The sequence below is a fragment of the Vicia villosa genome, linkage group LG6 (assembly GCF_029867415.1).
Source record: "Vicia villosa cultivar HV-30 ecotype Madison, WI linkage group LG6, Vvil1.0, whole genome shotgun sequence".
Taxonomy (NCBI): domain Eukaryota; kingdom Viridiplantae; phylum Streptophyta; class Magnoliopsida; order Fabales; family Fabaceae; genus Vicia; species Vicia villosa.
The window spans coordinates 19,101,208-19,173,296 of NC_081185.1; the positions used below are offsets into that span (position 1 = coordinate 19,101,208).

Sequence of the window (72,089 nt, forward strand, 5' to 3'; positions counted from 1 at the left end):
GATAACTTTTCTCACAATTGGTTTACTAAACTTGGAGCTGAGTGGATAGTGCATAATTGAGGGTGCACTCCTAAAATATTTTCTCCCCCCACAACAAAAGTAAGAGCAGGGCAAGACGAGTCTCTGAACACTCTAAATAAAATAGTTAATAAATATATATTAGCAAAAGCATTTGAAATTATTTAGGCTTTTTTTTTCGGGTTTGAAGGGGAAGGGAGGGGAATGCTTTCGAAAACGATATAAAAAATATAAAAAAATATTTGACATTTAAAAAAAAGATTTTGTATAGAATGATAAAAGAGTGTTTATCATTACTATCTTTTTAATTTTTAAAATACTATAACAATATAAGATATTTAGAAAATTTATGTAAGTTCTCCAAAACTTTCCTTTCATATAAATTTTGAGTTCCCCAAACTAGGAAATTTTTAGTGTTTATGAATAAAAACAAAACCTCTAAAAACTTTCCAACAAAAATCTTTTAATTTTTTTTCATCAATCTTTTTCTTTTTTCAATGTCCTCCCCTCCCTCCTTCTCCAAATTCTCAAATCCATTCTTAGTGTTAAGTAACCTAATGAGAATGTATTATTTCGATGACTTAAATGATGACGATTCATACTTGCTATATCCATTTATGAGTCTGTCTTTTTTTTCTTTTTTTTTTCTTTAAATTTATTTTCATCAATCACATATTTCATTGACCTAACTACTAACTATACATTTATGTTATAACTAATATTTATTATAAAAATTTATAAATAATTTTTTAATAAAAATGATAATTAATGTTAAATAGCTATCCCTATATGTTATTTTTTATTTAAAAAAATTATGTATAATTTTAATATGCAATCTATTATCTTTTGGCTTTTAAAAAATTGACTAAGAACAAATATTGTTTCCACATGAATAAAGATTAATACTTTTAACGAATGATTTTAAATTAAATTTTTAAAATATATAAATACAATATATTTGTTATATTTTTATTGAAAAATAATAAGAACCACATTAAAAAATTATATATAAAATTTATCTTTTATTAATATATACTTTTAGTATTAAAATATTTATTTTAAATTTTTCTTAAGTCTTCAAATTTAGACTTATTTCTTCATTAAGTGACTTAACATGGCTTAAATTCCAAATAAAAGCAAGAATTCTTTAAGGGTAGTAGTGTCACACAAATTTTTAAAGGGTTCCAATAAGCTTTTTTTGTGAGCAAGAATATTCTCATACTCATTTAACATATAAGGTGTTTTAAGTGAAGCATACACTATTTTAAATTAGTAACATCAACAAAGGACATGATTAATCCTTTCCATGTGACTGTTGTTACAATGCTTCCTTCTAAAAATGTTCCCATTTTTTTCCAGCTTTTTGTTTTTTAAGTACTTTGTGAGATACTCAATTTTTTATTTCCAAGAAGAGATAACATGCTTAGAGAAATTTAGATAATCAAGCCAAAGGTAGGGTTTTAAAAAAATAAAAATTATGGCCGCGACAAAACGGTTTCGGCAGAAATCAATACCGATACTGTTATCACAATTTTATATGTTAAAGAATAAATTGTAATCAATTCATATTACGATGATCAAAATCAATGGCGCGACACTTATACAAACTAAAATTGCGAAAGTCGTAATCAGACTCGACCCTGCACAATCGCCAGGTGTGCTACAGCACTGGGACTCAAAATTTAAGGGACCCAATTTTTTTTTATAATTAGGCAAAAAATATTAAAAATAAATTAAAATATTAAAAACATAAAATTTATATAAAAGAATTATAATTTAAATAATATGTAAAAAAATTTAGTGTTTTGTTTGGTTAACATACAATTATATTCTTAATGTGTGATTTTAAATTATTAGGAAGCTTAAATGCACTTTTGGTCATGTAAGTTAGCGAGTTTTTTATTTTCGTCCCTGTAATTTTTTTTTTGTTTGAGTTTCTATATCTTACTTTTTGCTAGAGGTTTAGTTTCTAAAGCCAAAAGTCGCAGGAAAATCTGCAGGTTTCCTGCGGATTTTTCTGAATTTTTGTGCGGATTTTGATTTTAAAGACTTAAACGAACGCGAAAGTGAAATATAGAAACTCAGACTAACAAAAAAAACTTACAGAGACGAAAATAAAAAACTCGCTAACTTACAGAAATCAAAAGTGCATTTAAGCTTTATTAGAAATAATTTTATTTTTAAAAAAATTTAAATTTATTTCTTAAATTAAAACAACACTCCTGAATTGATTCTATATCTTACTTTTTGCTTTAGTTTCTAAAGCCTAAATCCGCAGGAAAATCTGTAGGTTTCCTGCGGATTTTTCTGTAAAACTTTTTGTGGATTTTGATTTTAAGGACCTAAACGAACGCGAAAGTGAAATATAGGGACTCAGACCAACAAAAAAAAACTTACAGAGACGAAAATAAAAACTCGCTAACTTAGAGGGACCAAAAATGCATTTAAGTCCTATTAGAATTAATTTTGTTTTAAAAAAAATTTAAATCTATTTCTTAAATTAAAACAGAACTCCTGAATTAATTCGGCCGCCCTGATCTTAACCCGACACCCGACCGCGACCTTTTTAAAAACTCTGGCCAAAGGTTCAAGAACTTATAGGGTTGTCTTAATAGTTATTCCCTCATGAGGAACTATTTCGTGGCATGCATTTTAACTAACATAAACAATAGTAACGATCCAAGTATTAGCTGTGTTGGCTTTCACCCTCAAATGAATAAAATAGTTTATAATGGAGATAACAGTTGTATGGGTATGAGATGGTTAATTTTCACAAATACAAATCGCCACAAAATCCTCTAGAGTCCATTTTCTCAATACCATATATAGGCCAAGATCATACACTTTTTAAATGGAAACTAAATCTAGATCATTCACGATTGGGTTAAGTAGAAAAGAGGCGTGAGAGGAAGGATTACCTTAAGGGAGATAAGCATATGTCCGAGAAGATTTTTGAAAATAAACTTCCAATCAAAGGATTTTCGGGTGGACCACAAAAATTTATTTACTCAAAGGCAGCCTTCCTCTTTGCACCCTACCCTTTGTTTGGATGAAACCTGGCCCCTCACTCCAAATTAATTTTTCTTATCTCGTGAATATAGGGATGGCAATTTTATCCAACTCAAGTGGATACCATCAAAAACACGCACAACGAGTAGGATAAAAATCTACAAAAATAGATACGTGTATGGAGTCAGGTAAATACCCACTAAAAATAAGCGGGTATGGGCGTCCACACAATATATATTTACATATTTTTATTTTTATTATTACGCATACATGTTAATTTATCAATTTTATTAAATATATCACTATTAAACTTGTATTCATTTTAATATAAATGTTTGTTTGTTTCTTAACTCAACAATAACATCCTTGAAATTTTTTTTAATGTTGTTGAAAAGATAAATAACATGATAAATTTCTAATTGCTTGATTAGTTTTATTAGAAATGCGGGTAAACGAGGATGGGTATGGGTATGGGTACTTAGGTACCAATAGGATACGGGTACAAGATCAAACGTTGGTGCCCACGCGAGTATGGGCTAAGGGATGGACACTACAAGAAACTTGTCATATACCAACGGACACCTTTAGTGATTGTAACAAAAACGTTGGTATAGAGAGTATTTAGAGACTGGAATTATAAGTTAACCGTTGGTATAGGATTTGGAAAAAAAGCCGCTCACTTTTCACCAAAGGCGCTCAATTTTCACCTCTTTAATTTTTTTAATTAAAAAAAGAAAATAAAATTAGAAAATCACTGTCTCACAAGCACGATGGAATGGAACCCTCAAACTCTTCAACTCGTCTCTGAAAGCTTCCTCAACACTCTCTCAAGCACCAGAGCCTCGCCGCCGCGCCGAATCCTCCGTAGTTGAAGCAGCCGATCTTCCAAACTTCTACCTCGTCTTACTCCGTCTTGTCCTCGAACAAGCTGTTGGTGAGCAGATCCATTAATCCACCGCCGTCAACTTAAAAAACCACCTCCGTCTCCGATGGGTGTTAAAAGACAGTTCGATCCTTGATTTCGTGATGGAACAGATCAAAATCCTAATCGTCTCTCTAATGCTCTCCGCTACTCCCAAAATCCAATCCCAGTTTAGCGAAACCCTAGCTATCATTGACAACCATGATTTCTTCAAATCATGGCCATCACTCTACCTGAACTCGTCGTCTATCTCCAAAATGCATCTCAAGTTAACGATTACGCTTCCATTAATGGTATTCTAGGTACTGCTAATTCAATTTTTGGTAAATTTCGTAAACAATATAAATCCTCCGATCTCTGGGTTGATTTAAAGTATTGTCTCGATAATTTTTCTGCTCCCTTTGCTTGAAATTTTTCTTAAGTCTGCATCGTTAATTGTCCTTGCTGCAACTGTGGTACCATCACCACCTGCGGCAAATCTGGTTTAGTCGCATAAATTGTGTTGTAGTTTATTTTTGTCATTGAATTTTCTAGAGCTCCCTGAGTTCTTTGAGGATCACATGAAGGAATGGATGACTGAGTTCCAAAAATACCTCACTACTAGGATCACATGAAGGAATGTATCATATTGATTTATTGATCTAGTCTGATGATAACATGTAATGATATTTTCCAAATTTGTTGTTAAAGCTCGTTTGATGTTTGATTCTTACATATGAAATTTAGGTATGAGACAAACCTTCGCATAAAAGCTGAGTCTCATGCTGCCTCAGTTGAAGAGAAAGAAGCATCTTTAGAAGGTAGGTTAGGCCAACTATCAGAGAGCATAGAGAGAGTGAATAAAATAGAGTTCAGGATGATAATTCACAACTGAAGAGTGACTCAGAGTTTTCTATTTCTAAATAAATGCAAATGCAGGTTGCCATATTTGTTGCTAGTGTTCAAACTAATGGTCATTTACATCTATGAATAATTCTTTAAGTTGTATAATTTTCTTGTTGTAGCTTGAACAAGTGGAATGCAAGCTAATAATGCAGAGATAGAAGTAGAGCTGCTAAAAGAGCAACTGGAACATCTTAAGGACCAATTCAATGAGGTATTTCACCCTTTGCTCATTATAAATTTCATAATATCTATTTTGAATGTTTGAAAATTAGATTGCTTTATGTGATTCACAGTTTTTCTGCCCTGCCCTGTATACACTTCTTTTCTTTTCTAATTATCTCTCCCTTGTTGATTCTTAAAGCTTTGCGTGTGTTGGGTCTATTTGGTGGTGCTACAAAATGGATCCTTCCATGCGGACACTTCAGAGGATTTCAGGTGAATGGCATTTTTACATTTCTTCGCATTTTATCACCTAATGGCTGGTCAAACTCTGAAAACATTGCTAATATTGACTCCTATGTAAAGGGTTTGTTAGTTGAATGATCAAATTTGGTTTGAATTGAGTTTGTATGTATTAGTATGATGATGGTTAAGGCGCAAATGTAAAATGCAATTTATCATTCTTATATATTGTCAATTTTATTTTTCCTTATAGCTGATTGTGTACAGTTCTATTGATCCTTATGCAGTTTATAATTCGAATTATTGTCAATAATATTTACAATTGTGGTTGTAGATTCTTATATATCATGTGCTAATGGAAGTATTTGCTCTTATTTGAAACCTGTGTTTGTATATGGGAGTTAATTGAATTGTAGATCATACACATAGTTGTTGGATGCATGTCCATTAAATAGTCTTTTTTAAATTCATGTTTTCATGCTCATTTCAATAGGATATGGATGCTTCTAATGTTCCAAACGAGACAAATTTTCGAAGTTCATGCCTGGATGAAGATTGAAGAGAGGAAGATTAAAGGCTTCTTTTATCTTAGATATGCTTTTTTTTTTATTTTAAATTTTTAGTAAGATCTATTTTGGTGCTTTTATCTTTTAGACAAAATCTCGTTTTTTTCGTTATTTTGATACATTTGTAAGACTTACTATTTTGACAATATAATTGAAAATTTATTTGACGTTATTTTAAATTTTGTGTGATGCATATAGAAAATATTGCCAAATTTTGATTATTAAAAAATATAAATTATAGGAATGAAATAATTGTAAAAAAAGACATGTATACCAACAGTTAATTTCACCTATACCAACGGAAATACATGGTGGATAAAACTATTAAATAGTGTAATTAGCTGTTGCTATAGTCTCAAAATTTTGACCAACGCCACAAAATCGCCGTTGGTATAAGATATTGGGACGGTAATTTTCCGACGGTATAGGAAATTATAGTTGACAGAAACAAACGTCCGTTGGTATAGGTTTTCTGACTTTTACTGTTGGTAATTGTCAAAATTCTTGTAGTGGGAGCTTTATTCGAACAGCGGGTATGGGGACAGGTACTATAGTATCTTGCCCATACACTGCTCATTTCCATCCCTACGTGGATCAACGAGGTTGCTTCGCACTTGCACTACTACAAAAAAACCACATTTAACCTCAAGCGTGAAGGAGATCATTTAACCTTAGTTACTCAAGTGAGATAAGGAAGGACGTCGTGAAAACTTGCAACTTTACCCCTTTGTTTTTATGATGTCCTTTGTTACGTTGCCTATAAAACCAAAGTAAAACCCCTTTTTCCACCGACGTAAAAAGAGTTTTTTGTAGTAGTGTGAAGGTAGATAAGCGGTCAAAGATGCATAAGATGGTTGATCAAACTATCCTCTCAAATAAAGATAAGAAACTATTTAAAGTCAATATTATAGTCCAACGACTCTCTAGTAAAGACTTAGGCTTCAAGGATAACCTGCGGTTTAACCTTTCAAACTCTCAAATGATGATAATTAATATGGAGATATCTCAAGCCTCATCAAGAAGTTTCAAGACTCTGGTGTGATTCTAAAGTCATAGATAATGATAAAGATATTTAAAGCTTCAAAATATGAAAGAGAGAAAATGTGAAAGCTCGTCTAGTCGTGTCTGTCTAAGTGACAGTATCTTGTAAAGATACAAGGTCATTTCTAAAAACATTATGACTAAGTCACACACTTTAGATAATTGATAACCCTCCTATTTTTTTAAAGTGTTAACATTGTATATCAAACTTTTCAATTATACTTTTAGATTTTTCTATTCATACATAATTTTTCAATTGCACTATCAAATTTTTCGTTTATTTTTTTTTATTATATTTAACAAAAATATTTTTCTGATTATAGAAAATATATGTGAATGTCGGGTTAAACTTAGAGTCAATCTAGTAATAAGCATCTAACTGTTCTAGCCAAAACTAAAAAACAATTATTTATTTTTTAAATCTTTTGGAAAAGTTTGTATTGCCATCTTTTGTTTTTAAAAATTATATATCAATGTATTATGGCTTAACTATAAAAACACATAATAATTTATTTTATTATGATTTAACCATAATAAATATTTTATAAAAAAAAATTCTTACGATTAATCTGTAAAAAGAATTTTAGAATTTGCATAGTATCCCGCCTTCAAAAATAATACAAAGAATAAAAATTAAATATATAAATGGAATTTCAAAATAATATAGTAGTAGTAGTTTTCAAATTTTTAATGTAAAAATATAGATCTAGATCTTAAGTTCTCACATACAAGCTTGATTTTATTCCCTATATTTCATGATACTTGTTGTTCTTAAATCAATCAAGAGGCCAATTACCTAATTTGCCCCTGAACATAAAAAAAAATCCAATTATCAAATTCGAGGTGAGGAAAATGTAACTTTGGATTTTCCATAAGAAAAAACAAAGATCAATGCTGGACAGATTTTTCTAAGCAAAAATTATTAGTCAACTTGAATATGTCATAATCACTAATTAATTTATTATCATTCCCTCACATGCTGGCTTAATTAATTAGTTGGTTACGTACAGGTGAGGAGGCATTTGAATTTGTCTAATATACTTTGCATTTGTTATATAATCACCTCTATTTAAAGTGATGCATTTGTTGAAAGTTAAGAAGTGTTATATGTAGTTTATAAAGTGGTTGAGATTGAATTTGATATTCTTTATTTTTCTATATTTAAAGTCTTTGGATATAATCAATAATCTCTTTGATAAGAAAAAAGTGGCTTGGCACCACTTAGGACAAGAACAGAGAAACAAATATTAAACCTCACACTTTGGTGAATTTGGGATTTGGTTTGATGACGGCTCATCTTCATTAGAGAAGAGTGCATTAGGAACAGATTTGATAGGCTTCATTTTCGGTTTTCTTAACCTTATAGCAAGACTTTTGTATCTCCTCCTCTTGTATCTCTTGTTTTTTTTTTCTTTTATTAATTTGTGGTTTAAAAAAGCAGAAACAAAATATATAAACAAAATATATGATATATTTATTTTTCAAATTCCTTAACTTAATTTAATATTTTGTTTTAGTCCTTTAGTTAAAAAATGTTACAAGTTAGTCCTTTAATTTTATTTTTGTTACTCGATTTGGTCCCTTCCGTCAAATTATGGCAAACAAAAAGTTAAGTTATGGTGATATCGATGTACAACAAGGCTCAAGGTCCAAATGTGACTCGACATTTGTACTATAAAGTAGGATTTCCACTTAAGTTTATCAGATTAACGTTCTTCGCCACTGATAGAAAGTACTCTAGTAATGGATATGCGCAGAAGTCGTTACGGACTTGCCATATCTTTGAAGCTGCCACTGTAAGGATTATGTTGATGATGGATAATTGAGGTGGTGATGGGAGATTGGAAGATCGATCAGGACCTTCAATACGATCTTAGAGGTAATTGCCTCCATTCTTTAGTGACTCTCATACGGATATGAGTTTGGATCTAGAATCATCCATTCGTGGAATTTTCACCGAAATTAGGAGTCAATTCCAACATATGGCGTCATTGTTGCGTTCAGAAACCAAAATTAGGTGTAAGTTGATGGTGTGGAATCATGAACATATGGTGCTGATCTCTGGTATGGTGACGCGGGGTGGACCTACATGGTTAGCAACATCCAAGTCAGATCAAGATTCAATATCATTGTAGTGAAAAAGAAAGAATAGAAAAATGTACCTTATATTTCACATGAAATGACTTTTATATCTTGGATCGTATGGAGTAGAGTAGCATAAATTTGAACATTAACAATTTGAGCCTTTTGCCGATACAGAACTATATATATATATATATATATATATATATATATATATATATGGAGCATATCAAGTGAGAGCATTTTTAAATGAGAGATGAGAGGAAGAGATATCAACCATTGGATTCATCAAGAGAGAGAAATTAATGTATTAACATTCTCTCTCTTGATGAATCCAATGGTTGATATCTCTTCCTCTCATCTCTCATTTAAAAATGTTCTCACTTGATATGCTCCATATATATATATATATATATATATATATATATATATATATATAAAAAGACAAGAACAATGAAATAAAATGCAACTAGTATCAGAAACAAAACTACAAAAAGATAAGTAAAAGCTAACAAAGCAAACCAACAAAAAACACCACCCGAATAAAAAAAACCACTATACACTTGAATAGATCATAACAAAGAACCTCTTCAAAAACAAGTTGAGGAAAGGCAGAGAGAAGACAAACAACAATTAGAGAGGTAGTCGACCAGACAACAATCTCTATAACCCTAAACACAACAGCAATCCTACTATCAATAAAAAATAGAGAGGTCTGAACCAGACGAATGCATGTGAGCCCACTTTCAAGAAAATCAAATCAACATAGTCACCTAGTAATAACTAATAATATTTCCATGTAAAAAATAATTTTAATGCACATGATCTAAATAGTGCAAACCACAACATGCCAGATCACATCTAAACCGAAAGCCACTCTCTTACCTCTACCAAATCACATAAAGATGTCAAGGACCCCTAAAGATGACTACAAATTTGGCAATGGTCTATCAAACCACTTAAAAACCTTATACCAAATAGTGAATATAACAAACAAGTGATATTTCGACTCCACCTAACCCTAACATACAACAAAGGAGGAGAGACAATCATAAGCCGACCTCACATAACCTTGCCATACATGACACTATGATGCATACTCTTCGAGATTGTTCATCAATAAGGTATCTATTTAACCCTTGTAGATGCAAACATTGGGACAATTTCTTCGAAACAAATGCTCAAGAATGGATTCAACTAAATCTACATCGAAGCTACAATAATCAAAAAGAGAAAAATTGGTTGATTACATGGGCAACTGCTTGCCATATAATATGGTATTGGAGGAATTAGAAAACTCATAGAAAATTATATCATGCCAACATATATAGTGCAGAAAATCACAAGCAAAGTTCAACAATACCAAGTTAGTACAAACTCTGTTAGAGTGAATATGTGGCCTCCACCTTAGGAGAGTTGAGTGGCATTAAATACTGATGAGGCAGTGCTACACAAAAAAAGGCTGATTTTGAGGGTGAGATAAGGGATAACAAAGGTAATTGGATTCGAGGATTCATTAAAGCGATAGGTCATTGCTCAGTTTTATTTACTGAATTATGGGAATACTCGGAGGAATCAAGTTATTTAACAACATTAACAAGTGAAGAAATTTGATCATTCAAACGGAATCTAAGAAAGCATATGAGACAATCATGTTGGAGCAACAAAGGAAAGACAACGACTTATCTTTGGTGCGACATATTCATCAAGAGCTAAGGAAAGTGGAGGATTATATATGCATCAATGTCTATATAAAATCGATTAGATGTGTAGATAAATTGACAAAATAGGAGCAAAGCATACTTTAGACATAACATTCTTAGACCCTTGTCCTAGGAAATGCAAATTATGTATATAGAGGATCCAAAGTATAGCTCCACGTAGAGAAACACTCTTGTGTAATTCTTTGGACTTAAGCCCTCACTAAAAATAAGAAAATATTACTCTCCAAATGGTATTACCTTTCTCTCAAATTATTAATTATTTTATAAAAAAATTTATAAATTACTTTTCAATTTAAATATTAAATGTTAGTATTTATTTTCTCATTGCATCTTTTACTATTTATAAATATACTCTTTAAATTTATTTTTCCTATTGCCAAATGAAGTTAGTTCGGTACATGCAAATTTAAAAAATGAAAATAATTTAGTATATATCAAATGAAACTTTATCATATCATATATTCTTTTCTTGAAAGAAAATATAACTAAGAGACAAAAGTATAATAACAAAATTAAGTGGATAATTTCATTTTACTTTTTTACTCAATTTTATGTTGTTTATTCTTTTTTAAATTAAGTGGATATTCTTTTCTTGAAAGACAATTTAACGAAGAGAGAAGAGTATAATAAGTAAAAATAAGTGCACACTTTCATTTTACTTTTTTATTCTATTTCTTTATTGTTTATTCTTTCTCTAAATTTTAGTTTTGCCTAACTCAGTGCTATAAAATTGATTTTTAAAATAAAAATTCTTTTCATTTACAAACATATATTACACTGCTTCACATTGTTTCAATTATTATTTTTCAAATATTCTAGTAGTTGCAATTCATCTTTTAAAATTGACAAATAAAATGTTACAGGTTCAAATCCGTTACCCTACATCTGATATTTTGAGTTCAAATTCGTTATTCCGCATCTAATATCTCTACACAACTACAATCGAGTTGACTTCACATAATCTATTCCCTCTACTTTAATTTCATATGAGTATCAACAAAAAATAAATTAAACCACATCATTTTCTCTTTTTCATTCTAACCCACTTGTCCATTCCATAACATTTTCAACAAAATCCACTCTAATAACAAACCACCAAACATAATGTCTCACATGATAAAGAAATAACAAAAATCCAAATACTCAAATAAACCATCATCCATGTGAAAACAACCAAAAACTTAGTAATAAAATAACTTAAATGTACCAACTAAACAAATTAGTCCCTATTATTCCATAACCTAAAATACATTAGAGTGCTAGCAACACTCTCTTTTCAACACTCTCTCTAATACTTACTTTATTATTGGTTAAAATATGTGTCGGTCCTTTACTTTAGAAATGGATCCCACATAAAGTGGTAGGACCCACACATATTTCAACCAATAAAAAAACTAGCGTTAAAAAATGTTGAAAAGAGAGTTTTGCTACCATTTCTCTATCAACAAACATATGATAAACCAATCATATATAGAGCCAAAACTCCCAAGTCCTCATCACTCTCACACACCTTTTCTCTCCAAATGAAGTTCCAAGCAATGGAACTCCTCTTTGGCAAAAACACCCCAAAACAAATGATCCCAAAGGTAACCCTCCTAGCCATCTTCGCCATCCTCGTCTTCACCATCACACCACTCTCCTTCCCTCTCTTCCGCTACTCCTCCACCACGAAAACCGTCAAACATATCAAACACCAACCCTCCTCCGCCTTCGACGACTTAAACGAATCCTCAAGCCTACCTTCAACCTCCGTCAAAAAATGCGACATCTTCAACGGCGAATGGGTGCCGAACCCGAACGCGCCGTATTACACGAATAAGACGTGCTGGGCTATTCATGAGCATCAGAATTGTATGAAGTATGGGCGGCCGGATAGTGAGTTTTTGAAGTGGAAGTGGCGGCCGTTTGGGTGTGAGCTGCCGGTGTTTAATCCGTTTCAGTTTTTGGAGATTGTGAGAGGGAAGTCTATGGCCTTTGTTGGAGATTCTGTTGGCAGGAATCAGATGCAGTCCATGATTTGTCTTCTGTCCAGGGTATGTTTCTTCTTTCTCTTTCTCTTGCTCTGTTTTGTGTGTTTTACCAATCACTAACAGTTTCACTGGACCGTCTAATCTGATTCGGAAATACAGACACTTCACTAAACCGTCTAATCTGACTCGAAAATCAGTTCTGATATCAAGTAGTTTCTGATTCTGATGTTGTAGTTGACTCTTGCTCTGTTTTTGTTTGTTTTAAATATTTGAATTTTTGGTAAGTTTTAGAAAAAAATTGGTAAATTTAAATTGATTATGAAGTGGAGTTCAACTTTAAATTTTCTAAACTTGAGATTGACTAACATACAAGTTTCTATCTTTTCCTGAAATTCAGAGAAGACAATATGTTTTTTTTTTTTAGTTTTCAAGTGTTTTTTTTTTTTGTTTTTTTTAAATTGTGTTTTAGTTTTCTAAACTTTTTCTAAAAGAGTTTCATATATATTTTTTGAGAAAATGGGTCATGCACTGACAGTGTAAATATTTTTACACTGTCAACCAATCACCACCATGCATCTAATTAAAACATTCTTTTATTTAAAAAAAACTTTAATGACATGGCACATTCATGACTCCCTATTGAATGATAGTGTAAAACTATTTTACACTGTGAGTGCACTACCTTTTAACTCATATTTTTTTACTATATATTTTGTTTTTGCAAAAAATGTTAAGATAAGGAAGATTTAACTAAAAGTAAATATTAAGGGAGGATTTGGATTGGTTTTTGGAATAATCAAAATCAATTTTAGATATATAAAATTGATTTTGGGTGATTTTGAGGTGTTTGTGTTATTAAAAATATAATTAATTTTGTCTTCATAATTAATTCTACTTAAAGCTAGAATTTGTAGCTTTTACTTTCATAATTGATTCTGGGTGACTTTTACACTAAAATTATTATTTTCTATTCACTTACATAAATGTATCCAAACATAAATCAATTATAACATATTCAATTTTGTTAAAATTAATTTTATAAAATTTAATCATGTTCACAACCAATCAAAAACACTTTATATTAGTTTCTGTTTTTAGTATATAATTTTGTAAGAAAACATATATATTAATTTGCTAGAAATGAACCTCAAATTTATAAAACTAACAAAAAATTTGTGTCCCTCTATCCTATAAGAAAAGCTCAATATTTAATTTTAAGCTTGGAAAGTGAGATTTCAAAACTAGGAAAAAGTCATCATTGATTACTATTCATCTAAAGTTTCATTGCATCTAGACTCATATTATTTTATCAATTAACCTTTATGGTACATTTTAAATCTAGTTTTGCATTATATTTTATATTAAAAAATTGGAGAATTATTTTTTAAGTAATTAAAAGACATATCTTTCTGATTTGTACCATTACATGTGAAAACATAGGGATAAGATGTAAACAAAAATAGCTAGGGCCTAGGTGTAACAAAATTATTTCTAAAATAAACAGCTGTAATGGGTTTGCTCCAAAAGTCATTGTCTTTCCTATTGTTTGGATTAGACCTATTTTGCCATCTTTCTAATGTCATGTATGGTTCACCTAAGCCCATTATCTTTTTCAAAACATTAGGTATATTGAAAAAGTAACATGTATAAAAGTAGCAACTATGTCATTGGAATCGAATCTTGATTTTTCATGGTAATTTGTGCCCTCACATTAATTTTATTTGACTTTATTCTCCATGTCCCTATCATCTATTCAATTTAAATTTAAGCCATATTAAAATTACTATTTTTATAAAATAAATTCATAGTTAGGTTTAGACTTTCAAAATAAATATTTGTACAAAATATGATAGTTAATTGTTTTGTTAATACAATTCTTGATAGTTGCGGATATATAATAAATTTAATGAATGCAAGTTCAAATTAGTAACATCTTTTTATTTATTTTTAAGAGAAAATTCAGACAAAAACCAATTTTAATTATAAAAATTTAAACAAACAAGACTATAAAGTGAAATTTTATCATTTGAATTAATTTATATTGCCTAATGATAGTAAATAGGAAATAATAATATTTTAATTGGCCTCCTCTTTGAATTTTATGCCTAAACTTGCACTTAAGTCTAAATTTGTACAAATAATACCAAACCCCACAAGATAAAATGGTTTGAGAATTGAGATATTATATTAATATTTTATATAAAGGTAAATAAAACACAAGATGGCCCATCCTTTTGTAGTTTTATGTCAAAATTTCTTTTACAATATTTTCACCAATTTGCATATAAGCTAAAAAGTCATATTTTTATATTAATTTATAAATGAGCTAAGTTATTTGTATAGTTGTTTTACATTTTTAGAAGCTATGTAAAAATTAATCACCATTTAACTTTAACATAATAAATAAGAGTTGTATTTTATTTCTTACAATTTAATCGTGACAAATATATTAAAAAAATTGATTTAATTATAATTTATTCATGAAAATTTTGAATAATGTATAACAATCCATCTTTCACATCTTTAAAAATCATCCTACCTACTTGTATTGGCTATAAATAATGCTATAAATCATTATTGTTTGTAATTTAATATAAGAATAGTTCTAAATTTGGCATATACTAGTAGGTTTCAACAATTAATGTTAAAGCTATAGCTTAACCAAAACAATAGAATTGGTTGAGATGTCACATTCCTCAAAGAAGAAAAACAAGTTACATACATCCTTTGTGCATCTCTCTACCTATAGCATGGTTTTGAATATTTAATAAATGCAAAACTATTATTTTGCATAGAAGAAAATTAAAATAAACAGTCCAAATAATTATTGTTAATAGTTTGAAAGGAATCTAAGATAAGACATGAAAGGGACCACTCAATTATTTTATTTAGATGTATTATTGAAACTTGAAAGCATTATTAATGAGATTAGTCATCATTTTGGTCTTATATGGAAAAGTTCACATGTAAACAATATCTATCCATCATCATGTGCTGGTTTCTCAAAGTCTGTAACATGCATGCAGGGTTTCTTTTTCTTTTTCACTTTGGAACAAAAAAACATGGCTTAAAATATTAAAGTAGATCTTTTCAAAAATAAAATAAAGTAGAGTAAAAGGAATGGTTATAAAGGTTATTTTATGAGTAAAATAATTTTAAAAAATAAAGTAGATCTTTTCAAGTTTGAGTTTCAAGATGGTATAGTACCTAGTTTGGGAAAAGATAGGACTACTATAAATAAATATTAATTTAAAACTTACTATTATTTTTTTATATGAGAAAATTGAGTTGGAATATTATTTTTTAATTTTATATTTTTAAATTTGAGAAGTTTTATTTTTCTACAAAATCAACATAAATAAAGCTAAAAGCTAGTAAAGAAATTTTATTTTTCTACAAAATCAACATAAATAGAGCTAAAGCTAGTAAAGAAATTCATCCCTAATTATTTGAGTTATTAAATAAATAAAAAATTGTAAATAAATTAGGCTCAAATTAAACTTACATGAATGAATATTTTATATTATCTCATTATTGTATAATGACAAATATTAGCATTTCAAATATTTAAATCAATTTTCAATAAGTTTTTCTTCTTTTAGAATTGCATTGACAATTAAAAGTAATATTTTTTTAGAAATTTTTATTTATTAAATATGACACTTATTTTAAGATGAAAAGGGTATTATAAATTCATAAACCCGAAACATTATAGAAAATACATGTTGCCAATTGAACCATATCTTAGGGTTTTTGAAATGTTTTATTTACTATTTTTATATATTATGGTTATTATTAAGACCAAAATTGAATCTTATATTTCATTCTTATATTTTTCAGGTGGAATGGCCCATAGTTGTATCACATAGACAAAACGATTATTTCATGGTATGGAGGTACCCAACCTACAATTTCACACTATCCTCATTTTGGACACCCCATTTAGTAAAATCCAAAGAATCAGATAAAAAGGGTCCAACTTCAACTGGGCTCTTCAATCTCTACATTGACGAGCCAGATGAAAGTTGGATAACCGAAATAGAAGATTTCGACTATGTCATCCTAAACGGAGGACATTGGTTCACTCGATCAATGGTTTACCACGAAAATCAAAAAATCGTCGGATGTCACTATTGCCTCCTAGAAAACGTCCCCGATTTAACAATGTACCACGGTTATAGACGAGCTTTTAGAACCGCTTTCAAAGCTATAAACAATTTGAAGAACTTCAAAGGCATAACATTTCTTAGGACATTCTCACCCTCACATTTTGAGAATGGGATATGGAACCAAGGTGGAAATTGTGTTAGGAGAAAACCATTTAGGAGCAATGAGACAGAGTTAGAAGGTGTTAGTTTGGAGTTTTATATGATTCAATTAGAGGAGTTTAAGGTTGCGGAAAAGGAAGGGAGAAGGAGAGGGAAGAAATTTAGGTTGTATGATGTGACACAAGCTACATTGTTGAGACCAGATGGTCATCCTAGTAGATTTGGACATTGGCCTAATGAAAATGTTACGTTGTATAACGATTGTGTTCATTGGTGTTTGCCGGGTCCGATTGATACCTGGAGTGATTTTTTGTTGGATATGTTGAAGATGGAAGGTGTGAGATCGGCCGAAGAAAGAAGACTTCATTCGAATTCTAATTAAGAAGATTTTTTCTTATATATATTTTCAATTTTATATGTAATCTGGCTTTGTAATTTTAAGCTATGATCATGCAAACTTGTTTTGTAAATTTTTTAAGAGTATATTTGATTGATGTTTTCAATGATAGGGAGTTTTGTTTTTATTGTTATAAACATTTTTTTTGCTAATAATTATTTGTGCAAATAAGATGTTGTAAATAGTCCAAAAAATGTTGTAAATAAGATGTTATAAATTGTCCGAAACAGAATTTCATCCCTTTGTAAGTTAAGAACTACTCAAATTAATAATATTAGTTTAATTTAAAATTGATGTTTTAAACCAACAAATGTTCATTTATATTTGAGTTGATAACATTTTTCTCATTACAAAAGAAAAAAACAAAAAAACAAAAGATCCAAAATATTATTACCGCAGCAGCACATAAAGGACGAATTAGACTTTTAAATATGTATGTTTGGTCATTAAACTTGTAAAGATAAAATATTTATTATAAAAAACAAAAGATATGTCGGTGACTATATAAGTCCAAGATTTGTTTCTTTAATTTGTTGACAAATACAGAAAATGATCTCTTAACAAAAGCAAGTTTTAAAATACACTTTTCTTGATGTAACATGCTACCCTTTTGAGTAGCCATCTAGGATAAACTAAAATAATAATGCTACAATAATTAGTCGGTTTAGAGTTTTGGAATAGAGAGGTTTATGTTAGTGACTATTACAAAAAAATATCAGCTCTATGATCCAATTAAAAAAAATTGGTCCTTATCTTTATCTTTTTCTATCTTGATTCTTTAACTTAAAAAAAAAAATTAATGTATCCTTCCGTTTAAATTTTATAAATAGGTTTATAACTGAAGTCATCAAAATTCCCAAAAAAAAAAAAAAACAATTTCACAAATAAGTTCATGACCAAGATCATCAAAAGTTACATAAACAAAACCATGGAAATACAGTATTGTTTGAATCGAATCAAACAGTCAATTTTTGGATCAATCAGCTTTGATTCGAATTATGGATGATGTGATTATAATTGTAGTAACATGAAAGTAATCTCTGGACATTTTGTATCACACTTCCGAAATCTCAATTTTCACAAAATATAAAGTGATTTTGAGATTATATTATTGTTATAACTTGAACCATTCTAAAATATAGTTCTTGATTAAAAAACTCAACAAATTAATTTGAAACATATTTCTTAAACTATAATCAAACACTTTAATTTATGCATTGTCATGGGACTGAATTATGGTAGCGTCTTCATTAAAAAAAGACGACCATGTGTGTTGACTCCTTTCCAAAATTTGGCTTGGGGCTGGCGGGTGAACTTTCCACCATCTTGACTTGTCGAGCATATGTTCCTCACTAAGAGATGGACTCTCCACCTCTACCAAACCCCTTGTTATGGTCTTAATGGGTAAGGCCAAGTTGGAGGGTATCGTGGTGCCTCGTCTTGTCACCATGTCAAGAAAGGCGACTGAGGCAGTTTGCAAATTTAAGGTGAGTGTTACTCTGTAGGTGACCATTATACTAGCTAAAAGTACAATGTGGGTGATAACCTTATTCTCGAATGACTTGAGTCTGTTAAGGTTTGTCGAAATTGTTGAGAGTCTGCTCACGTAGGATTGTGAGAGACCTTCTATGTATTTTTTTGACGAAATTAATGAACGATCATTTCTCAAATCTAAGAGTGGGATATTTATAAATGCACCAGTGGGTTGAACCATAATGAGGCCAAATCCGTTCTTCTACTTCCCTTACAAAATTGTTTAGTGGGGGAGTGATTTCTACTCCATTATAGGAAGGACATTTTCTCACATCTGTTTGACTAATTTTCCTCTGTCTCATCTTGTTTGCCACGTTCTCTACCAATTAAGTCGAGGGAAAAACATGGGTTTAGATCGAGCGACTAGGCCCATCTAGAGTCTTATTTCAGGCGCTCGCCTAGTCTTAGCTTATATGGTTTGGATTGTTTTATCATGTACCGTTGTTTTTTTAGCTAAATAAACTTATCCTAGTCCATATATAGATAGATCTTGCAACATTTTTCTAATATTGGCAGTAAAAAATATGGTGAGAGATGCGACTATGAGCTCTCACATACAAATTAATTTGTTTCACTAGTTGTATGTCCAAATTAGTTCTACATCTAGAAAGGTTAGATAGTTTATTGAAACGAAATCAATAAGCCCTGACGTTCAAAATTGTATAATATTATATTAATAATATGAATCTCAATAATATCTCAACAAATTTCAATAATATCTCAACAATTTTGACGCCTCAAAGTCGTCGAATATCATCCCATAATAGATATGACAAAATGCTTTTAGAAATAAAAAGTATGTAGGGTAACTTGTGAGAACTGCAACATTTATTTTCTAAAATGTCTGTCATATTAGGGTAACTTGTGAGAATTGCAACATTTATATCGAACATATGTCCAACCAAAAGAAAGGATAGTTACTAGAAGAGAAAAAGTAAGTAACATTGTAGAATATGAGAAAATTGCCTCTTGTCATCTAGATTTTGGCTCATCATCTACAGGATATTTCCATGAGATAATGCAATTGATGCCATAAATTTCCAAATGTAGTACTACTCTGATTACAATTTTACCTTTGCAACACTATATGGTCCCCATTTTTGTTTTTGGTAAAATCAATGATGGTGATTTTAATGGTCATTCTAACAACACCTCATGAACTTGTATATATGTGTCAGTAAAATAATAATTTTGCTTTTGTCACTATCTCAATTGTCAATGGTTCTTTCGTTCACGTTTTTGTTAATGTAAGAAATGAAAATGATTAACTTGTTGTGTGTCAGAAATGTGGACAAAAATATATTGCATGAAAATTCACTCACTTAGAACAATTATTAATGATATAAAAGGACATTGTTATGAAACATAACATCCATTAAATGAAGGGAAAAAAAACTTAAACTCTTATTTATTCATCAGAGTAAAATATTACAAATGACAAAAAAAATACTTATTCTAATGAGATTGTTTCAACTATATATAGGCATTGCTAAGAACTAAAGCTACTAGTCAATTTTTCTAGAAAGTTCCCTTCATCTCATATAACCTATATATAATATAGGTAGGATGTATTTATTTTTAATAAACTGGCATTTTAATCTTTCATAAGATTATTCAATTTATTCTCTTAATTTCAAAAAAAAAGTAAATTAATTTTTTAAATTAAGTAATACTATTTTAATTTTTTATAAGAGACAATTTATTTTTTGATAATGTATCAAATATTTTACTCGCAAAACTACAAGATTGTTATTCCATTGATTTAGGAGCATTGAAACTCAATCATTTACCTTACTAACGAGGGTTAATTAATAAGTATCTTCAATAAATAATTTGTGTATGAATTATCTCTCTTTATTCCTTGCCACTATCCTCCCTATATAGTAGTTTGGACTTGTGTCCATGTAAAAGTATATTGAAAGTCATTCAATACGACCGATCATGATAATCATATCTCTTAATAATAATTGATAATAAACTTTCAATGCCTTCGAATTCTGAACCGCAATATGCTTTAACGGCAATAGATATCATCCCAAATAGACCTAAAAGTACACGGTTCCTCAAACATGAGGTGTGTAAGACCGAAGTGCTTTAGTTGAAAGTTTGTGATATGTCTGATGTTTTTTGTGGCGATCTTAGTATATGTGTAAAAAGAGAGTCTGTTGAATTCCTAGTTGGCACTCTTTTAAGAATCTTAAATGTATGCAAGGAGAGTCCGATAGGTTTCTCCTTAACCTTTTATTAAGAGTCTTAGTATCATGCAAGAAAAATCAAATGTGTTCTTGCTTGGTACTCTTTTTAGAGTCTTAATTTGTGCAAGGAGAGTCTTGTGAATTCATGCTTAGTAATCTTTTAAGAGTGTTAATTTGTACGAGGATATCCAGCTGAGTTTTTGCTTGGTGCTATATTAAGAATCTTTTTTTTTTAATAAGCAATTGAATATAAGAAAGCGCACTAGGGGTGCAACCCTTACATCGATAACGAACTTGAAAGATTAATTACAAAGTAATGGCATTTTATAGCAATCGTAAAAAAATATCCTACTTGGAAGTTCCTTGTTGCTTGCCCATCTCCATGAGAAAAACATGATGTTTGATATCAACTCATCAAAGCTAAAAATACCATCTTCAAAAATCATAGTGTTTCTCATATTCCAAATGCACCAAATCAAAGCTATCCATATTGTATTTAGATTAGCTTTAATGTTTTTGTTTTTCACCTTTTCTTGAATGCTCCCAAAGCTCTTGAACTCCTCTAGAGAAAAATTCAAATCATTTCCCAACCACATGTAAATTCTACTCCACACCTCCTTTGTGACATGGCAATGGAAGAAAAGGTGATCCAAAGTTTCCGGGTGATTAGAACAAAAAAAGCAATCTATGGAAGTAAGATTAGTCACACCTCTTTTGACGAGTTGGTCTTTTAGAGGAAGCCTATTGATGAGGAATCTCCACGCAAAAATCTTGATCTTTGCCGGAATGTTTGTCTTCCAAATGACGTCCAAACTCTTGATGGTAGAATTTGGCCAAGCTAGCTCCTTTGCATTAGATACCAAGTGCGACACACTAGACACCGTGAAGGCTCCGTTTGTATTTAAGATCCAATGAAAACCGTCCATTGTCAACAAATTGGGCACCATCCCTTGGAGCATCCTTTTCAAATCCCTAAGCTCTTCGGTTATTACCGCGTTCGGATTGGATGAGATGAAAGAAGAGGCACTCCGAGCCGGAGGATTCAACACTTCCTCCCCAAAAATGTCTTCTGATTTCCAATTAATTTCACCGTGATTAGAGAAATTATGTAAACCAAGAGAGAAAGGCGGGTTAGGTATTAGGGATATTGGAGAAATGAACAAATCCCTTCTTCTTAAATGGAAATGAAGAATTTTAAAAGAAGATAAGGTTATTTGGAGTAGATTCTTACTCTTGAGATATCACAATCCCAAATTATATAGAGAAATAAGCTATATTAAGAATCTTAATTTGTGCAAAAAACATCTAATGAATTTTTGTTTGGTACAATTTAAAGAGTTAATTTATACAAAGAGATCTCGATGGCTTCCTGCGTTTTGCTCCTTCAAAAGTTAAAGTCTTTGCCGAGTCTTTTGCCTGGTTCCAAATACACAATTTTGTTTGAAATAGAGTTGTTTTCAAGTGTTCCATTTGTTATAATCCTTCTAGCTCGGTGACAACTTTGCATTTAGGCGTGAAGGCAATATGCAAACTTATGACTATAGCACATGAGTATAGCACAACTTGCACATAGATTTTGGAAATCTAACTAAACTTATGAGTATAGCTTATTTCAAAGTATACCAACATTATTAAAATTTATTAGATCGTACATTAGGTTACAAGAATTAATGAACTAGTGATGTTTATATATTGCAATCGCATGATTAAAAAGAAATTCTATGTCTATAGTAAAACCAACTCTATTTGTTTCTAGTAAAGTCCCGAAGTTTTCATTTCTAAAATAATTGATGCAAAATTCTTAAAATGAAACAATGTCAGACCATAGGCGCATTACCATTTTTCTTAGGCTCTGTATAGTAAAACTAGCTGATAGCTGATAAGTTAATATGAGTGTTTAGTAAATTAGTTGTTTTATTAACTGATAGATACAAAATGACATAAAAGATCATTTTAATTAATAAGGATAATAATATTTTGTTAAAATAATAAGGGTATAAATGGAAGAAAAAAAATCACAAGCTAAAAGCTACAAGCTCAAAAGGTACTTCAAATAGCTTTTGAAAAAAAGTTAAAAGCTAGTAAAAAAGCTAAAAGCTAAAATAGCGTTACCAAACAGAGTTTTTTCATTAATGTGAGCTGAAAAGCTAAAAGCTTTTTTTAAGTTCTTTCCGAATAAACCCTTAATAGCATATTGCAAGGAAAGGAGAACAGTATCAAAATATCAAATCTCTTTAAGAGAAAAATAGATCATTGAAATAAAATGTAAAGCATACAGACTAATTACGACAATCACAAATAACATGACAATTACGACAAATCATATACAAGTAAGGTTATTTACAAGCATCATAGAAAATGAAAAATCAAAGGACTCTAGAGTATATCTCTATTGCAGCGGTATCCATATGCTATGTTTTTCCAAGGTTTTTCTTCGTTACCCTCTTCATCGGTGTCATTAGTTGCAATCGGTGGCAGCGTTGTCATCGTCGCCAATAATAGTAGCATTATAAGGATTGAACTTCAGTCGGGATTAGTTTTATCATGTCTTAAGATAGACTCCAAATATATTCGCAAAGGTACCTCATTGTTACTCTATTGGTGTGGGATCAATGGCGCTCGACCGTCTACCTTATTTAGAGGTGTATACGGGTTGGGTTGGATTGCGTTTGGCCTAATACTTAGTAATAGTAGAAAGTTTCACAAAACACTATTTTTTATAAAATATGTAAGTTAGAAATGATACGAAAGAAAACAAAAAAACAACCTCATCTTAAAATTATGTAAGCTCATTGGTCTAATAATAGTATTTGGAATGAATAAATTTATGTTGGCAAAATTGCAGTTTGTAATTATATATTAATTTTATTTTCATTTAAAACAATAATAAACAATAACAAATCACTAATGCCACATTAATGGGTTGGATCAACGGATATACGGGTTGAGAAACTCAAATTCGATACTGAATCAAAATTATATGGGATGTTGCGGGTTGGATTGAATATACATGTAAAGGAATAATTTGAGTAATTTATGGGTAGGTTCGATTTGGGTCGACGGGTTCACGGGTTAAACCGCACCCAACACTCCTAACCTTACTAGCGGGAGCCAATAAGGATCTTCTGTGAATGAAATGTCTCTCTTCATTCATTGCTTATATTCTCCTTATATAGTAGCATGAACTCTATCTAGGTCAAACTCATTGAAGGCCATTTAATACAATTGATCCCAATAATCGTATCTCTTAATAATAATTAAGAATCAACTTTTAATGCCCCCTGAAACCTAGACCGTAATATGCTCTATCGATAATAAACGTCTTCTCAATCATATATATGTAAGATCAATAATAGTTCTGCATCTGGCCTTAGGTTTTGATCACAACTTCACATGTTATCTTAAGGAACAATTAGACACTAACAGTTTTCTTTCTAGTGTGTGGATTTTGCCTTGCAGGTTCTGACTCTGGTAAGAAGGCGTGTGATGTCATCAGGTTCTGAACTCAACACACTAGAAGAATACTAGTGTTGTGTTACAATGAAAGTTAAGATTCTAGAACGCTATAAATGCAACGGTTCCAAGGAACGTTAGTACAAGAGCTTCTGATCGTGTCTCTATAAGGGAAGCTTTGGAGGCCTTCTAAAGCTTTACTTTTGTGTCCCATGTTCTGAAGATGCTGAAGACGAGGTTCTGTTGAACGAGTTTTAAAGATCTGAAGACATCGCTTATGAAAACCAAGTGCTGAAGACTCTGAAGACAAAGGTTCTACTGAACAAGCTCTGAAGACTCAAAGACTTAGGTTTGAAGATTCAAGTTCTGATCATCTACAACATGCTTCAATCAACATACAATCAGAAGCCTCTGAAGACTTAGAATATCAAGGACTGCTTGCATGTGATAGTGAACAATAAAGTACTAACGTAAACTGTGACTTCTACTCTTATAAGGTGGCATAAGGACAGTCCAACCTGTACTTCTTATCTACCATTCCCACCATGACCATTGGGGAATTTATAGTTGTACTTTGCATTTCCTATTCCACCCTCCAACGAATCTATCTTTCTATATAAAGGAAGCCATTGAAAGAATTTGAAATCAACGAATCAGTTCTATAAAACTACACCAAAGCGTTGCACAAACTCTATTAAAAAAATCTTTGTATAGTTTTGTATTTTAAGCAATGAGCTTTTGTTCGTATATTTCTAGTAAACAATTTTGTGTTATTGTACATAAGCACTGTGTAATCTTCTTATTAGAAGCATCTTGTAATACACACTTGTAATCAACTTGGTTGATTGTTTCCTTGGGGGACTAGGTGCTAGTCAGAAGCCCTGAGAAGACTATGGCTGTGGTCATAGTGGTTTCACGATATGAATCAGCTGAACTTGTTGGGATTGACAGCAAGGTTGACCGAAAGCTTATTGTGGTTGTTTCCTTGAGAAAGCTAGGTGCTAGTTAGGAGTCTCAAGAAGGCATTGGTTGCAGTCAATGTGGTTGTCTGTAATTAGTTTGGTTATAGTGGATTAAGTCCTAATTGAGAAGGCAAAATCACCTTGGTGGTTGGACTGGAGTAACTTCGTTAACAGTGAACCAGGATAAAAATAAATGTGTTCATCTATTTTTATTAACTTGTTAAATTTGTCTTTGAGTTGCGAAAAAGATTATATTTGGTGCAACCCTATTCAAACCCCCCTTTCTTGTGTTTCTCACACCTTCAATCTAATCATATCTTAACCAAGTAATGAACCGTTTAGACTATGGGCCATTTTAACTATCCTGATCACTTAACAAACCTTATTTGACCACATTCTTTAAGGGTGCAAGTTCTTTTCGGTTTAGGTCAAGCTCATATCACTTTGTATTAGTGTTTGGTGATAGGAAGTTGTCCTTTCAAAACTAGGGTTTACATAATAGAAAAGGGAAACACTAAAAGAACTAGAGAAGATAAAAGCTTACTAAGAAAATTAAGACTTTTTCATTCATTTGATAATTTTGCCATCTCTCAATGATTACATATATAGTAGTAGTGGATAGTAACTAAAGGCCCAATAACTAACTAAAACCCAACTCAATAATATTTTAAGGTCCTAAGAACATTCTAAAAAGCATTACAAATTAACTAACAATAATATTAATTCTACTTCTAATTAATCATAATTCTTACTCTATTATTGCCACCTGATTCACATTGAACCTTGTCCTCAAGGTTCAGTCATAAAAGTTGGACTCTTGAGTAAATCGCCCGAATCCCACTGTTTGGAAAAGGTGCATTTTAAACAACTAAAATCCGGAGAAACCTCTGTCACACACAGAGTAGCAACAGCAGGTCCCAAGGCCAAGCCATTCCCAACAATTAGCCTTCCTACAAGCATGCCAAACAAGTTGTTTGTTACCGCACTCATTGAAGCCCCAATTATCATTGGCAAAGCACACAAATGGAAAGCCCTGCATTTCCCCACCCCATCAATCCAGCCACTCAATGAACATCCAAACAGGGAACCACCAAGACATATGCTCACCACCTTCAATTTTATGCTCAAGGCTACAATAGATTTCCCAATTCCCCACATAAGATTGGATTCAAATAAGTTTGTGAAGCAAAATCCTTGGTTCTATATCCAACAGCAACCAAGTTCACAAAATGATGACGGGGATGAATCCAAGAAATATATCCCAACTTCATCATATAAGCACTCGCCAAAATAGCCTATGCAATCCACTTAGCCAACTTGTTAGCATTGTTCTTGATTTTAGTAGCCAAATTAATACCTCTTTGTGTCTTAAACTTCTCCCTCCAATCAACATTAAAATACTTTGGATCAAACTCATTCAATGCATTCCAAGTAAGGAATGACCTCTGGTTGTTGACATCAACAACACCATGCATCTCATAGCACCAAGATACATATGATTATCAAGCTTCCACCTTTTATGCCTATAACCAACAGAAGCGACCTCTACACCACTATTAATTAATAAATTCACACAGGATTTTCTATTTGGAAATACAGCAACCTCAATGTTACTGTAGATTGAATTGGTAATTTTCACCGTGTCTTCCGTCAATGTCAAGCCATATCCAACACGACAATGTCACGGATGGATGATGGATGAGAAACTTAATGCATCAAGTTGATAACAAGACACAACAAAATCACCTTCTTGTAAGACCTTAATTGATTCAATACTAACATTTGCAACTTTTGATATTAGTATTACAATTACTTCATGATCAGCTAGTTGTCTAGAAATTTCAAATCCAATTCCTCTATTTCCACCAGTAACCACAACAATTGTTTCCTTAGACCACCACCTTGCTTTTGTTGTCTTTCTCAATATGGATGACCTTGAGCAACCTCTGACAATGATGTATAACATAACTTTGGAGCAATTAGGATTAGCTTCAACAAAAGAGAACAAAAGAAAATCCTCAATGATTTTATAGGTTGAATTGGTAATGTTCAACGTGTCTTCCGTTAATGTCGCGTCATATCCAACACGACAATGTCGCAGATGGTGTGGTCCATGGTCAAAAACCAAAAATAATGTTAGTAGCAGATTTGCAAAAATCAGAACAAGCTTCTTGAGCTAAAACCCCACAAGTTGCTTGTAGTGCTGTTTGATAACAAACACTCTTAATGCTAGTGATTTATCCAAAGAACTTTGATGGAAATCCAACCGTGAAGAGCAGTTGTGTATTTTGGTTGCAGAAGCCTCAAATAATTTTTTTGACGAATGAATCAGAAATGAAATCAATGGCTTAAAGAAAGATATGAACATGTGACGAAAGTTCAATAAACACAAGTTTTCTGCAAGTTGTACCAGACGACGTCGAATTTTTGGTGGCAGTCGTAATTTATTAATCGTATCTTTGGAATCTGGCGGTTTTGGTGGAATTGTAAAATCTCCATTATCGTGAAACTCGGCGTCACTGAAGGGAGCCTCGATGTTGAGCAATAATGAAGAATCGAAGTATGGTTGTAGGGTTTTGTTAACAGATCTTGGCGAAGAAAGGTATGGTGAATTTTGTTGTTGTGTAGTGGTGTGAAGTTACGAAGAGATCGGTACCAGTAAAATCAAAGGTTGCAAGATGTTGTGTGTGTAGGAAATCATGAATCCGAGATGAATCATGAGAAGAAACACTCAATTTCTCTTGAAGATGCATGAGCACTATTGATTGTTAGGAAGGTAGGATTTTGAACAGAAGAGGGTGGCTTGTGTAAAGATTCATGTGTGAAATTGCTAATATTGGAAGAGACTATAGCTGAAGTATTTAACATTAGAGGCAACTCACCTTTGTAACTTATATCAGCAACATGTTCTTCTTCCTCGTGTTCCAAATGTAAGAGTTGAAGTTCCAGGTTTGTCTTTTCTTCTTCTTCTTCTTCATCCACCAGTAAAATTTCTCGCCATTCATGTTTAAAATGCCAAAGAAACACACTCGTAAAAGTGTCCCAGCAAGATGGTGGATGAATCTGAGACCTCCAAAGCCACCATTGACGAGCAGGACCTTGCAATCTGGTCACAACTTCTAGCAGCTTCATTTTTTCTGGTGTTCTTTGTTTTATGAAATATTTTTCAACACATAGTATCCACCAATAGGAATCTTCTTCTTCTCCATAGAAGACTGGAATAACCATATAATTTGGATGAATGAGATCGAAATGAAAGCACCAAATGATAGGAAGTTATCCTATCAAAACTAGGGTTTATAGAATAGAAAAGGGAAACACTAAAAGAACTAGAGAAGATAAAAGCTTACTAAGAAAATTAAGACTTTTTCATTCATTTGATAATTTTTCCATCTCTCAATGAGTACATATATAATAGTAGTGGATAGTAACTAAAGACCCAATAACTAACTAAAGCCCACCTCAATAATACTTTAAGGTCCTAAGAACATTCTAAAAAACATTACAGATTAACTAACAATAATATAAATTCTACTTCTAATTAATCATAATTCTTACTCTATCATTTGGCCTAACTCATCTTTACAAAACCGATTTATAAGATTAGGGGTGTTACTCTATATAAACTCTTTTAATGCTCAATCTTTAATCAGTATGGGGCTTGAAATCTTTCCAATTCATCCCTTGATGCTCACCACTCCTTTTAAACGGTGAACGGTCCAAGGTTCGATCGATAAGCTCTGATACCGTATTAAAGTTTAACTTAATTCATCATTGCAAAACCGACTTGTAAAATGAGAGATATCACTCTATATACACTCTTTCAATAATCTATCCCCAACCAAAGTAGAATTTGAAATTTTACCAATACTTTAAAACTCAATCAAAGAAACCAAAAGAGACACCTTAAAAATCTAGAAGGTACACACCTGCACTCAGACGCGCGCACACTTAATTCTTATACATAGACCAAATACATAATTATTTAAAATTTTAAGTATAACTAATTCTTATAAAAAGAATTAGAGAGACTATTAATCAAAATAGACAACTTTTTTTTTCTTTCCAAACTCACCCTAATTTAAAAATATTTACGTGTCTAATGTATAACCTATCAAGAGATTATCTAGGTAAATATAAATATTTCATTAATTTTGATGAATGTTTATGAAAGAGATATTTTGATAGTGAAAATAAATTGATTAATGTTATTTAACTTCAGAATACCAAAATGCGCATTTACTCAATTTATTTTAGAAAAATGTTATTCATACAACTTCAGAATACCAAAATGCGCATTTACTCAATTTATTTTAGAAAAATGTTATTCATACATTAAATGTTACATCTACATCGTAGACACGGTTCACAAATACGTAAATAGTGTTTTTATTTTATTTTTTTCATTTTTAATATATTTATTTACAAAACTATTTTGATTAATGAAATTGTTTAATACATCCAAAACTATTTTGATTAATGAAATATTAAAATTTGTTTAATACAGTTCAAAGTTTGGTTAATATATATTTTGACATAAAAAATTAATATATACAGTACAAACTTTGGTTAATCGTATTTATAAAACTGGCTAATACAGTTCATAATTTGGTTAATAAGTTTTCAAACATAAAAAATATTAAATAGTAAAATAAAGTTGATTAATGAAGTAAAAATGTTGTTTAATATATTTACAATTTAGTATCAAAACATAGTTAATAGTATGTATTTTATTGGTTAATGAAGTAGTGAAAGTGGTTCATGAATTATAAATAAAATAATTGGTTAATGACTTACATTTTGGTGGTTAATACAGTTGTGGAGTTGGTTAATGACACAATTTTATATTTGTATTATAAAATAAATTTTAAAAATAAATATTTTTTTAAAAAATAAAATAAATATTTTAAAAATATTATTATTTTATTAAAAACCTTATTCACCGTATAAATTTCGTTAACAATCTTTACGGTGTAAGTATTGGTATAAGAAAATGATATAAAAATAAAAAGGTGTTTATTTTATGCTCCACTGTATCTATCTTTATTTTGCTGTCACCCGTAAACATCTGACAATCCTAAAATATTGTTCATAGATGCATCTCCGAACGCTCTTAATATTTTATTTTTAGGAGGTTTTCGAATATATATATATATATATATATATATATATATATATATATATATATATATATATATATATATATATATATATATATATATATTCGAAATAACTCAATATTTCATTTTTAAGGGATTTTTGAATATGCATATCCGAACTAATGGAGTGTTAAAAAAAATAAAATAAAATTATATCAATTGTATTAATTATATTATTTTAATAATATACAATTTTTATGAATATAAATTAGAATACAGAAAATACCTATAAATAACTTACATGTAATAAAAAATTAAATTAATTTTTTTACATTGATAAATTAAAAAATAGAAAAATACTCTAATATGGTAATAAACACATATTATATGTAGAGCTGTCAAATGGGTCGGCCCAGCCCGCTTCGATCCGGTGGACTAATATGTTTAAATGAGCAGGCCCGTCCCGACTCGATTGATTAATAGACTACATAAAATGAGCCCGACCCATTTATAAAAAAGATGTAATGGGTAATGCAACACAACATAAGTAGAGTTATCATAAACATATATAAGTGATGTTTAAAATATTTATCCATATATATATATATATATATATATATATATATATATATATATATATATATATATATATACCACAAAATCATCTATGTAAAAGTATAAAGTAGTTTAATATTATCACCATTACTTATCAAATTTTCTCTTCATCACACAACCATTTTCTTGATCACATCATCTTGAAAATATAGCTTCATCCTCTTTAAATTTTCTTTATCACTTGAAAACACATTTATCAAATCAAAATTTACCAAAATCTTTTTTTAATGGGCCACCCCGAAGCCCACTTGACCCGACCCGGCCCAGCCCATGAAAAACATAGGCCTGATGGGATGATCCAAAAAGACAGGATTGTGTTTTTTTAAGGTATTTTGCGGTCCGGCCCGCGCTAAATTGTTGGGCTTATGGGCCGGTCCGATGAGGCGAGTCCATTTTAAAAGCTCTAATTATATGTAATAAAAAATATATTAACAAAGATAAGAATATTTTTATTAATATATTTTTTGTCACATATAATATCTGTTTAATGAGACCATATTAGAGTATTTTTTATTTTTTTAATTCATTCATATAAAAAATATTATATAATTTTTTATTAACATAAGTTATTCATAGGTATTTTCTGTAATATAATATGTGTTTAATGAGACTATATTAACGTATATTTATATTCATATAAATTGTATATAATAAGATAATACAATTGATATAATTGATACCCGTTGATTCTAACTTTTTTTAACACTCCATTAATCATTTTGTTTAACATATTAAAAAATAAAATATTGAATTATTTTAGATATGCATATGCGAAAATACTTTAAAAATAAAATATTAAATACATTCAAAGATGCATCTTCGAATTAAAGAAATATTACACAGATTTTACCAAAGACCTTTAAAAACACATAAAGGTGCATTAAGAAATTGTCTTAAGTGTTTCATTATCGTAGCATGTCTCAAAAAATGTCAATTGTTTTGGGCCAAATACTAGAGCCCAAGCTTTCAAAGTTGTTTTTGACACCTCATATATTTTTATAAAGGTAAAAGTACTTCTCTCATTTTTTATTTTTTAAATCTTTGTAAAAATTTTATTCTCAATTGAGAAGTATTGATACGAAATATCAAAGACAATATCTCAATTTACTTCATAATATTTTTAGATATCTGGCAAAATTTCATTTTTATCTTTATTTTCAGAAGTGGATCTCTGAAAACATATTTTTTGATTTAACATTGATTTTTTCCGTAAATGCATCTATGAAACCGTTCAAACAACGTTAAAAATGTTTCGTAGATAGATCTACGAAACAATTTAACGTTAAATAAAAAAAAGGTGTCTCTATATATACACCTCCATAAACAGTGAGTATTTTTGAAAATACAAATGATGCGCGAGAACTCTCAAGGGGTGGGACGAGAGATTCCCATATTTGTTTATCAGACTTTAAAAATATGATAACTATGAATAAAAATAAATGCCGATCTTTTTAAAATTTGATATGTTTTTACTTCGTGATTTTAATTCATGATTTTAAATGTTTCTTTATTGTTGCATGTTGCACTAAATGTCAAATATTTTGGTCCAAATACTAGAGCCCAAACTTTGAAAGTTGTATTTGACACCCTATATATTTTTATAATGGCAAAAGTATTTCTGTCACTTTTTATTTTTCTTAAATCTTTGTAAAAAATATTATTCTCAATTGAGAAGTATTGATACTAAATATCTGATATGTTTATTTATTAAATTTTAAAAAATATGAATAAAAGTAAGAGAAAAGGGGTGATGCACTGACAGTGTAAAATATTTTTAATAATATGGTAAAATTACATAAATTCATTTTTCTAAAATCAGCAACAAAAGAATCTGCAAATAATGTATGTTGTGCAAAAATTTTGGTACAATCCACAATAAATTTCACAAGTAATAAAAATCAAACAATTAAAAACAAAAAATCCCCATTAATTTTGTTGTTGTTGTTAATTTAGGGGTGTCATGATCAATTTAGGGAGTGTTAGATAAATTTCTCCCAAGCTCCACACTTGTATTTTATTTTAATTAGAATTAGAATGATATCTTATTCTTTAAATGAAAAACATAAACTAATTAAATTTTAATATTTTATATCATTTTGTTTTAAAATTTTGGTATGAATTTATTGATTTTACCAACTATAATTTTTACATGTTTAGTGTCGGTCATACCCCTTTTTAGCTCGACCACCATAAGACGAAACTTTTCAGATTCAGGTCAAGTATTCATTATGATTTTTAGAATATTCTCATGATCACTGGACCATTAGGGACTTAGAAGCAGAAGATGCGTACCTCCAATGCATCCAACGCTCCTCCGCATTCTACGCCTGAAAGATAACACTCCTCTTCCATGTGTGTGTGTGTGTGTATGTGTGTGTGCGCGTGTGTGTGTGTGTGCGTGTGTGTGTGTGTGTGTGCGTGTGTGTGTGTGTGTGCGTGTGTGTGTGTGCGTGTGTGTGTGTGCGTGTGCGTGTGTGTGTGTGTGTGTGTGTGTGTGTCTGTGTCTGTGTCTGTGTGTGTGCGCGCAATTTGAATACTCGTATCATTCACATACTAACTTGACCATTGGAGTGCTAACCTTGCAAGTACATCTCCTGCTCCGTCGCGTCAGAAGTTCTCCTCCGTTGCAGCTTCCGCGACTCTTGATATTTTTGGTTCCGGAACAAAACAATGGTACTATTTATGAGAATTGACTTCTGATTCCCGCGTATCCATCAAGAAGAACTCGTTCTCAACTTGGAGAAAATTTCTTACCGGGAGCATGTGAGCATAGAAGATAACCTCTCCAAAGATTTTCAAGAAGATAGATCTAGATCTAGTTCCTCGTGTATCATTGTTGATTGACATATTTCGAAGTGTCACCGCATCCAACATTTCATCACCTTTTGATTGTTTCTTGCTAAACACCGGTCCAGAGTTCCAACAAATCAGATGATCAAGGTTAAGGTTCTTGGATTTGGAAAAGTTCAACAGAATCTCGAACTTCGATCTACTTTTGGTTATCGTGATCATTATCACTGATCTAACCATAATAGGAATACTAGTGGATATAGAAGCTCTAGTAACGTCCTTTAAGAAGATACATTGGAATCATTAGGTCTTTGTCGGACATATCTGAGTCCATGTGAGGGAGAAGATCTACTAGCCTTCTACGATCCAATCACCCATCCTTGTGGAGCGATAGATTTGACACAATTAGTCAGAAAAAGGACGAGTAAGAGAATGATGACTCTTTCGTTCCTTTGTAATACAGTGTAAAAACGCCTTCAACGACATTCTAGGGAATTCTTTTTTAGCAATGCTAGACGCTGTTTCTTCTACAGTCTATCTGAAGATAGCCTATCACGATGAAAGAGGAGCACCCGTAACAATAAATGCATATTTAAAAGAAGCAAAAAGAATCAAGAGAAGAGTCTACAAAAATATTCTGACCTCGACGAATTTTGATAGAATTGATCGCAATTCACGCGAGGGCGAAGTCAGACCTACCCCAAATGAAAAATTTAAATTCGTGCAACTAGGAGACCACCCGAATAGGTCATTCAAGATTGGGTGGCAACTTTTCTCTAAGGTAAGGTCCATGTTGTTGTGGCGCAAAAAATACCCGAGGGTACTAACGCTCAAAATAAACTACATAGTCTCCACCAATTTTTATTTAAAGGGAAACTTCGATAAAACCCTTTTAAGGAAGAAATGGTCATCGCAACCAAATGGGGTTTGGTAATTGGTTATGCAAAGGGAAGGTATTAACATCCCTCACATTTGTTGTACTCAACGAGAACCTCCAAATAGGCTAGGGTTAAAGTTTTCTAAGGGAATGTTTGGAATTGTATTTATTTATTATTTATAAAAAGGATAAAAGAGAGAAATTGTTAGTTTTTTATTAGTGCATAAGGTTTCAAAACCCTGCGCCTACATATTCCCCGTTGCAATGGGAAATTCATAGTCTCGTAGTTCATGGTAGAAAATAAGTATTGGTTAGTTGCTTTTAGAGAATAGCGTTAGATCGCATTTTTAGCTATTAAACGTCTGTCTGTATGCTTGCACTATGGAGGCTCAGACATCTGTTTGTGTTCGCGTTGAAACAAATCTAAATATTCTTTACTGAAAAAAGTTTGAACGCACAAAGGCAAAGAAATTTTTTATGGGTGAAGGTTAATTTTAATTTGAAAAGAAATTTTATTTTGAAGAATTTGGTTTTTGTGTGTTTTGGATTGATTAATCTAATGAAGTAGATGGAACCTAATAAAACATAAATTAATCACCGAATTAAATAAAAAGGAATTAAATATTTTTGGCATTTTAGTATTATTTGACAAAATAAAATTAAATGACTAAACTAATTAGATGAACCTACCTAAATTAACCTAATTAAACTTAATTATTAAAATTAAATTAATTAAAAAGCTAACTAAAACTAAACTAATTAAGTAAATAAATTAAACAAAACCATGGGGTTGTAAGAACCAATAGGTAGTGTGAAAAGTAATAAAAGACTGGGTTTGGGTCTAAAGTCTAGCAAAATTTAAATAAAAATAAAAAATAAAGGAAAGAAAGAAAAATAAAAGAAAAAGAAAATAGAAATTAAAAAAACGGTGGCATGATAAGTGCCACGTGTTGGCCATCAAAGGTATGAGATTAGGGAGTATAAGCCCGATTTTGCTTCAGCAAAACCCTCATTTCATTCATTTTTCTCTCTCTTCCTCCCATTTTTCTCTCTACTCTCTGCTCACTCAACCCACAAACACCCAAGCATAAGAACATTTTTCCAGCCGTGAATGCGGCAACGCTTCCACAAAGTTCTGTAAACTGGAAAAAAAACTCAACAAATAATAAAACTCAGCACATCCCTAACATAAAAGCTTCTTCTAGACATGAATCCATCACAAAAATTCATAAAAAACAACACAATCAAACTGATCGTCACAATTTTGATTCTAAATTTTTCTTCCTTTGTTCTTTTTATCTTTGGATGATAAATAAGAACTGGGGAAACCTAATTTTGCAAGCAGTTCAAACTGGTTATTTCTCTCTCTTCCTCCCATTTTTCTCTCTCTACTATCTGCTCACTCAACCCACAAACACTCAATCTCTTTGTTCTTTTTATCATTCTGCTAATAGTGAATTTTCTATTTGTGAATGCTTGCAAAATTAGGTTTCCCCAGTTCTTATTTATAGACTCTTGCAGTATGGGCTTGGATTCTGAAGTAAATTCAATCTTCCTCCTTTCTAAAATAGCTGCAAGATCTTCACACAAAATAGGAACAAATCAAATCAAATCTTAGTTTTTAAAATGAAATCCCAAATATTCTTTTTCTAAAAACTGAGACCAATATGTATTTTTCCTAAGCATTCCTTGATTGCCTGCGCCTGTAATGAGTATCTAAATATTCTAAATTCTCATATTTTTCAATCAAATCTTCCAAGGATAAAAAACCTGTCTGATCTGTCAGGATATTCTGGTGTAGGATGTCACAACATCTGGCAGAACATCTGGCAAAACATCTGTCAAAACACATAACAACTGAACCTGTTATGACAGTAGGACAAGATGTTTCAACATCTTGCTCAACATCAGTTAAAAACCATGTTTTAGCAAAATTATGCCAATAATAAAAACCATTGAACTAACAGTGTTGACGAAATCATTATAGAAGCAATGATGGTTGTACGATAAAGGTGGTGGTGGTGGAATACACCATTAATATAAGGTGATGGTGGAATGCTTTTAGGGTTCTTCTCCGTTAATTTTTTTCGTCCTCTAGTGTAGAATTTTTAGGCCTATTTATATAATAGAATTAGGTTTAGAGTTTAAATTTGATTAGTTCTGTTTTAGCATGTTTCTGTATAATTGGGATTAATTTGATTCTGATCTTGTAATTTTAGGTTAGAATAGATTTGATTCATGCCTTTGTGAGCAAGTTTGCATGGTTTAAGAAATATCCATGGGCTTTGAATTGTAACTGTAATTTTGATGTATGAACTTGATTGGAGATTAGATTTGGAATTAATTTTGATCAAGACAATGTCTTACATCGAGGCCTGACTAATATGAAAGATCAAAGAAGATCAACCTTTTTTTCCAAATATTTTTCTCAACGGGCCCTTTTTTATTCTTTTCAAAGACAACATTAATGGGCTGTTGTAGTTTATAAACTTCATTTCCAGTTGAAGGATTATGAGCGATGTCAAACTCATGCTCTCCGTTAAAAGCCTTTCGTAATCTATGATATGGATGACTGAGTCTTAGAAATTTTTGATGCTCAAGGTAAACTCTCTTTTTTTCAAACTGAATTTGGTTGAAACACGTATTAGATTTACATATAAGACACATTTTAGGTCCCTTGACACTGTGTCCAGCCAAATTACTACATGTAAGAAAGTCGTCGATTGTGCAAAAAATATGATAGATATCTTAAACTTTTCACCTAAATACGCATCATCAACATCAACACCTTCCTCCCACACAACTCTTAAATCTTTAATGAATGGGTTTAGATAAACATCTATGTCGTTTCCAGGTTGTTTTGGTCCTGAAATCATTATAAATAACAACATAAATTTGCACTTCATGCACAACCAAGGAGATAGGTTGTAAATCGTGAGAAGAACATTCATAAAGTATGGTTAGTATTCATATTACCAAAGGGGTTTATTCCATAAGTTCCATGTCTAAGCCTAAGGTGGCTCATGGCCAACATCCAAAAACAACGAATCATTTTTGTTCCATTGCAAATAATCAGCATCATGGAGAATTTTTCCATCATATTTTTTTTCATATGCATGCCATCTAATATTCTATGCATCATTTGCATTAGAAAATAGTCTCTTGAACCTTGGAATTATTGGAAGATACCATAACACTTTGGCAGTAGGATGCTTCTTGCTAACATCATCATCCTCATCACCATTGTTGTCCATCACTTTGTAGTGCGACTTACCATATTTCGGGGATTGATTCAATTTTTCATACTCTTTCCTATATAATGAAATCATTATGTCATGCATATATTTTTATATACTACAAACCCGTTGGACACAATATCCTCTTCGCCTTATAACTATGGTATGAAAATTTGTTATCTTCTAGAAGTATTTGTTTTAGCAACTCAAGCAATTATGTGAAACTTTAATTTGTCCACTGTTGAAAGTATTTGTGGGTAAATATTTTCTGTAATATATCGTATCCACAGGGATTGGTTAATATCACTGCCGTTCTATAGTTGTTTATTTTGAGTTAGGAAATTTGGTTTGGTTTGTTTTATACTTCTAATAATATCAAAAGCAAATAATAAAATAAAAGTAAGTAAAGGACTTTGTGTTAACAAATAAAGAAAGATGTTGAGCCTTTAGGGTTCATCAACCTAATCCTATACAATTATCAATTAATTCCCAATAGAACAATCCTTTGAATCATTATCTTCACTTATCCTCAAATAAGATTCCATGTCTGCAAATCAAATTAGATAAACTTTTACCGGAATGAGATTCGATCTCTCCAAATATCAATAACGATAATAGTAATTAAGCACGATAATTATGAAAACCCAATTACAATTCCATCTCTGCAAATTGCAATTGAATCAATATAGTAACCTGGGGCAAAAGTTAAATCCTTTCTTTCGATCAAAGATTCAACGATAATTTAAGAATAAAAACAAGATTTCTTATTGATAATGAATTCAAATAATTGTTCACAGGAATTAATCAATGGTAATGTATATTCATAGGTTAACTACTACCTTAGACTCAACAAGAGGGATTTAGCTCTCCATAGACATGAAGAACACACAAGAATTAATAGAAGGATTCATCTTCATCAATGGAATGTCTTCGATTGGTAAAGAATTGGCCTTCAATTGTTATTCTTGGCTGCAATCTCAGAATGCTCTCCTAATTTCGCTCTTCACAAAGTTCTCTAACCACCCTTTTTCTCTTGGAAGCTAGGGCTTTTAAACAGAATTTTTGGGCTTTTAACGCCGAGGCCGCGGCGCGGCAACGGGCTGGCGCGGCGCGCTTCAAAACAGAGATGTTTCCGCGGTGCGCTCTAGGACTCTCGCGGCGCGCTCTTTGCAATTTCCATCCTTTTCTTCTGCCTTTGAGACTTCCAGCTCTCTTTCCTCCTCATGTTCTTCTCAAGCTTCAATTCAGCTCTAAACCTGCAACAATAACACCCACAAGTGATTCGATTTGCTTTACGCACGAACTAAACTTGTTCAGTTCAATTCTTCTTAAAAACCTATGGATTCATCACATTTTGCATTGGTTTGGAGACTAAATCACTTCTATTAACACATGAATTTACCATTAATTTACTCCTAACAAACTCTCCCCAACTTAGAGTTTTGTTTGTCCCTAAACAAAATTACTTACCTCCAGCAAAGTTTACCGACAATCAAGCAACACGTTTTTCAAAAAGTTTTTCTCAAGTGGTTCAATCTAGCAACTAAGTCAGATACTCCTCTTCTACCTGCAAACTCAGAATATACACAAGAAACAAACTTTGAAAGCAAATTACCTCCAGAAGTTCACAACCCTACACAATTATAATTGAATCAGCACTAATCACTCTCATCAAAAAGTATGATGAATAAAAGAGGGGTTAAACACTCATCCAAACAATTAAATCAACAAAGATCCATATCATATGTTCACCAAATTGCTCGCATCAAGTCTTGTGGAATCTGAGAATCAGAAGGTCTTTCTATGGTTGTAATGTGGTTTAGATTCAAAGAAAAGAAGATAATCAAGGGTTGTTCCTAATATAGGGAAGCATCCAATTCATAACTTATTTCTTTTTCTCTAAAACTCCACTTCCTTTACCTGTCCATCTTTTTTTTTTTTTCATTCATTCGTAGCTTGATTCCTCTTTTTCACTTTTTTTTTCAACAATCTTTATATTCAAACGTTGTTACTTCTCTTTTTTTTTTCAAGCTACGACTTTTTTATCTTTCACCGATTACCATAAGTACTTACTCTTCTTTTGAATGTGACTCTCCCCAACTTGGAGATCAACCTGTATTTAGATCATATGAATGCTCCCCTACTTTCTAAAAAGGTCAAAGAGAAAACACATCACCAAATTTTATGGTTGATGGTCCAAAACAAAACTTTTTATTGAGATCAAAACTCACCAGGTATTTTCCTTGGTGCATATTATGATGCTTATCTTGACCTCAGGCTCAAAGAATGGTTAGCAACGGATCACACTCTCACAGAAGCAAATAAGTTTTTTCATTGGAATAGGCTAAAAGAACTCTCAGATTCAAACAAGTGCCTAAATCACTTTCACAGATTTCCACAAACGATGCAACAAACGGTTTAGCATGATACAAACACGTCAAAATAATTGATGGTCTCCTGCATATAGTAAACAATGGAAAGCTTTCCTCACAATGGTTAAGGCTAAGCTGGTCCAATAAACAATGTACCATAAAGAACTTCTGACAGTATTTACTAACACCTTAAGTTTCATTGCACACATTAAGAGTTTGAGTTCAAAAATTCATACCTGCTTTGTTACTTATTGAAAAAGAAAGTGAAACTGAAAATTTTTTGAACATTCACTTCCTACCACTTTTCATACATGTTGCTTCCTTGTTGATACTTCGCTTGAGATTCTCGCTTTGTTATGGGACTACTTACTCTAACTGGGAGTACATAATTAAATAAAAACAGAAAATTTGAACAATTCAAAATAAATAGCTCCACCCCCCAAACTTGAACTAAAAATTGACCTCAATGTTTCGTAACAAGTCCGAGAGGGTGACTTACAGAGAGTAACGCAATATCAATTGCTGCCTCCTAGCTTTCACCAGACGGGTTCCTTGATTATTTCCTGAAATAAAATCAAACAAAATAAGACAAAACATTAAAAGTGTGGGTTACCTCCCACAAAGTGCTTCGTTTAACGTCGCATGGCTCGACGGTCCATTACCCCCTTTTTTGCTTTATGGAGGGTGTTTCCCTTTCCAAAACTCGCTACTCTGCACTTTCATAACCACAAACTCATGAAGATGAAAAGCATGGATAGCTTTTCTCTTCACTTTACCTCCCCCATTCTTATCACTTTCCTTAGCCTTCTTAGGACTTTTGACAGCTTCATAATTTGGTTCCATTGGAGAAGATATGTTAGAGATTTTTTCTTGGAAATTTTTGAGATTTTTGTCTTCTTGTTCACCTTCCGGTGTACCAGTTGAAGTTTTCTCATTCACACCTGCCCTATGTTTCTTGACTCCCAACATCTTCAAAGTTACTTCTTCATCAAATGATTTTAGCGTTAGCGTCCCTTTTTCAATGTCAAAATTACAGCGTCCTTTCGACAAAAAGGGTCTCCCAAGAAGGATCGGAGTTTCTTCATCTTCCGGAATGTCCATGATGTGGAAGTCAACAGGGAAAACAAACTTATCAACTTCTACTAGTACATCTTCCGCTACCCCATACGATTTCTTAATAGTGTGATCGGCGAACCGTAATTGCGACTTACTTTCACTGATCTTGTCTAATTCAAGCCTTTTGAAAATGGATAAAGGCATTAAACTCACACTAGAGCCAGAATCGAGAAGTACCTTTTTAAATGATATATTCTTGATAGTGCATGGTATCGCCACCGCCCCAGGGTCTTTTCTCTTAATTGGGATCTTTCTTGCTGCAGCGACTATACTACACTTCTCGATTGCAATTTTTGGTTCTCCTTCTAGTGATCTTTTTTTCGCCAACACCTCTTTCATAAATTTCTTATACACAGGCACGTGCTCCAGTGCTTCAAAGAAAGGTAGATTCACTTCTAACTTTTTGAACAAGGCCGTAAACTTTCGAAAGTCTTTCTCTTTTGAATCCTTCTTTGTCACTCGCAAAGAGGGAGGTGGTTTAATCACCTGTTCAACATCTTTCTTATTTTTTTCCTCAACTGGTTTCATTGGTGGTATTACAACTTCTGGCTCTTTTGGGTTCTCTCTTATTTCCAGATCTACCTCCATCACCATAGGGTCACCTATTTCCTCTTTCTCTTTTTCCGATTCTAAACCCTTTTGACTCCTTGTTGTAACAGCATTAATTTTCTCTTGGCCTTGCGGGCTTTTCACAGTTGAGTTTTGACAGGCTCCTTGTGCCTGTAGAGTGAGCTGATGTGTTATTTGACCCACTTGAGTCTGCAGATTTTTAATTGCAGCTTCCTGGTTCTTCTGATTTATCACTGATGTTTGAATGAACTGATTCACGGTCTCCTCCAACTTGGATTGTCCTCCTTGCTGTTGTTGCGGTGGTTGAGTGTATGGTTGGAAGGCTTGTTGTTGATACCCTTGATTCGGCGGCCTTTGTTGGTACCCTTGATTGTTATATCTTGGCGGATAGCCTTGTTGGTATGGCTGATTTTGATATTGATTCGGCCTTTGTCCTTGGTTATTATTCATGTAATTCACTTCTTCTTCTTGCACTGGTGGGCAGAATCCTGTTTGATGATCTCCCTTGCACAATTCGCACTTAGCAACTTGATATGAATTAGATACCCCGTTCAGCTCCTTGATTTGTTGTGGTAATTTAGACATTTGTTGTGTCAAAAGTTCCACTTGTGAAGTTAACAATTTGTTCTGAGCAAGTAGAGCATCACTGTTGTTCAACTCTAACATTCCGGGTTTCTTCTCTCTTACTGTTCGATCATGATTGCCTTGACGATCATTTAGAGCCATTCGCTCTATTATCTGAGTAGCTTCTTCAGGTGTTTTGGACATGAGAGAACCACCAGCTGTGGCGTCCAAAAGTGTCTTGTTTGTAGCTGTGAGACCGTTACGGAACATATGGATTTGATCAACGTCTGAAAAACCGTGTCCTTTGCACTTTCTCAACATAGCTTTATACCTTTCCCATGCTTCATTCAAAGATTCATTACTACCTTGAGAGAATACTGCTATTGCTGTTTTTGCTTCAAAGAATCGGTTTTGAGAGTAAAACCTTTCCAGAAATTTTTCTTCCAATGTGTTCCAATTAGTCATCACTGCTTCGGGTTGATCCAGGTACCAATCTTTTGCCTTAGATAACAAAGAATGTGGGAACAACCTCTTAAATAATGCTTCCTCATCAGCTTGAGAGACACCCGTAGTACCCGCTAACTCATAGAATCGAGTAAGATGCGTGTACGGGTCTTCATGGTCCAATCCGGCGAAAGGACTTGCACAAATCAATTGTATGATACCGGTCTTCAGTTCTGTCGGTCGCCCGTTGGCGGCAGTTCTAGCGAACTGAGGATTGAGTCTTGGACTATTAGCACATGGACCATTAGCTGCCATGTTGCCAACAGTAGGTTGTATAATAACTTCCGGTTCTTCCTCCGTGAATAGTTCGTGAAAGAAGAATCCTTCTTGCGACTCGTCAATAGTTTCCAGTTGTTGTGACGATGTCGCGGTTGCGTTGTCTCTTGTTCTTGCTATGTTTGCTCTTCTTCGTGCTTTGCTCTTTAGCCTCCTAGCGGTCCTTTCGATCTCGGGATCAAAAAGAAGTTGGTCACTGGGAACTTTGCTGCGCATACACGAATTTCTGCACAAACTAACAAACACGTGAAACAACCAAATCGAGAAAATAAAAATTAAAACTCAAAATAAGAACTATTGCAATGCGTGCAATATTGACACCAATCCCCGGCAACGGCGCCAATTTGTTGAAAGTATTTGTGGGTAAATATTTTCTGTAATATATCGTATCCACAGGGATTGGTTAATATCACTGCCGTTCTATAGTTGTTTATTTTGAGTTAGGAAATTTGGTTTGGTTTGTTTTATACTGCTAATAATATCAAAAGCAAATAATAAAATAAAAGTAAGTAAAGGACTTTGTGTTAACAAATAAAGAAAGATGTTGAGCCTTTAGGGTTCATCAACCTAATCCTATACAATTATCAATTAATTCCCAATAGAACAATCCTTTGAATCATTATCTTCACTTATCCTCAAATAAGATTCCATGTCTGCAAATCAAATTAGATAAACTTTTACCGGAATGAGATTCGATCTCTCCAAATATCAATAACGATAATAGTAATTAAGCACGATAATTATGAAAACCCAATTACAATTCCATCTCTGCAAATTGCAATTGAATCAATATAGTAACCTAGGGCAAAAGTTAAATCCTTTCTTTCGATCAAAGATTCAACGATAATTTAAGAATAAAAACAAGATTTCTTATTGATAATGAATTCAAATAATTGTTCACAGGAATTAATCAATGGTAATGTATATTCATAGGTTAACTACTACCTTAGACTCAACAAGAGGGATTTAGCTCTCCATAGACATGAAGAACACACAAGAATTAATAGAAGGATTCATCTTCATCAATGGAATGTCTTCGATTGGTAAAGAATTGGCCTTCAATTGTTATTCTTGGCTGCAATCTCAGAATGCTCTCCTAATTTCGCTCTTCACAAAGTTCTCTAACCACCCTTTTTCTCTTGGAAGCTAGGGCTTTTAAACAGAATTTTTGGGCTTTTAACGCCGAGGCCGCGGCGCGGCAACGGGCTGGCGCGACGCGCTTCAAAACAGAGATGTTTCCGCGGCGCGCTCTAGGACTCTCGCGGCGCGCTCTTTGCAATTTCCATCCTTTTCTTCTGCCTTTGAGACTTCCAGCTCTCTTTCCTCCTCATGTTCTTCTCAAGCTTCAATTCAGCTCTAAACCTGCAACAATAACACCCACAAGTGATTCGATTTGCTTTACGCACGAACTAAACTTGTTCAGTTCAATTCTTCATAAAAACCTATGGATTCATCACATTTTGCATTGGTTTGGAGACTAAATCACTTCTATTAACACATGAATTTACCATTAATTTACTCCTAACATCCACCCATTTTTTCCTTCAGATTAAACAATTTTAACACTATGGACAATCATCTAACACTTGTGAACCCCTTATATAATGACACATCCTTGTCACTATATAAAGTATCATAAATATAGTTTTTCCTAAAATAATCTTTTCCAATATCACATATCATATCTTCTAGTTGATCATCCATACCTACTTCAACTTCATGTCTTTGTGACGTCGCAATTTGTATTTTATCTATTTCGCCATGCTACGTCCATATTGTATAATTTTGATAAATTCCATCATAACATAGGTAATGGAATATTTTTTCTTTTCAATTTGTTGGATATTCTCGCATATAACACAAAGGGCAATAAAAGATATCATTATTGTCAGGAAGATTTTGTTTCATGTATTCAAGGAATTCAAAAACTCCTTTCTCATACATCGGACCTAATCTATTAGTTTTCAACCAACTACGATCCATAATAGATTCTAAAATTTATATCAAATGCTTATAAAATCATTTAACAATACAACAACACAACAACAACGTTCTCAATACAATATCTCACTAAGTCACTTACGAAGTCATTTTTATATAATATTGAAAAATAATATATACCAATAATACAACAATACAACAATACAACAACAATATATAACATTCTCAACAACACAAAAATAATCTCACTCAATCACAACAAAGAAAACCTAATACTATCTCAACAAAACATTACACTAAATCACAATCAAAATAACAAATAGAAACTTTAAAATTCAACACGCCTTCCAACATGAATAGCAATGAAATATTATACGCATCATAACTATGATGAAGAAAAAGAGACCAAGACATGATTTTCGTGTACCCTTCTTGAAGTTTCATCTTTCCCCCTTAATCTGAACTTGAAATGATGGGGTTTGTTTGGTGTCTTTATGGAGATTGGTCTTTGTTATCGTCTTCTTTTGCTCAAAAGGGCTTTCACTAAAGCATTGTTGTGTTATGAAGGAAATAAACTAAAAGATGATATGTTTTAATTTAAGAGAAACACTTTTACCACGGTTGACAACAACAACAACCATGGTGATATCTTGTACATTTTACCACGGTTGACAACAACAACAACCATGGTGATATCTTATACATGTTACCACATTTTATGTTCCCAACCGTGGTAAAATAATGTAGAGATTTGTCTAGACAAGCTCAACAAGTGCGTCATTCTCCTTTTTACGAACCTAAATAATTCTGCCTTCAAAATCCATATACCATTCTTCAAAAGTTACTACATTATATTGAAAAACTTGATTTAAAGATTAATTTTAAGTTTCATTTTTTCAATTAAATGACATGCTTGAACCTTAAGATTAATCTTTAAGGCTAAAACTTTCAAGGTAGTAAAAATGAATGAAGGTATTCCACACAAAGTTTCCTTGAGATTATAAAAAGTATGACTGCTTGTAAAAACCAAATTCTCTGTGAGATTGTGAAAACTAAACTTCCTTAAATTATAAAAATGAATGCCACATTTCACCACGTTTAGAAACAAAGACCACATTGAAGAGTATTTTAATTTTAATATGAATATAAAAATTAAGGGCCCACACCCTTTTTTCTAACAAAAAATGGAAAATTGGTTGTGTTGAGATCTGAAGCGTGTCACTTCTTATCTATCACCATTGTAATTAGTCTGGACCATGGTGAAAAGTTTTTTAATAAAGAAAACTAGTGAAGGTGCATAAGTATGAGTTATTACTTCAGTAGATTAAATTGCCGGAGTAAGAAAATGTTACGAAATGTATGTTTTGTAGTTGTGAGAGATTTTTCGTTGCACCTTGGGAAAACACCTCGATGGTTATCTTAACTTCTATAAAAATTTTGTGAGAAAAGAATAAATTTAAGAATTTTTCTTCCAACAAGTTCCAGTTTGACATCGTCAATGTGGGTTGATCTAGATACCATTCCTTTGCTTTTCCAATCAGAGAAGTGGAGAAAATATCATTGAAATATCGGTTTTTCCTCATTTTCTAGAACTTCTAATGTACCAGCAAATTTGTAGAATTTTATTAGGTGTGTGTATAGTTCTTCATGATCTAAACCTGCAAAAGGGTTAACATACAAAATTTGTAATACACTCATTTTTATTTTACTTTTTCGGACATTCCTTTGCATTATAGCTAAGTGAGCTAGATGTTTAGGACTATTGTGACATGGTGTACCATAATTGTGGCTTCCATTGTTGTTTTTGTTGTCACTACTATGAAAAACACATAACACCTCGAACGCGAGATGCATTTAACCTTGGCTAAAGAAGCGAGGTAACAAATGGCGTCATGAAAAGTTGCCACTAACACCTCTGTGATTTAAAAACTGAGGGGTAAAGTTATATGCACATGGATTCAAACCACAACAACAACACTTTTATTATTTTCAAAACTAGCGTAACTCATCTCTGGGTTTATCTAGAAAACTGAGGAGTAAGGTTATTTTAATTTATTTTTTAAATTGTTACATTGTTTACCCATAATATTACACTGTTTACACAGAATATTAAAATAAAAATCAAATTTCCTAGAGATCTAGATAAAAATCAAATTCCCCGAAGATCTAGATTTTATATCTTTGAATTATTGAATCTTGGGGAAGATCAAATGTTGGATGCAATATTATTCTATACGGATCATACATGCATTTGTTTCTGATGAAAAAAGGGAAATTAAAATCAATATTCAAATATATGATTTTTAGCTCAAATAAATATTTAAGAAAACAAACCTTGAACCCAGATGATTTTGTGCTCTTGCAATCAATCATATTGAAAATTTTTCCAAGCGTATTTAGGTTTAAAGCGCTTAATGTTTCATTTAGATTAGAAATGTTAATATTCAACATGCTTTTATAATTGATGTCTCTTAGGTTTTACTCAGATTACTAATGGAAGTATCTTGAGCGTTGATACTGATGAAATAGACGACACAAGTTTGTTTAAGGATAATGATCAATATTCTCAATTATCATGCCAAAATTATTCCATTGGTTTTTGTTATTCTTGGAGAACAACACATCTTTGCTCTAATCTAGATCCTGGTGGATACATTTTGTGCTTATTATTTTAAAGTTTTATGGACTGCATGCAATCAACTTTTAAAGAGTTGTTTGCTCCAAGTAAGAAAATATCAGTTCCAAACATTGGAAATGTTTTTTCTGCACTTGCAATCCATCACTGAGAATTTTTCCAAGATTTTTTAAGTTCTAAAATTTCATTATCTTTAGCAAATGTTATCAAAGAAAATGGTTTCACAAGAAAGATTTATAGTGGTGGATGTAGATAATTTGTTGTAGATTGATATTTTGGCACTATCTTGAACGTTGTTCCTTTAAGAATTAATGGTAGAGATTCGTTGTAGTAGTTGTGTAACATATTCCATTGGTTGTTAAAACAAACGAAGGGAATTGAAATTTCAATTTTAAATAGAAAAATAAAATAAGTAAGCTCTCCAGTTTTAGAATAAAACTGAGGTGAATAATATCTATTTTTTAAACATTACATTGTTTACACAGACTATTAAAAAAATTCAGATTCATCATCATCACTGCAATTCTAAATTTTGTTGTATATATCTTTTCAAAGGTTGAACAAGCTTCTTTGTTTAACTTGGAACAATTCTAAAAACATGACATATTTTGGTCTCTACAAATTTGTTATGCATGCAGTTTTAGTCCTTGTTATATTCTAAAATCTTAAAAAAAAATTAACTACCCTTTAACTAATTTTTTAATAATTTTTTTCATGCAGGTTTAGAATACTTTAAAATATTTATTTACCAAATTTATGAATTTTTTTAAAGTGAGAAGAATTAAATATGAATTTTTTAAATTTTAAAAGATAATGATAAAAGTAATGAAAATCTCAACTTAGAAATCAAATTTTGAGTTCCTTTTTTTAAGGAACTTTTTATAACATTCTAAACATATTTGCAAAATAATCATTAAAAAATACACGTTGGTTTAACAGCATGGACAAAAACTACGTGCATAATAATTTTGTATGGACTAAAACATGCTACTTTTTTTTATTGGGACCTAAAACAAAATTTAGTAATTTATATAGATCAATAAAATATTTAACTCAAATTATTAAATCAAAATAAATTTATTTTTAAAAGAAAGACATATTTTTATTTTTATATGAATCAAAATTATACTTTTTCCATATATAAAAATATTTTAATGAACGGTACATTTTCTAGTATGTAATATTATTTTGTTTTGACATTATTTATAAAAATATTTGGATAAAAAAATTGTTCACATTTACAAAAAAAAAATATTAAAATTCACTCATTAATTTAAAAATAACATTTTCTGTTAATAACATATATAAGTGAAATGATTACATAAATACTAATATATAGCTCAATTTTTCATGTATTATCTTAAAAAATATTGTATCTTAAATTAAAAAAATTCAAAATAAAAATATTAGTAACAAAATTAATTAAAAAAACAACACATTTTGCCTGAGTTTTGATTCATACTTTATTTTTAAATATATTTATTTTATTTTATTTAATTGTACAAAAAATATAATAACCTGTGCGTTCGCACAATTTTTAGTCTGGATACCCGTGCGTTTGCACGGGTACTAGTGTGTTACGCGTATTTTTTTTAAAAATGTAATAAGAATGAAAAAAGAGAAAGACAATTATTTAACCAAGAAAGTTATTATTTAAAAAAACATATTTTTATTTATATTTGGAGCGTAAATATAGTTTTTCATTTATACAAATATTTGGATCAAATGAATATTTCCCGTATGTAAATATTAATTATGTTTTGACATTTTTTAAAAATATATTTATGAAATCATTTAGTTTTATAAATATCAACTAGTAACATAGTATTTATAAATATTGTTTTAATTATATAAATAAATATCAGTAACGTTAATAAACATATTTCGTGTTTAGATTCATACATTATTTTAAATATATTTAGTTTTATTTTATTTAATTTTACAAAATTGTAATAACCCGTGCATTCGCACATATTCTAGTCTGAATACTTGTGCGTTTGCATGGATACTGGCGTGTTACGCGCATTTGTTTCTAAAATGTAATAAGAATAAGAAAAGTGAAAGACAAAATTATTTAACCAATAAAATTTATTATTTTTATGCTCGTGTTAGAAAAAGAGAGGAACAACAAACACTCTTAAGGAGATATCGAGATCTATGAAAAAAAGTTAAAAATATGCAAGCAACACTAAAGTTAGTCTACATATTTTTACAAAGACAACCACAAAGACACCTAAAAAAATGTTCAAACAAGTAGAATAAACTACCTAACATATATCATTATATTACGATAAAATTTTTTATTAGCAAAATCATAACACATTACTATATATAAATTAATTAGCAAAATCATAACACATTACTATATATAAATTAATTAGCAAAATCATGACACATCGTAAAACAAGCTGATTGTATGATAACATTGAACATAAATCCCTTTTCTCTCATGGAAATTATAATGAGAATTGTGTCACTATACATTCTACCAATTAACTCGCATGTTTGTTTCACTATCAAAGAAGGAAATATTCTTTTCAAGTACAAACTATTAATCCTTGTACCTCTTTAAATTACAACAAAATGATTATTATTATGACAGTCTTGTGTATACTGCATTGTGTCTCTATATATTAGAAAATGTATTGAATATGTTTAAACAATATCTATAAGTTTTTGCAAGTTTTCCTTGTGTCTCGTTTGGTATAGTGAATCCCTACATTTAAATAAAACATAGGGTTAAATATACGATACCCCTGCCATTGCAGCGAGTTTTGATTTTCCTCCTTATTAAAATTTTTATTAATTTCCCCCTTGTAATATTTTCTTTTTGAATCCCCCCTAATGATACAATTTTGACACTGAATTTTGGGGGGGTAAATAATTTTTTTTTTTACAATGGGGTAATTTGTGTCTGTAAGGGGTAAAAGACATAGATTTTTCATATTTCAAGGGGGGATACATATATTTTTCACAGGGGATAAACCGAATATCGCCTATATTGTAGGGGTAAAGCGGTATTAACCCTAAAACATACATTATCATCTTATAGTTATACAAGTTTCGGATAAGGCCACAATCTATCAAAGAAGGATGATCCACTTCTGCATACCCATGAATAAAATGAACCTTATATTAGATATTCTAAAGTTTTTTGTGAAAGATACTGAATTAGAAAGTTAAAGGTCTACACTTCAAACAATTAGAAAGAACGTATTAAAAATATATTGATCATTGATGGTCTGACATTGCTCAAACAAAATGATTTTAAAACTAACAAAGATCGGGTCATTCAAGTTACAGAGTACAAAATCATATTTTCTTCACACAAAACCAAAACATGAGCCAAAAATTTAATGTCATTGTATTACTAACCCTAATCCAACTATGTTAGCAAGACATGCATGTTAGTCGGCCTTCATTTATTTCAAAGAAACTCAATCATGAGGTATGGAAAGAATATCGTTTAGAATGCATTATTCTGTTAATGATACTAATAGGATGAATATTGATTAAAAAACACATCAACAAACTAAGAAGAATATAAGAGACTGAGTACCTTACCTCTTTGGTCTTGAGATACACGATTTTACGTCAGAAATGTTTAATTCAAGATATGATGAATATACCCTATCTTGTTGTGGCTAATATCATGCAAAAGAAATTACCATTTTAAACTCACGACATACATACATACATATGTCATTTTTTACAAAAAATGTGTTTAGGGAAACTTGTTGAAAGAGTATTGTGGTGTACTTTTCGTTTATATCGTATCCACAGGGATTATTGCGATATTACCGCCGTTCTATAGCCTATTTTGTCTTGAGTTAATGTTACTTTAGTTTTAGGTTTGCAAAAGATCATTCAATCACTTTAGTAGCAAAGAGTAAATTAATGAAAGTTCTAAGTTAAAGAAAATGTATCAAGATTCGATTTCATCGACCTAAATTTGTATGTTTCCTTATAAATATATGCTTATGAACTTGCTAACGATCAATATAATTACGTATCGACACCTATATCGTCCGTGTCCGCAACGATATAGCTAGATTTACCGTATTGTTTAACCGACGATTTCTCCACCGTTTAAACAATACAAATAACGTTTTAAAACCGATACTTAGTAAACATCAAACTCTAAATCCATGTCTGCAACTTATAGATTGAAAGATGATAAGTTAGGTCTAGATACAAACATTGATGTCTCAAACATTTATACCAAAGAAAAGCTTTAATAAACAAACTAAACCATCTATATTGATCATCACTTGTTCATACACATATATTCACAAGAAATACATACAAAAAGCTAGGAAGATTACATCTTATCTTGATACAAAAGAGATTTAGCTATCCATGAGAATGGTAGCTTGCTCAAGAAGGAAAGGATGAAGATCAACAAGCATCAAAGGCGATTAATCGACGATCAAGGCTTCCAATCTTCAACTCTTTGTTTGCTACAGTGTTTTATGCTCTTGGTTCTCTCTAAAATATCTCTATATACTCAAAAAGTTATCTGTCCATAAACTAAATAAACAAAGTTTCGCAGACCGCGCTTAGCGCGGTGCAGCCCGCTAAGCGCGCTATCAAAAATTGCTTAAACCGCCCAACCGCGCTAAGCGGGCTCCAGACCTCGCTTAGCGCGGAACTTTCTGCCAGAACTTCCTTCTTTTCTTCAAAACCGCGCTTAGCGGGCTCAACCTCGCTTAGCGCGCTTCCACTTTCAACAATCCTTGGCTTAGGTCTTGGAACATCATCAAAACCCTTTTTCCATGGTCCAAGCTTCCAATTATCTGTAAAAACTACAAAATCCACACAGATTGCAAAGATAAGAACTATTCAACAATATTATAAATATAAGAATATATATATATACCAAATGATAATAAAATACTACTATTTACCACAAAAAGACTTGAGAGTTACCAAAAATTACCTAAGATATTTACACAAATTGGTAACTAACAACTCTCCCCAACTTAAACCTTTGTTTGTCCTCAAACAAAACAAATACAACCAAGAAATCACAAGCTAAGACAAAAACAATTGGGTGGTTCAAATTCCATAAGCACACAAGTAACATCTTACCTTTACTAAAATAACACCATGATGCAGATACTAATATTAAATACATATTTGATGTCTCAAACATTTCCTAAAATAAAATAAGTTCAAAATTTAATCACAACCTACACACTTCTCTAGTAAGAGACAAAATTGAGGATCCTAACACTCACACAACAATGTCGCCAACATCCAGAATCAATTATGCGTTCATCTACACAACATTTATATCAAAAGCGTAAAAGCAAGAATCACAAAGACTTTAGGGTTGAAACTTGGGTTGGTTAACAAGGAAATGTCATTTCTCAAGGCCATTGAAACAAAAGGGGTCAATTCCTAAGAGAGCATTCAAATCAAGATTATATCCACACATCCTTATCAACCGATCACACAATTTTATTGCTCAAGAGTTCATCAATAAAAATTTAAAAGACACTAGCTATGAACAAAGCTTTTTTCTTTTTCTTTTTCTCTTTTTTTTTTCTTTTTCTCTCTTGAGCAATTATTTATTTTCTTCTCCATACCAATACAACCAAAATTTTATATTCTCCCCAACTTGAATATTACCACCACATAATCACGAATGCTCTCTATTCTAAGGCGAAAAGGAAACATTCCTAACCACAATTAATGGTACTCTTCAAGGTTGAAAGAAAATCATCAAGATTCATATCAAAAATCGGCAAATATAGACAAGGAATTGATACCGCTTGAATCTTGGCAAAAACGGCTCAAAGTGGTTATCAAATGCTCACACACTCACCGGGTAGGTTATATATGGTAGAGAAGTTATACTCGTAATACGAAACAAAATTCTTTGATCACTTTCATGCTTTACACAATTAAATAAAAAACGCATGATTAAACATAATAAACACGAGTTAAACGCACATTGTTGGTATTCACAAAATAATATAAATATATATATATACAATGGAAAGGCTCCTCACACTAATTTTTGGTACTACAATGATTCAATATTGAACTATATTTGTTAAAGAAAATATGACATCTAATGTGTATAATTAAAAGCATCTATTTCATGGTATATTAAAGAAACGATAAAAATGTACCTTGCACGTACTAATTTCACATTATATCATCACCGCCCCAATTGGATGTAAAACTTGCTCCCTCAAGGAAACACTTTCACAAGGACAACAAAAATTAAAAAAAAACACAATTGCATATGTTCATAGAAATAAAAGCAATTAAACTAAAAACTTAATAATTTAAAACAAACACCAAAAGGTGTCACAATATCCAAAAAGGCATAGCAATGCCTAAGGTTCAAAATACCTCATCCTATAAAAGGATGGAACAAAACATAACAAAGCTAATGTCAAAATAAAAAAACTAGCACTAAACATACTAATAGCACTAAACATAAAATATAAAACTACTCATCCTCATCCTGATTTTCTTCCACATTTTCATCCTCGCCACCTTCCTCCTCCTCAGGAAATGGACTGACCTCAGGCCAATTAGCATAATCCACCAAGTCTTGGCGAGAACTCCACGGATGAGCCACATGGGGCTCCATCATCTGCAACCTCAGCTGAGACATAGAATCATGCAAAAACATGAATGCTCTCTGATGCGCCATATGAAATGCCAAGTTCTCCTCTCTATCAGGATCACTACGACGGCGAGCAGGGCGAGCAGCAGCAACAGGAACAGCAGTCAACCTGGATAAACAATAACGCTCAATAAAAGTATCATCAATAAAAGTGTCAATAGACACAAGACCCTCAGAAGGAATCTGCACTCTTGCTTTCTTGCACAGATTCATGATCAAACCAGGAAAAATCAGCTTGCAGGGAGCACGATCACCATGCCGAGTTCCACTCAAAGCAACCCTCTTCAGCTCATTCGCAATAATGCGAGTAATATCAATCGGCTCATGCTCAATCATACGAGCAACCAAAGCAGCAGACTCAGCAGGCAAAGAGGAAGTGTGACTCCTAGGCCTTAAATTATGAAGGACCACCGACATGAGAACCTGAGCATTAGTAGTCAACACTTTTCTAGAGAACTTCTGGGGCTGCTGTGAAGGATTAAGATCATAAGAATGCCCACTCATACACAAAACCTCCCTCAGATGCTCCCAATCAAAATTTCCCCGTGCCAATTGCACATGATACCCACACAGCTCACCATCCTCAAAAGGCAATGGAGTTCCAAGAAATTCACGGATTGCCTGACGAGAAAAGTCGATTTCCTTACCACGCACCCAAGTTTTGAACTCATAGGCCACACCTTCAACCGGAAATTCCTCATTTGGAATGGCATTAGCATAAACCTCTCTTACAATCTCCAAATGAAACTTAGGTGCAGGCTCACAAAGTTTAAGCCAACCATACTCCTCAATGGTGTTATGACACCACCCATAGGTTCCCTCAGGATTGATTCTCACAATTCGCTCTGGCCACCATGTCCTAACCTCTAACTTCTTGTACCTCTCCTCTTGGACATGACTCTTAAAACGGTTTTGATTAAACGGAATAGCCATAGGTGCTTGAGAAGAACTGCCACCTTCGGTTCCGGTCTTTCTTTTCTTAGAGCCTAGGAATTTCGGTCCCATCTGAAATGATTAAAGAAATAGCAACACAAAAACCAATATGTTAACACAATACATAACAAAAATAAACAGCCCCAGTAAGAATCAAAGCACAAGATCACTCCCCCTGCATCAAATAAAAACAGGTAGAAGAGGGGATTTTTCTGAAATCCCCAGACCGCGCTAAGCGCGCCTACCACGCTAAGCGGGCTCTGCGATTTGCAGAAAAAATCCCCTGCGAACCAGGGTTTCAGCCAAACATTTCCAGCACCCAAATTCTATTCTAAACATGTACAAGGCACTGGAAAACAGATTCTACCACTAAGTTTTCAACACACAAAACCCTAACCACATCATTTTTATTCCTAATCTCAATCTAAACCTTAATATATATAATGCAAGCATAAGAGAAAAGAAATAATAAGAAGAAGATGAAGACATTACCTTGGTGATGATGAAGAAGGAGCAAAAACCTTGATTAATTAGCAAAGACAAAAAGAAAACAAAGAAAGAAAGAAAGCTAGGAGAAGAAAATGGGAGAAATGAGGCAACAAGACCTCAAAACCCTACTTCCCTCACCCAGAATTCGTGCTGGGCCGGGTCAAGGACAAAGAGCCCAAAAATCAAAATATATATATATTTTTTTTGAAAACTGACCCGCGCTAAGCGGGCTGTGAAGCGCGCTAAGCGCGCAACTCTCTGGAACTTGGGGTTCCAAATTTTCAAAAGCGCGCTAAGCGGGCTATAGCGCGCTAAGCGCCCCTGACAGAACACAGAAAAAATTTTCTTTCTACCAGCATGTGAAACTTTACCGGTAGACTGATTTTGGCTCGACCAGAACGCAAAAAACATAAACGGTAAAAAACACATAAAACAAGCTGAATATTTACAAATTGGGGTGCCTCCCAATAAGAGCTTTGTTTAACGTCGGTCAGCTCAACGGTCAAAGGCAATCAAGGATCACCAAACGATAAAACACAAGTTTCACGATTAAAATCGCTTCCTCGATAAACCTTCAACCTCTGACCATTAACTACCCATTCTTGCTTTGATTTTTGGTCCTCTATCACAATAGCCCCATGGCTTCTAACCTCTTTGACCAAAAACGGTCCGGACCATTTATACTTCAACTTTCCCGGAAAAAGTCTTAACCGGGAATTGAAGAGTAACACCAATTGTCCTACCTTAAAATCTTTAATTCTAATCTTACTATCATGATAGAATTTGGTCTTTTCCTTGTAAATCGAATTAGACTTATAGGCATGCAATCTCATCTCTTCTAACTCATTTAATTGGATTTTTCTTCTCTCTCCACACAACTTGTGGTCAAAATTCAAAAGCTTCAAGGCCCAATATGCCTTATGCTCTAGTTCTACGGGAAGGTGACAACTTTTACCATACACCATTTGGAATGGTGTAAGACCGATCGGTGCTTTGAAAGCGGTCCGATATGCCCACAAGGTTTCATCTAATTTCATCGACCAATCCTTCCTAGAGCTAGACACAGTTTTTTCAAGAATTCTCTTAATTTCTCTATTGGTCCTCTCAACTTGCCCATTAGTTTGTGGATGATATGGAGTAGCCACCTTGTGCTTTACTCCATATTGCTCCAACACTTTTTCAAGCGGGGCATTACAGAAATGAGATCCACCATCACTAATTAATACTCTTGGCGTGCCAAACCGCGAAAATATATTTTTCTTCAAAAATTTTATCACGGTCTTACCATCCGCTTTGGGTGAAGCAATCGCTTCCACCCACTTAGACACGTAATCCACAGCTACCAAGATGTATTCATTTGACATAGAGGAAGGGAATGGTCCAACAAAATCAATGCCCCAACAATCAAATACTTCTACTTCTACAATACTTTGGAGGGGCATTTCCTCTCTTTTCCCTATTCCACCAGTTCGTTGACAACTGTCGCATGAGGCAACATGGTGGTAAGCATCTTTGAACAAAGTAGGCCACCAAAATCCCGATTGAAGGACTTTTGTGGCCGTACGCAAACCATTAAAATGACCGCCATACGGCGAATTGTGGCAATGCCACAAAATGCTTTTTGTCTCCTCATCCGCGACACATCTTCTCAAAAGATTGTCACTACTCAACTTAAACAAGTGAGGATCATCCCAAACATAAAAATTAGCATCGTTCAAAAACTTTTTTCTTTGATTCCAAGTTAGATCCTCAGGTATCCAGCCGGATGCTTTGTGGTTAGCCATATCTGCGAACCAGGGTCTAACTTCTTGTACCATGTACAGTTTTTCATCCGGGAATTCTTCCCTCACCTCTTTTTCATTGTTTGTCACCTCGGTATTCACTAACCGAGACAAATGATCCGCAATCAAATTTTCTGTACCTTTCTTATCTTTCACTTCAAGATCAAATTCTTGAAGCAAAAGAATCCACCGAATAAGCCTCTATTTTGAATCAGGCTTGGTGAGAAGATATTTGATTGCGGCATGATCTGTATAACACACCACTTTAGAACCAATGAGGTAAGAACGAAACTTTTCCAATGCAAAAACAATTGCGAGCAATTCTTTTTCGGTAGTGGCATAGTTAACCTGTGCCTCATTTAAAACTTTGCTCGCCTAATGTATAGCATGGAATTGTTTGTTCTTCCTTTGGCCTAAGACCGCACCAACCGCATAGTCACTAGCATCGCACATGAGTTCAAACTCAAGCGACCAATTAGGAGCGACAATTATGGGTGTGGTGGTCAAATTTTCTTTAAGTTCTAGGAAAGCTTTTAGACATGATTCATCAAAATTAAATTCCATACCTTTGTTGAGCAAATTACTCAAAGGCTTTGCGACCTTGGAGAAATCCTTGATGAATCTTCTATAGAACCCAGCATGTCCCAAAAAGCTCCTTATGCCTTTCACATTCACCGGAGGGGGAAGCTTTTCAATAACTTCGATTTTTGCCGGATCGACCTCAAGCCCCTTTGAAGATACCTTGTGGCCAAGAACAATCCCATCCGTTACCATGAAAGTGAATTTTTCCCAGTTGAGAACCAAATTTGTTTCAATACATCTTTCCATCACCACATCAAGGTTTTTCAAGCACAAGTCAAATGACGACCCGTACACAGAAAAATCATCCATGAACACCTCGATGCTTTTCTCGATCAAATCTGAGAAGATAGCTTGCATACACCTTTGAAATGTTGCGTGAGCATTACATAGTCCAAATGGCATTCTTCGGTATGCGAAAACGCCAAAAGGACATGTAAAAGCAGTTTTCTCGTGGTCCGCCAGATTCACTGATATTTGATTGTATCCCGAATAACCATCCAAGAAACAATAGAAATTTCTTCCGGCTAACCTCTCTAACATTTGATCCATAAAGGGTAATGGAAAGTGATCTTTTATTGTTGCTTGGTTCAACCTCCTATAATCAATACACATACGCCACCCGGTCACCGCTCTCGAAGGAATCAACTCGTTTTTCTCATTTCTCACAACCGTCAATCCACCCTTCTTAGGAACCACATGCACCGGGCTCACCCATTCGCTATCGGAGATGGGATAAATCATCCCCGCCTCTAATAACTTCACAACCTCTCTTCTAACAACTTCTTTCATAGTTGGATTCAATCGCCTTTGAGGTTGTGCCACGGGCCGAAAATCATCTTCTAACATAATTTTATGCATACAATAGGCCGGACTAATACCCTTCAAGTCGGATAAAACCCATCCTATTGCTTCTTGATTCTTTATCAACACTTCCTTCAATCGATGCTCCTCCTTGCTAGACAAACTGTTATTAATGATAACCGGCTTAGTAGAATTGTCACCGAGAAACACGTATTTCAAGTGAGACGGTAACACATTCAACTCCACCTTTTGCTCTTCAACTTTAGGTTCATCCTTCAACTCTTCAATTTGAGTTTCAAATGGATTCATCTCATCACAAGCCTATAAATTTCTCAAGCAATCTTCAATTTCTTTCTCTTGATCTTTGGTGAGAATTTCAAGAGCTTCCATTAAAGTCTTCTCAAGAGGATTCGACAAGTGCATTTGATTCTCCACTTTCATAATAGCCCTTTCGGTAGCATCGATTCTAAAACAATCATCATCATCACTCGGATGCTTGATGGCTTCAAAGAGATCAAGACATAATTCTTCATCTTGGTACCTTAATTTCATTAAGCCATCATCAATATCTATCATCATTCGGGCCGTCTTCATAAAAGGCCTTCCTAAGATCAATGGAATCTCAGGATCTTCTTCCATGTCTATGACAATAAAATCAACAGGATACCAAAATTTGTCAACCCTGACAAGCAAGTTTTCCGCAACTCCATGAGGATGAGCTGTGGATTTATCCGCTAATGATAACGTCATTCTTGTCGGCTTCAAATCGTTGATTCCTAATCTTCTCACCATAGACAATGGGATCAAATTAATGCTAGAACCGGTATCTACCAAACCTTTGCCTATGTGAACATTTCCAATAGACACCGGTAAGGTTACCCGCCCAGGATCATTTGATTTTATCGGAGTAGTGCGTTGAATTAACGCATTACAACAAGAGCTCACCGTTACTACCTCCGGATCCAAGAATCTTCTCTTCTTAGTGATGATGTCTTTGATGAATTTTGCATACATCGGCATTTGCTCTAATGCCTCAGAAAAAGGAACATTGATTTGCAACTTGCTAAAGATGTCCAAGAACCGAGCATAGTGCTTTGCATCTTCTTTCTTTGACGGACCGGGAGGGTAAGGTAATTTCTTCACTTGTATAGAATCTTCCACCTTCTTCTTTCCCTTCTCACTCACACTCAATTTTTTTCTCTCTTTTTCTACAACTTTCTTAAGAGTTTCTTTTTCCACTAATTCTTTCTCTTTCTCATTTTCAACTAAATCACCCTCAACATTTTTTTCTACTTCAATCTCCCTATCTTTTTCACTTTCAACAATTTCTTCCTCAACTATCTCTCCTACACCCATATCAATATTTCTACCGCTACGAGTTAGAATTGACTTACAATGCTCACGAGGATTTTCTTGTGTAGTAGCCAGAAAAGGACCTTTGTTTTGATCGGCAAGTTGCTTTGACAATTGCCCGACTTGAGTTTCAAGGTTCTTTATGGCGGCATCCGTACTCTTTTGGCTTGCAATTTGCAATTGCATGAATTGGCTAAGAGTGTCCTCTATTGAAAGATTTGTTTGTTGAGGTTGTTGAAGTTGTTGGTTGTAACCACCTTGATAAGGATTTTGACGATTCAATGGACCCGCTTCCGGCCTCCATCCTTGTTGATAACCTTGATTACCTCTTTGTTGGTAACCTTGGTTATTGTTGTAAGGTTGTTGTTGTTGTCTCCCACCATAAACTTGATTAGGATTAGACACATAATTCACCTCTTCACCCGGTGGAGGACAAAAACCAGTTTGATGGTCACCCCTACACAATTCACAACACATCACCTGTTGATTTTTAGAAGGGATCCCATGTATCTCTTTGATTTGTTGAGGAAGTTTTGACATTTGTTGAGTGAGCAATTCTACTTGTTGTGTCAATAACTTGTTTTGAGCAAGTATTGCATCACTAGTATTCAATTCAAGAACTCCTGGTTTTCTTTGCGATGCACTACGGTTGTGTTGCCCTTGATGATCATTCAAAGCCATCCTATCAATGATAGCAATTGCTTCAGCAGCTGTTTTTGACATCAACGAACCACCCGCGGTAGCATCTAAAAGAGTTTTTGGTTGAGGTTGGAGTCCATTCCTAAAGATATGGATTTGAGACAATTCATCAAACCCATGACCTTTGCATTTTCTAACCATGGACTTGAACCTCTCCCATGCTTCATTGAGAGATTCATTCGAACCTTGAGAGAACACCGCAATAGAAGTTTTCGCTTCCATGAACCTATTGTGAGGAAAGAACCGATCCAAGAACTTCTCTTCTAACTCGTTCCAATTTGTCATGACATTATTTGGTTGATCAGGGTACCATTCCTTAGCTTTTCCAATTAAGGAATGAGGAAAGAGTCTCCTGAACACCTGTTCTTCTTCAGCTTCCGGAGCACCAATTGTTCTGGCGATCTCGTAGAACTTTGTTAGATGAGTAAATGGATCCTCGTGATCTGCCCCTGTGAACGGATTTTGGTATAATAATTGAAGTAACCCCGTCTTCATTTCGGAGTTTCTTCCATTGGCCTGATCACGAGCAAATTGTGCATTGAGACGAGGGCTGTTAACACATGGCCCTCTAGGTGGAGGATCCGCATCCATTTCTTCCTCAACCAAGTTTTCAACCGGAGTTGAAGAAGAAGATGCTTCTTGTTGTTGTCTTCTTTCCCTAGCTAGTTGTCTCCTCCTACGAGTTTTGCTATTCTCTCTACGCGCAGTCCTTTCAATCTCAGGATCAAAAAGGAGTTGATCTGCAGGTATACGTCCTCGCATAAACTGTAATCTGAAAAACTAACCAATCAAATTAACAAACACAAGGAATATAATTTTAGAAACAAGAAATTAATTATAAGACTCAATACAAAACAAACTATTGCAATGCTTGCAATATCTAAACAACAATCCCCGGCAACAGCACCATTTTGTTGAAAGAGTATTGTGGTGTACTTTTCGTTTATATCATATCCACAGGGATTATTGCGATATCACCGCCGTTCTATAGCCTATTTTGTCTTGAGTTAATGTTACTTTAGTTTTAGGTTTGCAAAAGATCATTCAATCACTTTAGTAGCAAAGAGTAAATTAATGAAAGTTCTAAGTTAAAGAAAATGTATCAAGATTCGATTTCATCGACCTAAATTTGTATGTTTCCTTATAAATATATGCTTATGAACTTGCTAACGATCAATATAATTACGTATCGACACCTATATCATTCGTGTCCGCAACGATATAGCTAGATTTACCGTATTGTTTAACCGACGATTTCTCCACCGTTTAAACAATACAAATAACGTTTTAAAACCGATACTTAGTAAACATCAAACTCTAAATCCATGTCTACAACTTATAGTTTGAAAGATGATAAGTTAGGTCTAGATACAAACATTGATGTCTCAAACATTTATACCAAAGAAAAGCTTTAATAAACAAACTAAACCATCTATATTGATCATCACTTGTTCATACACATATATTCACAAGAAATACATACAAAAAGCTAGGAAGATTACATCTTTTCTTGATACAAAAGAGATTTAGCTATCCATGAGAATGGTAGCTTGCTCAAGAAGGAAAGGATGAAGATCAACAAGCATCAAAGGCGATTAATCGACGATCAAGGCTTCCAATCTTCAACTCTTTGTTTGCTACAGTGTTTTATGCTCTTGGTTCTCTCTAAAATATCTCTATATACTCAAAAAGTGATCTGTCCATAAACTAAATAAACAAAGTTTCGCAGACCGCGCTTAGCGCGGTGCAGCCCGCTAAGCGCGCTATCAAAAATTGCTTAAACCGCCCAACCGCGCTAAGCGGGCTCTAGACCTCGCTTAGCGCGGAACTCTCTGCCAGAACTTCCTTCTTTTCTTCAAAACCGCGCTTAGCGGGCTCAACCTCGCTTAGCGCGCTTCCACTTTCAGCAATCCTTGGCTTAGGTCTTGGAACATCATCAAAACCCTTTTTCCATGGTCCAAGCTTCCAATTATCTGTAAAAACTACAAAATCCACACAGATTGCAAAGATAAGAACTATTCAACAATATTATAAATATAAGAATATATATACCAAATGATAATAAAATACTACTATTTACCACAAAAAGACTTGAGAGTTACCAAAAATTACCTAAGATATTTACACAAATTGGTAACTAACAAAACTACAACATACTACCATACCTCATTATAGTCAACAAAGTGTCTGTTTTCCTTGAGATAAGACTACTCTATCATTGCTACCTGTTATCAGAAAGATTGTAGGTTAAATAGTTCTCTTCAAAGGGAATCCCATAGCTAATAGTAGATGAGTTGACCGCACTTACAGTCTCATCACTTCTCCTAGTTACCTTGAGGTGTTGTAATGTAACGTGATCCCATGGAAGAAGCCTAGGGTGGCACCATATTCAGGAGACATGTTAGCAATAATTGCCATGTCAAATAAAGATAATTTACTCATACCATCACTTATTGAATGAAACCATTAATATTGTTAGTAAGGACGATTATTATAAGATGAAAATGGAGAAAATAAATATTTAGCTTGCTTTATAAATTTTTTATCACAGTTAGAATCAAATCAGTTGTTGTAACACTATTGTGTAGTTTTCCAGATAGCTCGAATCCAACGACTCCAGGAAAAACCATGCTCATAGGCTGCAAGGACAATTATTTCAAATCAATCATTCCAGAAATGAAAAAATAAAATAAAATAAGACAAAGTTCTAGAAAAGATGACTATTGTCTAACTTAACTTAACATAAATGTGAAGCTTAGTCAAATCCATGAACTATGAAAATCCTAAACTTCTACTGCCACAATATCATATTAGTCGATATCATACTGTAACATATGGAAAGATGTTTCCGTTTCATAGAGAACCCTTGCAAAAATTCACGATTTTAAACACAATTTTGGTACCAAAAAATCATGATTTTAGTACAAATAAATCAATTCAAACAGGACATACGCAAACACAACTTCCTTCCCAATCCTTGCGTTATTTTAGCTCTTTTTGCATTATTTACATTATTAACAAGACTTTCATCGAACAGGTGAAATGCATTATTATTCAAAAAAAAAGAAAAATGTTATTATCAATGTATGTCAAAGTAATTCTTTAATCATTTGGATTGAATGGTAAGAAATGTAGCTCCGTTAATCATTTGGATTATATGGAACACATCCCATCGAAAACTTAACTCACTTACCATGAAAATTGTTCACATCTTTATTTGCTTCCTCAGGAGTGGAAAAGCACACAAAACCATATCCTTTGCCTATCCCTTTATAATATCGCATAGCTTTAGCAAAAAATGATGCATTCACAAAAATGATGATGCAACCCTTCATCACTTACAGTGTCATCGATATTCTTCACGTAAATGTTTGAGCCCTGGAAGTTATATAATGACACTCTAATAAAATTGAAGAGAAAATGGTTGATTGTATATATGATAGTTGTAAGAAAGTTACCTTATATTTCAGGACTTTCGTTTCTCTTTGAATTGCTGATACAAGATCTACTCGCGCTAAACCTTTTTCGGGGCCCTGGATACATACAAAATCTTTGAACCTGTTTATCCAGCTGTAAAATTGAATTGAATGAGACTTAGGTAGTATGAATGTACATTAACAATGAAAACTAACCCCTTTTGTAGCTGAATCAATCTGGCTTGGCAACCGCAATAAAGCTGAGTATCAAATAGATCCTTATCTAAACGCTCCCGTGATATCGCATAAAATCAAAAGGCATAAACTGAACCCATAAAATCAAAAGACATAAATTGAACCCATAAAATCAAAAAGCATAACCTTAACCCTAAATGCACGATAGAAGCATCAATGGGTGCATTTTGTTCATCCAATATCTCACCGCAAGATTGAGATTACCTTAAATCTCTGTAAACCCAATATCTTTCATAACCTAATATTTACCTTAAAAAAAATTTATTCGTAGATATTTGTAAATCCTTGCAGAACCATGTAGTCAGTGTTGAAGAAAAGAAAGAGAGAAGAAAGAAGAAGATGAAGAGTGAGGTAGCGCAAGAGAGAAGAAATAAGAAGAGATAAGAAAGCACAAGAGGGAGAGTGGGGTAGGGGAAGAAAGAAGTAAGAAGATGATGAAGAGAGAGAATGCGAAAATCAGAAGAAAAATTTGAAATAAAGTTGGCATCAAAAAATGAGAAAAGAGAAAAAGAAATTGAAATTGAATTTGAACCATGTGATATCATCAACTGATCCAAACCTAGCAAGCAAAGGCATAAAACAATACCCATATATTTGGAATTCAACAATATGACATCAGTAGTTGCAAAAAGTAAATTTTGGACCAAAATTACCCTCATTTTATTGAGATGGCCGAATGAGAGGGAAGGGCAAATGGAAGTTTTCCAGAGCTTTTCTTTTTCTTATATGGTAGATATATAACTATTAAATGATATACATGGATATAAAGAAAACTTCAAATAATAAAAACTTTGCTATATCTTTAAAATTAGCACAAATCCCCGGCAATAATGCCAATTTATTGTTTTTGTAGGAAAAGTAAGTATACAATTATTGTATCACTATAAGAAAAGGGGTTTTGCGAAATTTTTTTAATTTGTTACGGCGGTTTGAACCGTCACAATACTTGGATTACGATGGCTTGTAAACCGTTGCAAAATTGTGTGCCGGCCTATTTCACGTTGGTTCATAAAATTGTCGCTTAAATCGCCTTGAGTATTTGCGAAAGTTAATAAATCGCAACAACCTATGTGCGATGGTTTAAGCGTCACCAATTTGATTTGGTGTTTTTGTTTTGAATATTTATTGTGACACTTTTAACCATCACAAATGTGAAATTATGACTGTTCAAACTGTCGCCATTTAAAAAAAAAATTATAATTATACATCATGTAACAATTTATAGTAATATTAAATATTTATTTTTATATTTTTGATAAAATTTTGAACTTTTTATTAAACAATTAGTGTTTATCTTTCACTATTTTAATCTTAAGATTTTATTTATAAAAAATTGTTATTATTATTCTAATTTTTTATTTTATTTTTGGTAATATTTTTTACTATCTTTTTTATTTTTGTTTTTATTTTATTTTAAAATAATCATAAATAATTAAATAAAACTATTATCATTAAAACAACATCTGTTTAAATATATAAAAATGCTTACATCAAATTTAAATAAAATAGTTTTAACATTATAAAATACAAAACATTATTTGTATCTAAACATATAATTTAAATACATCAAAATTTCTAAAGTCAACTAAATAGTCCTTAATAATAAGATAATGGTCTTACACCTATCATTATTTCATATTCTTCCTCCATAATAGAATTGGTCCACAGAAGAATTGAATTAAGACCTAATGAGAGAAACTTGGAGATTCGTTGCTTGACTATTAAAAATGTACGAATATTGTTAAACTAGAAAAATATATCAAAAAAAAATAAGATGTGAATAAAATATAAGTGGAACATATTGTGTTGTTATCAAAAATGTACAAGTGCTTTGTTATTCACGATGACGTAATCTAACTAATCTAATTACGTTGGTGCATCAATGTTTTATGTCATTTTTATATAGTTTTTTGGTTCTATAATTATTTTATTGATCTATATTCCAGTATTTCACCATTTGAGTTGACCTATATACGTCTATTTGACTTTACAAACACTTAGAATATTAGTATAATTAAAATTCACTAGAATCATGTATATTGTTAATACATAGTCAATTTTGACTATTCATATTTGCCATAAAGAAAAAAAGGATTATTTTATTTTGAAAATTTGAAAAATACAAAGTAAGTACTACTATATATATTAGTATGAGAGTAACACAAAAAAGTCTAAACTTATACATTCTCTAACAAACTAAAAATAAAACTAACCAACTAATTAAAACAAAAAAATAAAAATTAAAGCTTAATAATTTTTAAAATCTGAATTATTGACCCGATTAAGTTGTTGGATTATTGATTTATTAATCAGATCAATATATTACTGGTCAAACTGCATGCTAAACCAATTTGTATTTATACAAATTAAAAATAAAAAAATTTCTTAACATAAATTTCATAATAATAAAACATACAAAAGAGAATTCTACAAAAATATTCATACAAAAAAGTTAAATAAAAAACTTACATAAAGTTTCAACTACCAAACATAATAAGTTCCGAAAAAATTTAAAATCAAAATGTAACAGAATTATAAAATAAACAAGTTCTAAAATTAATCAATTAAAACACAACCTCAAATAAGTTATAACAATAGTATATAATATATTTGAAAATATTTCTAAATGGGAGGGAGGGAAAACTTTTTTTTTTCTTTTAATTGTTGATTTTAATTTACTCTCCATTCAAATGTTGGATCATTTAACCACACAATTGGTGAACAATCGGGTTTAGGGTATATGGGAGGGAGGAGGGAGGGAGAGAGAGAGAGATATATATAGAGAGAGAGGGAGAGAGAGAGATAGAGAGAGATAGGGAGAGAGAGACTTTATTAATTTTGAGATTAGCTACCTCCAAGATATTCATACAAGTAATGTGCAACAATTGAGACCTAAAACAAAACCTTGAAATACAAGAAAAAACCAAAACTCGGGCGCATGACTAGTTAACACATCTGGTTAACCGGTTACACGGACAAACAAAATAACTTTTAAACGAAGGTAACTTATCTAGAGGGGGTGAATAGATCTCCAGTTAAAAACACTTGGTGAAAATTCAATTTTAAAAGATTGTTTGTTATGGATAGCGAAAAATGCCCAGATCAACTCATATAATCCGGACCGTTATTGGAAAATTCGAATATGCGTAGAAACCAACAAGAATTGCAATAATAATGAAAACACAAAAGAGGTAATATATTTTAGCACACAACACGTTTGAATATGATTACACTAGTAATGCATTTCCAAAGAAATATAAAGTAACAAAAATTAAGAGGAAAATTGTCAAACACTTGATGTGCAATCAATGTTGATCAAAATTTTATTATGTTTTTGTTGACTTGTTGATCAGAAGTTTATCTAATTGTATCGATTGCACAATTAATAATTTACAATTGAAAGTAAATGAGAGAGATAAAGAGAGGGAGATCACACAAATATTTGTTTAGGAAGTTCACCAAGTCGTCCTTGCTGTGGCTACGTTTGTCCCCAAGTCAAAGGAATTGAGATGATCAATCTTACTTTACAAAAATCTTTTATAAGATAAATTTAGCAATCCAACCCTACAAACCGTATGTTTGTTGTTGATTTTAACTCTTTCTCTTCCCTTGATCTTGAGCTTGATCAAGTAACCCGATAATACCAATTAAACCTCTAGTTACCGCTACTCCTTCGATGAAACCACTTTCTTCGAAGCTTTCAGTCGACTGAATCCAATTGTAAATTATCGTGATCCAAGACTCCCAAACGATCCTTCGGTTACCGCTACTCCTTTGACAGAGCCACCTTCTTCAAAACTTTCACTCGGCTAAATCTGAATTGCGAAGTCTTGTGAAAAATCCACAAATCAATACCTTGATCTTGGAGGACAAACCCTAACTGGTTTTTCCCAATGAAATCCCCAAAGATTCTCAACCCAATTTACAATTCAACAACTTAAATTGAACATTTTTAATCTAATCTAGATGACACCCAACAAGAATGAGTATGTGTATTTGTTGTGTGTATGCATAAATGATTGAATATGAAGAGAACTCTTTGTATGTTTATGGTTTAATCTACTTTGAAATAATGCATCTATGAGGTATTTATATGTGTTTAAGTTGGAGGCAAAAGAAAACAAGAGGTATAGAAAAAGAATGTTGATTTTTCAAATTTTCACAGCATGTGTCGACACATGTAAGTCACGTGTCGACTCATTTTGACACATGAGTCCACACATGTATGCTATGAGTCGACTCATGGTGGACAGAAGCCACATGCTTTAAAAATTAGTTACATGTGTCGACTCATTCTTCGTATGTGTATACTTATAGAAGAAATTTGTTTTCTATGTATCAACCTGAAAGCTGCATGTGTCAACACATATATTACAGAGCCCACAGGATTTAAAATGCATGCACATGTGTCGACTCATAGGATGTATGTGTCGACACATAGATCTGATATTTTTCATGAAAACTCAATTTTACTATGTAGAATCATGTGGAATCATTTCTAAACCATTTCTAAATGTTTTTATGTTTCCTAATGTTAAGATGCACATCATGGCTCATATGATACCGTACAATATACAGAAACGCTAAAATATCATAGTTTTGACATCATGCAAAACATCTAATAGGAAACTGCACTCACAAAAATATCTCATGTCAGGTGCAACCAATTAACGCATTTGGTTAACCGGTTACAGTAGCTCAAAACCAGTTTTTTCAGGTTCCAAAACCGATTACACCTATGTGTTAACCGGTTAAAACACTTGAATTATTGAATTTTAACTACCACCAAAACGATGTTGTTTTGACGAGTATAATCAATCTGTCGGTTTAAGAAATTCACCGATTCATTGATCTGACTGATAAACCGACCGGAAGACCTTAACTTTTATCAAAGTCAATCTTACCGAAGTGGTCTACCCTCCCATTCTCTATCTAATTGGTTTGATTGGCAGGGTGAGACAGGGTTTTAAAACACCAAAATTTAACATATAATTTATTAAAAATTTTAATTTTGCAGAAGAAAAATAGAATATATAAGCATATTAAAAAATTCGTAATATTGTGATATAACTTTCACTTCAATCCATTGGCCAATATGCATCAATATTGTGATATAACTTTCACTTCAATCATCTCTATAAATGAATGACAGAAAGCTTAGTTAATCAACGACATTTGAATTACAATATATTTCAAAACACAATAATAATATCTTGCATACACTTATAGAAATCTGCTCAGTATAAATTTAAATGAACATTATTCATCTTACTAAAAATAGAAACTGATTAATTTTAAGATACAAATATAATCAATTTTTCTAGACTGACTCAACTCCGTGTAACTCCAAATTATGAGCTGAAATCTCAACATTCCCTTTACCAAATATTTTTTTTATCCTTCTTGAAATCAATTGATAGATCTCTTCTCGATATTTATAACACAACACCACCAAAACAAAGATGAAAATCCACAGGCCTAAATAAATCCAAGCAATTATCGGCGAAATAATCATCAAAGCTAGATATGAAACAACACTTCCAAGTAAGAGAATAACCATCATGAATGGTACGTGAAGTTGCAACAGTTTGACAAGCACCAAAGCCATGTAATAAAGAGTAAGCATAAAAGCCAAAGCCATTGTTAGTCGAGATTTTTCCTTGCTTGTTGTATTCATTGATGCAAATCCGATTATTGCTAACAATAGTCCAAAATATTGTCCGAGTAATTTTCCAACTTCGCTCAACCTACACACGTAATGAAATGTTGGGCAGGCATGCATGGAAATGCTAATAATATATATTGTAGGTTGAATGAATGAATTAATAGAATATCTATTTATTTGTTAATATAATATATATATATATATATATATATATATATATATATATATATATATATATATATATATATATATATATATATATTTATATTTGTATATAAGTTTCACATCGTTTATAACATATAATGAATTGTAAATTTTTATATATATAAAACAGTTTCTATAATGTTATTCTCATACGGTTGATCTCATTATCTCATTGAAATCAACCGTGTGAGAATAGCTCTACGAAAACTGTTTTTTATATATAGAGATTTACATATAAATACATATTTCAGACAAAATTTAATAGTGAATTAGAACTGAAGTACATTGTCGAATCTGATGAAGATGTACTTGTAGGTGTAGCTGCTTCGGCCATCATTCTTCTCACCCAGCTTTTGATTTGATAAGTTCATCCAAATCTTCAATATTGTTTTGAGTTGGAAGTGAAGAGAATAATAGATCCTTTATATAGGAAAAAAAGTTTGATAATATGAGAGTTGAAGCCCGTGTCGGTTTTGATGGAAACACTTTTGACTAGTAAGCTTTTTGTCTATAAGAAAACATCATTACCCGTGTATGTTTGGTAGTCAATATTGACCTTGTTTCATAAACCAAATTTTTTATGATTTTTAATAAACAAAATATGTTTTTGGTTTGTTTGTTTTATATAAATGAATTTTTTAAATTCATTGCTCAAAAAAGTTAACAATTATATTCTCTTTTATTAACCTTTTAATTTTAATTTTTTTAAACATATATTTTAAATAATATTAATAGTTTAAATTTAAATATTTTAAAAGTTATCATACGACTAATTCATTTATTATTAAATTTTAAAATAAAATATAAAACATTATTATATGTGAATTGATTTCTTGTTTTTTAAATAAAAAATATATATTTTAATTTTATTTTTCAATAATATTAAAATTTATTAATATTAGTATTATTTTTAATTAATTTTTTATGATTAAATAGTTTATAGATTATAAATCTAGTTAATAAGTTTAAAATATTTTTGAACAATCTCACTTGAGGTAGTCTAATTTAATACAATATTTATAAAATTTTATAATAATTTAAATTCATCTGAATTTTTTCATGCTTCTATTATATCAATTCTATGGGTGGATAGATCTCAAAATCAACAATGATGGGAAAGAGTTGCATTCTTTAGATAATGTGTTTGTTCATTTTGCAGGTAATGTTCCTGATGATGTTGTAGTAAAAAGAATCAAAGTGGCGGAGGACTTTTGGGACAACATTAATAAGAGAGAAGACATGC

General features: G+C 32.3%; 1 protein-coding gene and 1 long non-coding RNA gene across 2 annotated transcripts; both read left to right on the forward strand.

Moving 5' to 3' along the window:
* The first annotated feature begins 3,726 nt into the window (after positions 1-3,726).
* On the forward strand, positions 3,727-5,981 carry LOC131611306 (uncharacterized). The gene is made up of 5 exons (XR_009286844.1): positions 3,727-4,251; positions 4,676-4,867; positions 4,954-5,045; positions 5,196-5,269; positions 5,730-5,981. It is a non-coding gene; the product is annotated as an uncharacterized LOC131611306 (long non-coding RNA).
* A 6,142-nt stretch (positions 5,982-12,123) lies between these two features.
* Positions 12,124-17,411, forward strand: LOC131608953 (protein trichome birefringence-like 19). The gene is made up of 2 exons (XM_058880555.1): positions 12,124-12,682; positions 16,460-17,411. Exons 1-2 carry the CDS (start codon positions 12,173-12,175, stop codon positions 17,267-17,269), a joined length of 1,320 nt encoding a protein of 439 aa, XP_058736538.1. The 5' UTR covers positions 12,124-12,172; the 3' UTR covers positions 17,270-17,411.
* The last annotated feature ends 54,678 nt before the right edge of the window (positions 17,412-72,089 follow it).

Coding starts and splice junctions, on each gene's coding strand:
- LOC131608953 (XM_058880555.1), top strand. CDS start 12,173: ATGAAGTTCCAAGCAATGGAACTCCTCTTTGGCAAAAACACCCCAAAA. Junction 12,683..16,459: donor TGATTTGTCTTCTGTCCAGG/GTATGTTTCTTC, acceptor TATATTTTTCAG/GTGGAATGGCCCATAGTTGT.